Genomic DNA, 60,439 nt, shown 5'->3' on the forward strand with positions numbered 1-60,439 from the left:
TTTGTTTCAACTTTATGTCTCTGATTAGTCCTTGTATTGGAGCTCTAATATTATGTGTTGTGGGAACTTAATATTATATCAGAAGAGGAATCAAATTAATCAAAAGCAGTAATAATTGATTGATTATGTGTATTTTCTTGCAGATCGGCCACTTAACAAAGTGAGTTAATCCACCATCGGTAAACATGTTATACTGTCCTTACTTGGCTCTCACAATTTTTTTTTTTAGCATAAAGGATAATAATTTTTGAAATATCAAAATAAATATTCAACAATAATCTGATACATATTAAGCATGAAGTTTCAAAGTACTCATCTATATCCAGAACCGTAAACTAAAGAAAACAAGCCAACTTTGTCCCAATTACAAAAACTATGAAAATACAAGGTGAACAAAAGAAAAACGACAGGCAAGTCAGGCATAACCAGTTAAAAAAGGGACCAAACTTAAGTATCTGCAATTGTAAACTAATTCCCAGTCCCCAATTTTGAGACCCTAAATCAATCAACTGGAGAAGGAAGGAGATATTGGAGAATCGAGTTGGGTTTCTGACAAGCCACTGGGTCGGATAGAACTTGTGTGACATAGAGTTTGGTGACATTGATGACATTGACCGATCACAATGTCACAATGCTTGTGAAAGATAGAGAAACACAAGTATTATGACATTGTGATTGGCCAATGTCACCAATGTCACCTAACTCTATGTCACCCAAGTGCTACCCCACTGGGTCCGGGTTTCTGACCATTCTCGTCTGGACATTAGAGAATAAGAGAGAAGGGAAGAGAAGAGAGGATGGTAAATGGTGTAATATAAAAGAAGTCTGTTTGGTATGTTTTTTCATGAGCAAAATGGTCCTCCGGTAGATACATACCGGATTGTTCAGAATTTATATACACAAAGGTTAATTTGGTCACTTTAGGGGGCCTAAAGAGATATAGAGGGGCCTAAAGAGTAACCTTCTAAGTTTTTTTATGAACTAGTCTAAAAGACCAGTCCCCTTGATATTGGGCCCAAACATATTGATTTAGTCACATTGAATCTATGTTTGGTTAGGCGTTTTGATGCCCCACTTTCCAAACGCGATTTCCCAATTTCATTTCATGTTTGGACAACAGCAAACGTGAAACTTTAAAGTGTGTTTTTTTTTTCTGCACCGGTTTCCGATCCACCAAAGTGGGGTGCATTGGTCAAGCGTTGTTCCCCCTGAGAATCGAACTCGGTATTCCCCGAGTGCGTCCTTGGAATGAGCTCCTTGCCACTAGAGCCCAAACAACTTAGTTACTTTAAAGTGTGTTTTTATCCCCCAAACTCGCGTTTTCTCAAAGCTAGAAATAAAAGCTTTTGTGGCAACCTAAAACACTTTGAAAATTTGATGTTTAGTAACAAATGTATTTTCTTCAATTACCCATTATTTCTTTACCGTTTTCCCTGATTACCCATGACTTCTTTCTCAGTTTTTAGTTTCCTCCATTTCAATAAATTGAACATAGTGACGATTTTGTCAATCCTCATTTTTTTTCTTCTCTACCTTGTTTCAAGCAACCTGCAAACTTACACCACTCTCTTTCTCTATGTTAGAAAAGAGGAAGTTTTACCATGTACCCCAACATTTATACCTTTACCCCAACAAACCATAGAAGATTGCAATTTTACCCTTTTTATTAAGGAAAAAGATAGGTAGACACCCTTTTTCATACACCACTTATGTACACTCCATGTGTTAGGGGTATTTTTAGTAATTTAACATCATATCATCACCCTTTTTATATCTTCTTTCAATGTTTTTGCCACGTGTCACAGATGTGTGTGGGTGTAAAAGGGTGTATGCCATCTAAGGTGGTTCATATATAAGAGCTCTTTTATTAATTGACTTCACCCCTACATAATATTTTCGGTTCATAAAAGTCATCCAGAAGCTAAACTTTTTTTATGGAAACACAAAAGATTTCCGGAATTTAAAAATTGCAGAATGTCAAGGCAATTTAAACTTAAGCCCTCAAAATGAAAAGCAAAATAATGGACCCAATAACATTTTTGTTGTTGTATTTATCCAAAAATCAATTTGTCGTTGTAATAACTAAACTAAGAGACAACCAATCCGTTTTTTTGTTCGTTTCCCATTGACACCATATGTATTATTACCTTCAGAATTTGTTCAATAGAAGAAAAAAAATATTGTTTTTATGATTGTTTAGGAGACGTTGTATAGAATTTGTTAAGTACTCAATATTAATATAACAAAGGTTTTTAATTTTTTAAATAGATATTAATACTCATTTTGGTAATTATACATTCAAAATCAACATATGACTTTATAAGAATCACTTTAAGTAAGTGCATACAATCAATTCACATACAACTCACTTTTAACTAAAATCAATTCTTGTCGCCGTCAAACCAAACACACATTAAGATTTGATCCAATAAATTGTTTTGGATCCACCTAATAACTTCAACGACTAGCTCTGGAGCCTAAAATCCTTCATTGATGGAGCGCCGATCATGACGGGCTCTCATTAACTCACGACGACTCATCATTGTCCACATCTATAAAAGACATCTTTAACGTACAATTCATACATGAGATAATTGTTTATCACTAATAAAATTAATTATTATTTTTTTAATATTTTCTGGACAAAAATAAGAATAATTATAATATATAATCATAATTTACGATAAAAGCCATATATGGGACAAATGTTATGACTAAATAATTAGTTGAAATTAGTATTTTTTTTTTAATATCAACGACATAAAAAATGAGAATAATATAATATACTAATTATAAATATAACGAGAATAATTATAATACTGACTATAATTTTCACACTTCAATTGTTCATATTGTTTTCTCTCAAAAAAAAAAAATTGTTCATATTGTTTTTTTTAAATGAGTCGCTAAAAAAGTTGTTGTTGCGTACAATTTATACTTAGCATAATGTAAATTATTTATCACTAATCAATTATTTTGGAAGGTTGGATAGCTCGGCAGATTTTAGTCAAAGGATTAAGGAGTTTGAGGTCATGGGTTCAAACCTAGAGAAAGGAGAAAAAAATGGATCTAATAACTAATTATTAATAACATCGAAAACTAATCAATTAGTTAAATTTAGTATAGATTTGAATCCATCTACAAAAATAAGAATAATTATAATATACTAATTCGAGTTTATTATAAAAATTAGACACAAAACAAATGTTTATAATTAATCAATTAGTTTGTTTTTTAAGAAACTAAGCGAAATATATTAAAGAAACAATCAGTCAATCAAGCACAAGGCGTGCCGAAGGGAGCTGAAAAATGTTAATTACAATAGAAGAAGGCTAGAAACAGACATTACATAGTAGTTTGTAAACAACATGAGGGGTTTTGTCTTCAAAAGGGTAATCTAAATCGAACCTGATGAAGTTCGATTTCAACCACCAATACGTTTGAAGTTTAACCCTTTCAAGAAGAGCTTCAAGATGATCAATGTGATTTTGGAAAATTCTCCTCTTGCGATCTTTTCATATAACAAATAAGACCGAAATCCATATAATAGTAAAAGTTGTCCTAGAGTTCTTTGAGAAACCTCCAAGAGTACAAAACTGATTCGCATGTGTATGTAAATCGCCATGTAAAATCGTAACAATACTAAGCCAATGCGAGATCAAGAGCCATAACCGTCCGTAGTGGTCGCATTTAAAAATTAAATTTTTACACTTCCACCTAGATAACTGCCTCCGTATCCTCTCAACCAGCGGATACCAAAAATGAAGCTTCCGAGGATCCCCACCCAAGGGCAATCCTAAATAGAGAAATGGGATCCGACCATGTTTACAATGCATTACTACAGCTGTCTCATGAAGCCAAGAGTCATTAACATTCACGTCAAATAACATGCTTTTGTGGAATTAACTTTCAACCCTGAGACAGCTTCAAATAACAACAGAACTGCCTTCATGATACGAACATTAGCCCATGACTTAACACCTATAAGTAAAGTGTCGTCTGCAAACCGAAGATGGGACACCAACGGTGGCTCCTGCGCCCCAACACCGTATGGAGTAAACAACCCACTCGTCACCATCGCTGACATCATCACATTAAGGCCTTCGGCAGCTAACAAAAACAAAAACGGAGAAAGAGGATCCCTTGGACGGAGACCTCTCTCAAAGTTAAACTCATCAATCGGACATCCATTAACTAACACTACCGTCGTTGCCGTTGTAACACACTCCATAATCCAAGAGCACTACAATCGCTTAGTTTAACTAATTAATCAATTAGTTAAATTTAGTATTTTTATATATTCAAAATTAAATTGAGAACAAATATAATATATTATAATTAATAATAACTATAATATGCTAATAAGAGTTTATTATAAAAACTATACACAAAACAAATATTTGTAATTAATCAATTAGTTAAATTTAATATTTTTGTATATTCTAAATTAAATTGACAACGCTTATAAATTAGGTCTATACACAGATACCCTCTTGCATTAGGTCTTTTGTTGTTCAGAACAAGTTAGGGATGCCTAACTATAGATTTATAAATTATTAGAGAGGTTTTAGTATAGTCTCCCTCCTTCTCTTTTCTTTTTTCCACTTTTGGTTAATATATGTTGGTAGTCTAGCACTTTGCAAGCTACTTTTTGGTTTTTTTTTTTTTTTTAAAGATTTCAAAAAAAAAAATCTTCTTTATATTTTCAAAATATTTTTTTTTTTTTTTTGGAAATTTATTCAAAAATAGTAGAAACTATGTCAAACTCATTTGGTATAAGTTAAAAAAGATATGTTGACATTCACTGACTTTAATATCCATTGTTTGAGATTTTACATAGTAAAAATCACATATTTTTTTTCAAAATGACATCTTTCAAAAATGATTTTTATGAAAAGCTATTTGAAATAGCATTTTTTTTTTAGAATTTTTCAAAATTTTAGTATAAAAAAAATTATAACAAAATGATGAAATACTTAGAATGACATTTTTAAGATAAGTTATTCAAACAAATTTTTCTTTTAAAGATTTCCTTCAAAATTTCTTTGTTAAAAAAATTATAACAAAAACATATTACATTACAAAAATCTATTTTTAAAAAATCTATAACAAATGGGCCCTTAACCTTGCGACCACCACCATTGGAGAACTTACAAACCCCAAAAAAAATTCAGTCCAAACAATCATTTTTTATCCACCTTTATCTTGGTTTAGTTCGGATGTAGTTGATCCATTTTTTGACTCAACCGCACAGTTCGGTCCAGTTTGCAATTTTTATTTTATCAACCAAGTCAAACCGAAGCAAACCACAACATAACATAAAAGAAACAGTAATTAAACTTTTATCACCCAACCAACTACTCATAAAAATTGAATAGAAAATTTCATAAAATGACATGTTTTTCCTCTCCTTTTGTTTTTGACTAAGAAATGTTTTTTCTCTTGTTTAATTTCTTCTATGCTTTTGATTTCAAAAATGTATTTATGTTTTTTAATTTCATTCTACTTGCATTTTTGCATATATGTTTATGTTAGATATATCTTTTGTTAATATTTTGCATTTTTCACTTAAGAGGGTTTCTTTTAAGTCCATGTTTTTAATTTGATCGATGTTGATGGAAACATTGTTCGATGAAAATTATTTGGTCTATGTTGATGGAAACATTGTTGGATGAAAATGAAATTGTAATGTCAGATCAAATTTCAAACATTGTTGTTGGAAAAAAGTTGTTTTTAACTTGATTTTAATGTTGGAAATAAAAAATTGCATCGTCTCCCAAAAAACTGAATCAACCCAAACTGCATTGGTTTGGTTTTTATTTTCAAAGACAACCAAATTAAATTGCATATTTTTTTATCTTACGTTTCGGATAACTTTTAACATCAAAATTGAACTAAGATGCACTCTGAACACTCTTAATATTATTGGTTATAGTGGTTGTAACACACTTTGATGAAGATTTTCTAACAATATTTTGGTTACAGTGGTTGTGACACACTTTAATTAATTAAATATACTATTCATTCCAAGTTTAAGGAAGTTCATGAAGGGATGTTATTTACACCAAAGTAGTTGTCTTGTTCTTTATTTGGAACAACGACCAATTTAGGGGAATTAGATGTGTGTATGAGGGGTCACAACCTATGTAAATCAAGAAGTTATTTAAAATATGCGCAGGTGAAATCTCAGATTCAGTTACTTCAGAACTTGGGGCTGATAAATTACCAATAAAAAATATCCTTTCAGCTACTTTAGGCGAAGTACCAGATCCAAGAATGTTGATCCTCCTCCTATTAGGGTACAATGAAGCCTTCTTTTTTTGAGAGAAAACGAGACATGAGAAGACAAGAGTTTAAAGAAACTAGGCAATTAATTAAGGGAATGTCACAAATACCTTATGGTCCAATTCTGACCCACCGAAGAAGCTGGTGCAGCTGACCTCTTCTTTAAGGATGCAAGGGTGGTAGGGTCTACGATGTAAGCAATTTGAACACCACTAGATATAATATATCTCCTATGAAGAAGAGGAATTTCATCTTTTTTCATCTTCATCCATCACGTTGGACACTTGCACTTTGCCCTAATCGACACAACCTCGACTAGCATCAGCAGCTGCTTGGGTTTGGAAATAACGGGAAGACTACATTGGATTGGAAAGTCTAACTTGTTAGTAGGCTTTCTTACCAGTGGTCGCTCTCTGAGAGTAGAGCTTCTCAAACTAAGAAAATAGCTGATCGCGAACTAAATTTCACCTATTGACGAAGGTGTTGGATTCCCTAGGGCAACTGTCAAAGGCTCTAACCAAAATGCCTGAATTTTGTTCCAACCAAAACGAGAAAGATGATCTATGGAATCATGGTCCAAGAGAGTCTCTGAGATAACTAGGACCAGTGAATCATACCCAAGTAGGGCTGGAAATGAGTCGAGTCGAACCGAACTTGTCTGAGCTTTACTTGACTCGATAAGAAATGGTTTGGCTCGAAACTCGACTCGAGTTCGACACGAACCTTTTTTTTAGCTCGAGTTCGGCTCGTTTAAAGTTCACGAGATTCGACTTGATAGGTTCATTAGCTCAATTCAAATAACCATGACCAGGGTTCGAACCCCGGTACCTCCACGTATGTGTGTGAGTTTATAATGGCTTTGCAATTTCGTCTATCTAGTATAAAAAAAAAAAGAGAATAATTAGATCCACAATTTTTTTTAAAGACAAGTCCATTAAAATCGATTAAATTCAAACAATTTCATAGATAAAATCACAAAAAATATAACTGTATACAAAGGCTCTGTTTGGTAAAAATAAGCTATAAGCTAGCTGATAGCTGATGACTGATAGTTTATAGCTGAAAAGCTTGCTTATTAAAAATAATGTGTTTGGTAAAATTAGCTGTTGAAGTGACTGATAAGTATAAAAGGACATAAAAGGACATGTTTTTTTTTTAATATACATATAGACACACACATTTTTTTTGTAATGTATTTATTTTTTAATATTTTTAATTATAGTTAAATATGTTTTTGGTCCCTATAAATATTCAAACTTTTGATCTTAGTCTCCATAAAAAAATTCTTCGACCTTTAATACTAAAAAAGAAATTCACCGACAATTTTGATCTCTGCTTTATGAATCCCAAAAATCCCAAAAATAAGAGAGAGGTGGAAACAAAATGTGAGCTATAATATATAAAATTTTACAACGTACAATAGACTGGTTATTTTTTCCTTTAAAAAAAAAATAGGCTAGTTATTTTTTGTGTGGTGTACGGCAGGTGATCGTTGTCGTGGACGATCAAATTTAAGTATTTTAAAACAAGTAGTACAAGGTAGTTAACCTTGGTTGTCTCTCGAGGATTTCTGATTTAGCAATTACCAATAACAAGAACAACAACTATGAATTCAAAAATATAAATCGGGGGTTTTTGTTTGGTTGTAAAGAAAAGTAAATAGGATGATGAATTCAATTAATAGAAAAACAATCTACTGATTTTAAGAAACTTTGTTTATCATCTATCACAGGTTCTCAGAGAGTATTTGTTAAGAGTTTATGCTTTGGTTGATTATAAAACTCATTTAACAAGCGAAAATCGGTTTTATATAGAATTCGTTTGATTAAGCATCATACGTGTTCAACTAACTATGGTGATGATCAAGCGTCACCAAGAACAAAGTTAATATCATAACAAGATTCGATCAACCCTTTTTGCAAGCGAAAAGAAAGCATGTATATTTTTCTGTTCAAATTAATTTACACAAGTGATGGATTAATTCGAACAATCTCAACGGTATGAATATGAAACAGAATAATTAAGCATCAATTGTACCAAATTCATACACATAAGAGAGACAAGAAAATTGATATATGATCAGCATAAACATAACAAATTGCTATTAAAACCGAACCTCAAGAGTCACAACAAAGTTCCTTTGCCAATGGATCGAAAGAGAGATTAGTTCTCCATAGCAAGCGGCTGCCTTAGGGTTTCTATTTTCTGAAACGTGAATGCAGAATGAGCAGCCCTAGCTGTGTTTTTTAGTTTTTATCTTACATGGGAAAAACGGGCCTTACAAGTATCGGGCCGAAAAACAAATGTTGCCTCGAAATTAATTATTTAAAATAACGTCTGGAACAAAATGCGATTATTTGACTCCTTTGCGCTCGGAACTGGGTTTTGGCCTCAACATGAAAGTTGTAGCATTTGCTCTTAGCTTTCTAACACATGGTCGCGGGCCTCAAACTGATAAATGCAACTCCAGTTATACCCTACGCAATGAAAGGTGTCAAATTATTGTTTATTCAGAAAATAAGTAGCGTAAATAAAATAAATGCAAAATTAAACTAAACTTAGAAAACACATTAAAAACACTAAAATTAAAGGGAGAAATCATAGAATTTCCATAGCATAAGATAGAAGAAAGTACATTAAAAATGCACTGATCAACAGATTAGTTATAGCAAAATATAAAGCATTTCTTTAAAAATAAAAAAAAATACACACATATATATAAAATGCTCCTTAAAAAAAAAAAAAACGTGACATTTTTTTTTAAGGAAAAAATGGGGCGGTTATAAAGATGAACATGGATAGTTGTTTAATTAAAAAAATAATTAATTTAAATTAATAGGGTTAAAATTGGAAGAAAATATAAAAAGCTACTTTAAATAACTTTTCAAAAAACACTATAAGCACATGAAAAAAGCTTGTTACCAAACACACCACATTTTCATCTAACCAGCTTATAAGCTAATCCAACAAACTATAAACTAACTTTTTTATATTATCAAACACAGCCAGAGACAATAATTATTTTAATGGGCAAAAAAAATCCCATAAACAATTATTATTTGTTTTCAAAACCACTTGAATGGAATAATAATAGCACCAACAATTAGCTATTAATTTTAGCACTACATGTCCATTCCATTTACTTCGCAGTTTCAGGCTTTGTTTTATATATGAGTCTGCTTTCTTCGCATGTGAAAACCTTCGATGTGGGACTTCTTTGATTGTACTCAGTAACTTATTTCAAAGCTTAAACTAATAAGATATCAACATTTAAGGTTTCTCACTTCCTCTTAAACTCATAAAGCTTCTTGTATTAACACAAAGTTTTAATATTAATAATATAAACATATATAACTTAATGTGTATATATTCCTTCAACCAAAAAAAAAACTTTAATGTGTGTATATTTACCGAGCCAACTTATGAACTAAACAAGTTAAACTATATATAACTCAAGTTCAGCTTATTTATGTAATTTTATGGAACGAACTTAATTCTCAACTCAAATTCAGCTCATTTGGTTCATGAACCAAGTTCAACGAGTTCATCTTCGAGTCGAGCTCCGAACTATATTCGAGTTGGTTCGGTTCATTTCCAGCCCTATACCCAAGGGACACATGATGTACAAGGCCAAATTGTCGGGCCACAATGCGAATATTTGTTGTTTCTACAGAGTTAGGTTTCAAGCAACATAGCAGATCATTAGATGTTAAAACATTTCCCCAATTGTCTTGCACGAGGACTCTATATGATGGAGAATGGTTGCGGAATGAAGATTGGACCAAATGGGAATTTTGTTTCCGAAGAATATCGGATCCCAATTGATGGGATGAGTAAGATATTTTACAAAATTGTCCTTCCATAATTGTATGAGAAAAATAAATTAAAGAATCGAAAGAATATAGAGTAATAAATAGCTAAGAGTATAATAAGAAAAGTAAAATTAATATTTCATTGATATTGTATGCGACTTATAATTTTAGACAATTTTTTTTTTCTAAAACCAACAATTTGGTACGGAGTCAGTACATCTTTTAATAATTAAAAAAATTGATTTCACATTTCATGAAAATTAATTCCTTGTATGTATCTAAACATCAAGGAGTGTTAACCAATCAATTGTGCTCAAATAGTTAACGAGATTAACCAAATGACAAATTGATGATAATAATTTAAATTTGATTCTTGGAATAATTCTTTAGGACATGGTTTGAATGATTGGCGAAGGTTTACCTGACTTCCAAGTCGTGTCATGCGTGGTGGTCTCACTGGACTGGAGATCTAACACTTATTAGGTGGTAGCAGTCAGTCAGCCAATGAATTGTCACCAAGTATCACCATTAATGGTCCCATTCTCATACCTTTCTTTCCTTGGTTGGACCACCCACCTTGTATTTTAGGCCACTAAACTCTAAACACATATCTTTTGACGTTAATTAATTCATCCAATCAAAGACAATCTCAGTGATGATATTTTTTTATTTCAAAATGCAAGCCATGAGCGATGATATTTCAAAATTCAAACGCCAACCGAAGCTCTACATGTACTTTCATGGTTGTTGAAAGTTCTATGAACCACCAATGAGCATTTTTTTTTGGGTGAAATTAATCACATAGTATGAATTTGAATAGTTTAAGTAAAGTAGAAATCATGTATTAAACCATCCACGATAATTATCAATTGGTCTCATTGAAATTGATATGTTTTCTGATCTTACATGAGAAGGTGCGTCTCTTGTATATACTTCCTCCGTCTCAAATTGTATGTCACTTTAGAAAAAATATTTGTCCCAAATTGTATGTCACTTTACAATACCAATGAAACATTAATGTTACTTTTCCTATTATATCATTAACTATTTATTACTCTTTCTTCTTTCAATTCTTTCATTTATCTTTCTCATATCATTTATTAAGGATAATTTTGTAAAACAACTCATAATATCTCTTTCCGACACAATATTAATTACATTTCTTAATATGTGTGAAATGCTCAAAACGTCATACAATTTGGGACGGAGGGAGTATTTTTTTTTGTTAAGTAGTATGGCGGTTTGAGAAATTCACTTTAAAGTTGAATAAAGATGATGTCCGAGGTTCGAATCCAACCCCTGTATATATTATGCATTATCCCTTATCAAATGAGCTAAACTCACGAAAACTTGTATTTTTTTATCTAAACAGAATAAAATAATATAACAACGTAAAAATTATACAAAAAAGTCAACCTACGAATTTTAAGAATTATAACTTTCCGTGTTAATTAATTAAGGAATACATTTTAATTTCCGTATTTGGCGGAATTCATGGGATGTGGTGGTCCTAAAAATGAACCTTAGTTGTATTCGTTGTTCAACTTTTCGTTGGTTTTATCATTTTCCTTCTATATAACTAGCGGAAAAGCAAACATGACGTGCAAGTCTATCTACCTTTTTATAACATCTAATGGCGTATCTATATCATCATATCTTATTATAAATTTTCCGTAATCCTTAAAAAAAACTGCATATGTTTCCCTTTTAACTGTAAATTGTTTCGATCTACTTTATTGAATAAGATATTGTTCCTCCTTTTTATATATGAGAATTAAACAAAATGTCAGGTAGATTAGAGGTTAGAATTCACCTTTTTTGAGGTTAATAAGTGGGGGTGTCTGGGGTTCAAACCCAGCCTCCGCATATAACAATGCATGTCCCTGCCAACTGAGCTATGCTCACGGAAACTATATCAACCATATTCTAATCAATGGATTTAAGAATAAAATTGTTTGACATAATTTAGGTATAATAAAAATAGGCTATACCAAAAAAGTTTATGTATCCCTTTTATTGGAAGTATAGATTTTATTCATCTTGAAAACTATTTCTTCAAAGACCTTAAAAACTCGGTTAAAATCATACATTTAATATTACAAATAAAATGATGATATTTGAAAACCAACATTGTTTGACACAAAGTAAATACTTATGTCGATTATCAGTTTGGTTCATGTTGCATCGCTCATTAGTTTATCTAAAATATAATATATATTTTAGAGATCAATTTTTTAAATGAATTTCAATTATCTCAAGAGATTAATTTTCAAAGTTTTGCACACATACACCTAAATTTACCCCCAAAAATATTGCATTTTAAAATTTGTCTTGATTTACATGGAGTATATAGCACGATGGATGCTATGGAAATTAAAAAGGTAGGCTGACCTAATGTATCTTGACATTTGGACATGATGGGTGTTGTAAAAATTAAAAAATTAGGCTAAAAGACCTAATATAATTTGACATTTGGACATGATTAAGACCACTGATACTAAATAGCACTTCCATCTGTCAATATTTAAACCCTAGTACTTTAAGTGGTGGACATATTTACATAAAATAAAGAAAAAAATTGAGACAAACAAACAAACTTTTCAAAGAAATTTCCTTGATCTTATTATTATACTATATATTTCTTGGAATTTCATGATACTGTATATGTATGCAATGCCATACCAACATTGGACACGACATGACCATAATGTTCCATAAATAAAGAGTGTACCCTACAAGGACCCAACAAAATTGTGCAATTCTCTTCTCACCATAGACTGTGTTGGAACGTGCAAATTTCTCCTTTATATGCACCAAATTTAAACGGCCAATGATGACTCAAGATCATTTTAAGGATTTTGCAACACAAAAATAAACTAGGAAAAAAAATTAAATAATAAAATTAAAAAAAAAAAAAGGAGGAAGAGGAAAATATTTCTGAAAAATGCAGAATTTACCTAATTCTGCAGATGGAATATTCTGATCATAGACCCTTTTTTTCTATTCTTAATCTTCATCAACGTAATCATCTTGTTCATAATTTTCATCTGGGTCATTGTTATTTTCACTTTTTTACGTTAAAGTTTATACCTTTTTGTGGAATTTTTGTAACAAAATATTGATGTTTTGTTTCATTGCAGAGGCAGAGGAGGTTGCAATAAGAAATATCATAGCTTGTGGGCAAATACGAGTAGCAGAATCGTCGTCGTCGTCATCAATTCATCATCATCATCATCATCATCGTATAATAAAGCAAAACAAAAAGGAAAGAATTCATATTAAGATTGTTGACAAGGTACGATGTAAGATGTTTGTTGCTTGAAGAATTTTGTTTTTCTGTTGTTTTCCGTGATTGTTGGAAATTTAGTTCTGTGTTTCTCCCTCCCCCTGCAAATAATCATTATCTTATTATATTTACTTTTGTTTTTTTCCATTTTAAGTGTTAGTTTTTTATGGTGAAATTTAATAGCTTGTTAGTTTTATGTGATGTTTAATAAATGGATTTTTTCTTCTTCTTGTTTTGGTATGTATACCTTGAATTGATTAGTTTAACTTGATTCTGTTTGTCTATGCACATTCTGTTAAATTCTGTAAATCTCAGATTTTGCTGGAATTTATGTTCATTTATTTTTATTTAATCAACAAGCCAAAAATATTTTATATTTTCTTATTTTTTGACTTTGGTCAAAATTAAATTGACTTGTTTTGAAGTACAATTTAAGTGATTAGAGCAGAAAACAATCTATACATTGATCTAACTTGTTAAAAAATTGGTGTTTAGTGCTGAAGATTTTTAGTGCTGAAGATAAAACAATAAACAATGTAAAATCTCAGGCCATTTTTGAAATAAAAGAAATGTAATACTTATTATTAATATTAAGATCAAACCATTCATTTATGGTTTCAAAACTTCATGTGAAGAAAAACAACACTCTCAAGGGAATAGGGATCATTATAAATTGAAATTATAAAACAAAGTAATTAGATAATAATTTTTTGTTTTATAAGGATACCCTTTCACTCTATAGTTGAGCCATTTTGAGATACAATAGGTCCAATATTAAAGAGTATTTCAATGTTTTATATACATATATAACCACTACATAGATTTAAATGATTGACTAAAGGTATCTGAGTTTGTTATACCAAAAACAAAAGGTATCTGAGTTTGGCTTGTTGTGGCTAGTGGAGTGGTTTAGATCTTTTACAAAAGCACAATGTAAGGTGTATAACTTCTAGGCTTCCTTGGTCGATAAGAAAGTTCGGTGGTGCATCCACTGATTAGTTGCGACAGTTTCACTGATAAAGATTCTTCTGCAGATCAAGAATGCAAGATCAAATACACCCTTCCATTGATTCTTATTGTCATTTTTACTAATTGAAATAATCTATGATCTTTTAGTTGTAATCATTTATCTGAATTCTTGCTGATTTTTTTATTTCAATTTTCAAATGTAACAGGGTGAAGAAGAAAAAGATGAATCAAGACCGGATGGAATCTTGTCATGATCATCTTAAAATAACAAGATTACCTTATATACCAGAAAAAATAGGTGACTTGGTTTCATTCTCAATAAGAGTAGGCATAATTATCTGCCTTATAGCATCGATATCACTTGCTATCCATTCAACATTCGCTAAACCAGACCGATGGTTTCCATTACCGGAGCATTTACATGTTATACAGAATGTTTCAGTCATTACCATTGACACAATACCAACAAACATCTCACATATTGTATTCGGCATTGCTGGTTCATCGAAAATGTGGCATAGCCGTAGCAACTACAGCAAGCTTTGGTGGAATCCAACTGCTTGCAGAGGTTTTGTCTGGTTCGACAAGAAACCAAAGAATTTGAAGCCGGACAATATGCTAATTCCATATAAAATCTCACAGGGATGGACTAAGTTCAGGTACTTGCACTCTGCGTCCGCAGTTCGGATATCGCGGATAGTTTACGAAAGCTTTAGACTTGGTTTGCCAAATGTTAGGTGGTTTGTAATGGGAGATGATGATACGGTGTTTTTCCCCGAGAATTTAGTTACTGTGTTGGGAAAATATGATCACAATCAATTGTATTATATTGGTGGGAATTCTGAGAGTGTGGAACAAGATGTTATGCATTCTTATGATATGGCTTTTGGTGGCGGTGGTATTGCAATCAGTTATGCATTAGCAGCTAAACTAGCCAATATTATGGATTCTTGTCTTCATAGATACTATTATTTTTATGGTTCTGATCAAAGAATTTGGGCCTGTGTAAACGAATTAGGAGTATCTCTTACCAGAGAAAGAGGATTCCATCAGGTATACACAAAACATACACATTAATTACACTACACAGTACTTTTCTGTATTCTATGGGAAATTTACTGTTTTATGGTCTTTTTTCTTCCAGCTCGACATTAGAGGGAATCCATATGGTCTTTTAGCTGCGCACCCTCTGGCACCGCTTGTGTCACTCCATCACCTTGATCAATTGAACCCGGTGTTTCCGGACCAAAGTCAAATCTCTTCATTAAAAAAACTCATCAGTGCATACGAAATTGACCCTGCAAGGATAGTGCAGCAAAGCGTTTGCTATGATCATAGGCGAAGATGGTCAATATCTATTTCTTGGGGCTACACAATACAAATCTATACATCGTTGTTGATAACAGCGGATTTGCAGATGCCATTTCAGACATTTAAAACATGGCGAAGTTCAAGTGATGGTCCTTTCACGTTTAATACTCGATGGATGAACCCTGACGTATGCCAGCAGCCATCTATATTTTTCCTGGATCAGGTTAGCGAGGCGAGGACTGGAAGTGTCACTACCTATAAGAGATATGCTGACAAGGATGGAAAGAAGTGCAAGAGAGCAGATGGAGAAGTGCAGAGAATTAAAGTTTCTGCCTTGAAGCTGGATCCAGAATATTGGAAGAATGTACTACCCTCTCTCCCTCTCTCTCTCTCTTTCAAATACAAACACACACAGACACAAAGTTCCCTTTTGGACAAACAGCTAAATTAACGCTTATATATAAGCTATTTCTTCAAGAAAAGATAAAATATAGCCAATTTGTTTACATACAAGCTATAAACTATTTTGATAAGATATGAAGAGTTTATGGATCTAATCTGAAAACAGCTTATGGACATGTCATAAGTTGTTTTCATGCTCTCTCAAATAGTCTCACGCGTCTTTATGCTAGTAGATAAACTGAATGAAGTATATACAAACAGCCACAAAATCAAAACAAAAACAGCACTAGATTTTTAAATTCTGATCCATTAAAGCTAATGTACTTGAATAATATTGAAATTCCTTTAGCATTTTGAGTTTAAGTATGACTTTTAAATTGATAATTTGATTTGACTGTTTTAAATCAGGTACCACGTAGGCAATGCTGCAACTTCATGGATGGTGGAAGCATAAAGGATGGAAGTGTGCATATCAGAATAAGGAAGTGCAGGCCTCAAGAAACAATTACTATTTAGAGATTAGTTGTTTTTGTTGGTCGGTATAGATTACTATAGAAGTTAAGTGAGTCTTGTAGGGTTGTACTTCACATTTTCAGCTATGTAGATATATAATTGTCAGAATACTCATATAATCTCAACTTTTAATAAATAAATGTCTTAGGAAGTTTTCCACTTGTGTTTTGAAGTGATATTATAGATGTCCCTATCCCTCTTATCGTTTATCTCATTCCTTTTTGGGATGGAATGTAACACAATTTTGATCACGTAGGGTAGGACATGGAGATACAATGAGAAATCTTAATTTAATGCTAGGATTATAATTATGTGTGTTTGTGGCGATTAATTGAATTAAGAGCTTGGTAAACAGCAAATTTGATAAACTACCTACTGTGAAACAATCTGATTGAGTGTTGAAAACAGTAGATGAGAGTCTAAATTTGGTCTTTCTTTCGCACACATACCATTGTCAATTAGTGATTTTATTAATAGTAATGGTACACCTATAGGGCCAAGCTTTGCTACTATTTCAACATTAAAGTTTAGAACAAAGATACCTTTGATTCTATTCATATCAAACAAAATACTAAATCACAAAGACAAACAAACACGTTCAAGAGTTAATGAATGAAATCAACTTGTATTGAAAGATACATTTCTAGGAAAAATAACAGGAAAAACATGGTTGGTATAAAAGACATTCAATATTTAATACACTTGAAACGCATACTATATTTCTTATACTTATGAACAATAGAGTAATCCTTATCCAATTGCTTTTATAAATAAGGGTTAATAATGTTTTTCACCCCTGTAATATATGTCATTTTCGGTTTTCGCCCCTATAAAATTTTCGGTGTGATTTGCACCCTCGTAAAATTTTTATTTTCCGGAAAACACCTTTAATAGGCCATTTTTAGAATTTTTTTTCAAGAAATTTTGGTTTTTGAATGGCCTATTAAGGGTGTTTTCCGGAAAATAAAAATTTTACGAAGGTGCAAATCAAACCGAAAATTTTATAGGGGCGAAAACCGGAAATGACATATATTACAGGGGTGAAAAATACTATTAACCCTATAAATAAAGAAGGAAGACAGAGAGTACTTTTTTTAATTGAAAGTTAGAAGACCTGTTATCAGTTAAGAATGACATTGTCTATTATCTGTTGTTTACCATCCAACTAGTACAGGTGAACTAATTTATTTTTGGTATGACAGGTGAACTAATTTTCCGCAAAGGAAATATGCAAGTCCACATAATCCAATCAGGATAATGCCATAACGCATAAAACGCCTAGGCCAAATTTTGGCACCAAAACAGGAAAATACAAATATGTATGTAACTACTGATTATTAAATACATCACAAAGACACAAACATAACAATTAATATATTTCAAAAACAATGCATTAGCGCGTCAGGGTTTATCACACTTGGCAAATATATGAAAGCCAGCAAAATAAGAGCTACTAGTCATAGCCCTGCAGTTAGGGAGAAATCAAGTTCTGTACAAAATATTTTTGGAAATTTATGGCGAACTATCCCCAATGCAGCATCGTGGTTAGAAAGCAAGGCAAATAGTTCCCGCTAGAGGGCTGAAATCTATCTGAAGCTATAACTGTAATACATATTTGTGCAAAAAAAGAGTTCAGATTTGAATCAGGAAACTGAAAAATGCTACAATTGTTTTATTTCAATATGATGAACTTTTTTATATACATATACAGTGTCTCAAATCAGGTAGTGCTTTCACGGTTACAACACAATTGACTACTTAACAATAAACTAACAAACCTGATTCAACTAACTTTTAATAACATGAAGCTTCTATGGAAGGCGGGATAAAGTAGAAATGCCAGACAGACAGATGAAAATGTGATTTTTGTTACAACACAATTAACTCCTTGACAACAAACTAACAAACCTGATTTAACTAATTCTTAAGAATGAGAAGCTTCTGTGTAAGGCGGGAAAAAGTGGAAGTGACATACAAACATATGGAGATGTGATTTTAGACATTAGACAGACAAAAATCTTCGCCTGAGAATTCTTGTTGTAATTGCATCTACCATTAGCAAAACAAAATTAACAAGTGAACATGATTCTTCTGAATAATCAGTATTTTAGCTTCAGGGGTTGTGTGTACGAGTATGAACATAAAAAACCCATTCAAGTGAAAACAACATTGAATCTCATTAACCAACAATGCCAGCATCTTCAAGGTTGGGGATTTCACTTGAAGGGACGGAAACTTTTTCATCAGGTAACAAACCTCCTACTGATTCACCCTGTTTGTACTGTGAATGTTCAGAATCTTGCTCAGGGAATACCTCAAGTTGCAATGAAGGTGATATGTTATTCACATGAAGCCAAGTTAATTCCCAAAGACTGTCACCACCCAATGCACTCCTCTGGGCCAGTATACCCCTCATTTTCATAGCAAGCAACGAGTTTTTAAGCAGGTCAGGCACTGTTTCTTGAAGCTTTTCACTTCTTTTCCCCCTAACCTTCACCTTCATATATTTTTCCATTCTCGTCAGTACACCTAACCATAGCTTGCAGAAGGTAGTTAATTGTGATAAAACTGGGAGTGATTGAAGAAAAACTTTGGACAAGAGCTTCACTGCTAAGATAAGGGTGCCTTCCATATTGCGGTAGTCCTTCTGAGAATGTCCCTGTGAAATCTCGAGAAGATCATCAAGCACAGTGAAGATCACAAGATCGAAACAGTCCAACCACTTGCCATATGGGAGATAAATGTCATCTGCTCCTATCAAGCACTTCTGCAAAGATGATAAAGCATGATTTCTAACCTCCTCTCTCTGGTCTAAACACACTTTCCTTAGACCTTGTCCTAGTATCAACCACATGTCTCCAATATCCTTAGATAACTTAGTCATTTGCTCATCTTCCATTGCTTCCTTACCCTCGCTAGTCCACTGGGCCAAGCAATTGACAGACCCTGTCATGAGATCTAGTGCCCGCACAGATCGCTCGGCTTGGCCAACACGAGACTCAGCAAACTGCCTTGCAGTATCTACACAGAGAACATAATTGGCTGGAAGCAAGTGGGCACCATCAGACATAATGAAAAGAAGTGCATCAAACCCAGCCTCAGATGCTTCTATGTGCCTAGCAGTGATGGAAAGTAGTGATGTAATTGCACGCCATCCTAATTGGGATCTTATGTGAGAAGCATTTGCCTTCACAAGGCGGCTGACTTCCTGAGTAATCTGTTCACAGTAAGCATCAGCGACACGCGCATCAAGCTTTAAGACAAGTTGCAAAGATCTCAAAAGTTCATCAGCAATGTTTTCCTTGTAGGGGAGCAATCGCTGGCAAATGCGCAGGAGTCCAAAAACAGCCTTCTCTACTAAGGCACAGGGCATTACAGTTGACTGAACGATATTGGATATGTGGTCATATACACCCGGCCAAAGAATCCCTATTCTATCCCTGTTATTCAAAGTGATTGCAATCAGCAACTCTAGGCAGAAAACAGCAGTATCTTCATCCTCCGGTGTGCTGTTAACTTTTTGAGGTCGACCTGCGGCCCAAATAAGTGCCTTTGCAAGCTGTTCAAGAGATTTAGCTTGCAGAAATTTACTCTCTGTAAATATGCTGTCAATGTGACACTTCTGTATTGTTTGAAGAGTGCGCTGATGAGCAGCAAGCTGTTGTTCAGTAGGTTGTGATCTTGGCTCCTCAGTGTCAAGAGACAAGAGTTGACTAAACCTACCCATCAATCCTGAGGATCTCCTTGGCGTGCCAATAGATTGCATATGAGCTGAAGATAAAGAATTCACAATAGGCTTGCCATGCACAGTTTCAGCAGAAAGCTCCGACTCATCAGCTGCATCACTGGCAACACGGGCAGGAAGAAGACCTAGCTTGTGCAATCTTAAGATGCAATCAAGAATATTTCTCCAACCTGTGCGTATGTAATCACCATACCTATTTGCAATAGTGAACACTGTTACAGTTGCCATTCTTGCTTTCATGTCATCTCCAAAGGCAAGGACTGGTTCCTCAACTAATGATGGGTTTAGAAGTGTAGTGAACTTACAAAGCGACACTACCAGATCATCAAGAACGTCTTCAAGATGATGGCAAGCAGAAATCTTAGCAATAGCTAAGAATCCGTCCATACATGTTTGGTACACATCTTCATGTTCAGCATGATCGAATACAACAGAGATGGCAGCAATAGTTGGGCCTGACATTATGGCAAACATGTCATGATCAAGGTAGGCCTTGGAACCAGATACAATGAAGGGAGCAGTTTTCTTTGACTTATGCATTAAATCGATCCATCGACTTGGTGTCATTTCAGGAAACCCAACACCTTGTTCAGGGGTTGTGCGGATTTCATTCTTACAAATTGAATGATAAATCTCTGTTAGGAATTCTCGAGGAAGATCACTGCCACCATTTATATGCCTATTATTCCTGATAAAGTCCTCTTCTGTCATCTTCTTTTTAACCTGCACATTGTGCTGGTCTGTATTAAGCATTATCATTGAGTATGATAACACAAGAGCAGCATCCTTGTTAGCTAGGATATGTGGTGACTGTTCATAGTATCTCTCAGAGAAAGCTTCAAGCACCCTATGTATCTTTTGTGACTCTCCAGGCAGTCTGAAAGTCTCCAGAAATAGACGAAGAGCTGTGTCTAAGTTCATATCCTGGAAATCAAATGTTCCGGCAAATTCATGAAGAACCTGAACACAAAATTCATCATGATTTCCAAGAAAATCACCAACAAGATTCTTATCCAACCCAGCAGTGTATCTGAAAAAGCAGGCAACACTTTGGGGATCAAGTTTGTCAGGCAAAAGATGTGTTCCCTGGAGAAACTCCAAACCTTTCTTAGGATCACGATTGAAGTGGTCAGCACCAATCATCAATCTTCTTTTTATGTACTTTCTGCGGCGAGTGAAAGTAACCCAATGATTTGGATCGCCATAATTTTCACATTTAACCATCCAGAATGGAATATACTCTTCAAGATTCACAGGAGAATATTCTGAGTTTGCAGATCCATTGGCTATCCTTTCAGCCATTCCCTGTATAACAGCAATAAGACCATCCAAAGCAAGAATATGCATGGCAGACAATGGACAGTTCACAGGAAATGCACTTCTTGACAGCAAATTAGCAAGGTCTTCAAAGACATTACTGCAAGTTATGTCGCTGTCAAAGTTAGCATACATATCAACCATAAATGTCTTTTGTCTGCAGAAGTCAACCAGGGCTTCCATGGCTACCTCTTGCTGCTGATACGAAGCCCCATATCTGCTTTGCGCAAGTCTTAAAATGACACAAGTAAAAAATGCTTCTAGCTGTAATTTGAGTTCTGTACGAAGATGGTGATAAAGATTGAGAACAATGCTACACACCATTGAAAGTATAAGTGGACTCATTGACAAACCAAATTGCATCAGATTATGAAAAAGCTCATCCTGGATCAAGCTTAGCAACCTTGGATGACGGTGAATGGAAGGCCCTCCAAGTTCTATAGCCGAATTGATTAGAGTTAAAGCAAAAAGGGGTACATCTTCATCAAATGCTATAGTGTTCGATCTAGGACCAAGTTCCATATTCTCAATAACATTCAGCAAAGAACACAAAAAGTGAAATATTTCCACCATGCAAGGAACACCATATGGTTCAGTCATGAGATGTACGTCATATGATGCACTCTCCTTGCCAGTAAGAGCTATCGCTGTGTTTTCATCCATCATAGTTACTGTCACAACACTTGCAGCATTAGAAGCAAAATTTGAGGGTAGCGGCTGATTATCATATTCAGAACTCATGCTGCCATTCTCCAACTTTCTACTTCCAAAAGCATACTCATTATTTAGGCCTCCTCCAGTCTGCAGGAACAAACAGCAGATATAAATATTCATAGAGATATCGTAAATATCAAGTTCCTGACAAGTGACAACCCAAACAGAGATGGATACAGAGGGAAGCAAGTGTGGCTGAATGCCCCCTCCACAAACATTACTATCAGTTTTCTTATGGAAGATTATAAGTTATAATACTATGATAATTTTTAAAAAAATATCCACATTCATAAGTGATTCACATTATAAACTAGGTAGGTGATTTCTTGTTGTGTTTTCTACTACATATTCATGTGTTTGCTGTAAGTTATAATACCATATTAATATAGAAATAATATGAATATCATTTTAAATATTTTATTTTCAGTTTTATAAAAAATCCATTTTTTCTACATACTTTATTTTACATATATACGAAGAAGAGCTCTTTCCTAATACCAACTATACGAAGAAAGACGGTAAAGATAGTTAAAATATTTCTTCTTGTTGGGGACTGGAGGAACAGAGGGAAACAGAGGCGTGTCAAGTCCATCTTGGATGTTCAGATAGTCAGCAGGTAAAAGACAACTAGTGGTATATAAACTCCCAAAAATCCCTGGTATATTTTTATTGCATAAAATATAATGACCGAAATTACAATATAAATGGTTAGTAATTTTTAATCTGTTTCCTATAGAATTGGCAAATTTGATTTTAGTCTATAAAAAAATTATTCATTGTTTCCTATATTCAACAAAAATAATGCTGTTAGTCCTCATTGGTCAATCATCAGCAACTAAAAGCACACAATTTTTGCACTTTTTAAGGACAAAAATGAATACAATTTTTGTGGGGACGAATATCAAAATTTTCAATTCAATAGGGATCAAAAATGAATTTAACCCCAACTTGAATAGGTGGTTGACAATATTCTGTCAGAAGAACAGACAACCAAACTGATAACATATCACTAAGTGTTGCATAACAGAAGCAATAATTAATATAAGAGCATCCCCCCATCCCACCCTAATTTCCCTTTCTATTATTTTTATTTGCACCAGCTAAAAGAATAATAATGGAAAAGAACTTGAAATAAAGGTAACATTATCCTTATACCTCCTGTTTCAGATTAGAGCTTCCATTAACCAATGCATGGTCTGTGTTGTCGACGTCTTGAAGGTGAGAAAAAATACACCTAACAAGTTCATGCATTGTGTACCGTGATATCTGCTGCAATGACTCACCTTTGTTTCCAGCTTGATGAACTATACGGAAACAAGTATTCACTATGGTGCAAACATGTTGGTTACTTAGCATAACAGATGCTTTACTTTTCATACATGCTAGGAGAACTTGTAGTATCTTTATTAAAACAACTTCTTCTGAAGAAGTATCAGTAACCTCAAATCTGCAGCTAGTGACGGCATCAACCACCAAGTGAATGGCATCCTCAACATTGACAGTATTATGATCAATGACATCAAGTGTCAAGATCTTGTAAACAGATGACAAAGCAACGCCTGTAATTGCTGCACCGGTTTCATCAGACCGAATCACATCAAGAAAAGGCTGTAGATACAGGGTAGGGTTAATAGCTTGCCACTGATGGTGGTTCCATGAAAATATTTGTCTCTTCAATGCCTTAAAAGACTGAATAAGAGTGTGTTCCAGATGATCATCGCCTGACATATAACGACTTCCCCATCTTACATTTCTTCTCATTACAGCCAAAACAGCACCAATTTCTGAATTTATCATGCACGATAAAGTTGTTCTGCTAGGACAGGCAGCATCACATTCTTCAGGTTCTTCCTCCTCTATTGAATTGATACCCGTTTGCAGCTTTAGACGTCCCATTTTTTCAATATTCTTTGTACGGTAGAGCAAAAATCTGGTAGAGGTCCAAATGCTAGGTTATGAACAAAGGTCTTCTATAAAAAAGAGACAATAATAGCAAGGTTTCCACTAACCAAATATTGTAAGAGTCTAATAACTATAACCATGTATGGACAAATGCAAACAAATTCTACAAAACAAAGTCGTCCAATCATAATTCACCATCTTGCTACAAGAGAACTATATATCCACAGACAGTATAACATCAATGCATGAATAATCATTTTGCCACAGTGCAGTAAGATTTTAAGAAGTAATATAAGGTGTAACTGTTTTGGATTTGAAAAAACTAGAGTTTCCTTTTAGAGATTTATAAAAAAAATCTGAAGCTAATCTCGATTTGTTCACTAGCTAAAAAATCCTTTTTTTTTTTAAATCCGAACCTCCTACTCTTAAGTTCCTTGCTTTTAGGAAAAAAAATAAGAATAGGATCAGCTTTTCATTTTAAGGTTAAAAATGATTTTCTACAAAACCTTAAACAAACACTATTAAAATGATAAAAGTGAGGTACTACTAAGAGAGTAAACCTAATACCTATACTATGAGACGTGTCTCGCAACAGCTTTAGCGTGCAATCGTTGAAGAATCACCGTGCAAAGTGGAGCTCTGATCTACTTCGACACAATTATCTGGTGCAAATAAATTGTACAAAGACATTCAATCACAATTCACCAAGTTGCTATATATCATCAGTGTAAAATACTTTTTTACACAAACGTAAAATCATTGAATCACAATGCAGTTAGATTTTGAAACTACTTTACTTTATCTGCTACTAAATTCATAACTTATAGTCAAACATTGATTGAATAAGTCAAAACAGAGTCTTATGTTGTGAATCGCAGCGATTTAGCGCGCAATTGTGAATCGCGATGCCGAGCTCTGATCTGCTATGACGCAAATCAAGCTGGAATCGAACCAGAAAGAAGAAGGAAAGGAAATTCTAGAGAGAGAGAGAGAGAGAGAGAGAAACCTGGATGGAGTTTGTTACAGTTTCCGGCGGACGACAAAGGACTCCGGCTGGCTTTCCGGTGAGATTTTCGGTTTAAACAAACCGTTGAGTTGAGATCAGTGTGACTTCAATGAAATTTGTTTATGATAGAACATTGCATTTCTTGTTTTTAGGGTTTTAATTGTTAACAGTACAAAAAAAATGAAAAAGTAAAGTTGGTGGATTCAGCTTGGGAGTTGGGATTATTACTGAGTCAGGAGTTTGTGTTTTTCCTTTTTCTTGTTTTTCATCTATTTTCTTTCCTTTCCCAATTTGGTCAAAAAATTAAATAAAATCCTCTCTTTTATTTTTCTTTTGACATTATCTGTTTTATTTTTTTCCTCCTATATATGTAGAGAGTTGTAATTTTGTCTTTTGGCTTGTAATTGTTTTTAATCTATCTACTTTACTATATAGGACAATCTTGTCCTTTTTTTGACCATTTTGCCCTTATTAAGGGTATTTTAGTAAATTGTAATTGGATAATGTTATATTATATATACAGAAACTTCCCTAAAGAGGTCGTAATAAGTTGTTTTGAATAAATAAGTTGTTCTGAATAAGCTGTTTTTGAAAAAGAGGTCGTAATAAGCTGTTTTGCATCATTAAGCTGTTTTGAATAAGCTGTTTTTCAGAAGAGGACGTAATAAGCTGTTTTTGCATAAATAAGTTGTTTTGAATAAGTTGTTTTTGAAAATGAGGTCGTAATAAGCTGTTTTGCATAAATAAGCTGTTTTTGAAAATGATGTCGTAATAAGTTGTTTTTTATAAATAAGCTGTTTTGAATAAGCTGTTTTTAAAAAAGAGATTGTAATAAGTTGTTTTGTATAAATAAGTTGTTTTTGAAAAGAGTTCGTAATAAGCTTTTTTGGATAAATAAGCTGTTTTGAATAAGTTGTTTTTTAAAAAGAGGTCGTAATAAACTGTTTTGCATAAATAAGTTATTTTGAATAAGTTGTTTTTGAAAAAGAGATCTTAATGAGCTATTTTTTTGCATAAATAAGTTGTCTTGAATAAGTTGTTTTTTGAAAAGAGGTTGTAATAAGCTGTTTTGCATAAATAAGCTATTTTGAATAAACTGTTTTTTGAAAAGAGGTTGTAATAAGTTGTTTTGCATAAATAAGCTGTTTTGAATAAGCTGTTTTTGAAAATGAGGTCGTAATAAACTGTTTTGCATAAATAAGCTGTTTTGAATAAGCTGTTTTTGAAAATGAGGTTGTAATAAGCAGTTTTGGATAAATAAGTTGTTTTGAATAAGTTGTTTTAGAAAAAAGAGGTCGTAATAAGTTGTTTTGTATAAATAAGTTGTTTTGAATAAGCGGTTTTTGAAAAGAGGTTGTAATAAGCTGTTTTACATCAATAAGTTGTTTTGAATAAGTTATTTTTTGAAAAGAGGTCGTAATAAGCTGTTTTGCATAAATAAGTTGTTTTGAATAAGCTGTTTTTAAAAAAAGAGGTCGTAATAAGCTGTTTTGTATAAATAAGTTGTTTTGAATAGGCGGTTTTTGCAAATGAGGTCGTAATAAGCTGTTTTGTATAAATAAGTTGTTTTGAATAAGTTGTTTTTAAAAAAGATTGTAATAATTCAATAATGTCTAAAATTGAAATTTTGAATTATCATGAGGGCAAAATTGTCAATTTGTATGTTTAACCCCCCAAAACCCCCCAATTTGGGAGAACTTTAAAATTGGACAAATTAAGCCCTTCAAAACCCCCCAAAACATTTCCCTTGTTTTTTTAAAACTCGCAAACAAGGGTTTACACTCCATAAGCCTTTCCTTCCCCTCCAAAACCCCTATGTTTTGATTCTTTGGCAGTTTTGGACCCCCAGTCCATTGTTGACTCGGTCAACGCTGACGTGGCACCCTAAGTGAGGTGCCACGTGTCAAATTTTTTATTTTTTATTTTGCCTTGGGGGCTGTTTTGTATTTAAATTAGTTAGGGGTCCATAACCGCAACTTTTGAAAAGATAGGGGTTCAAAAGTGCAATTAAGCCTTTATTTTACTGTCAATGGCTGTTTTGTCTTAGTGTTATTTAAGTACTTCTGCTCTATTTGTTGTTTCATTGAATGAAAAAAATTCTAAGCTCTGAGATGGAGTCACCAATGTGCAATGTAACTTGGAAAATAGTGGTTCATGTTACACTATAACTAGACCATCCACCCGTGCTATCGCACGGGTCATATTGACGGCAAACAAAGCAATACATATAAAATAACGTGCTTATGGTGCCAAAACAATGTTAATAATAAAAATACAATTAAAAAGGAGTTCGTGTTGGTACATTGCGAAAAATTTCTTTGTAAACAACAATCGAAATGCTATCCATGCTAACACCATTCTCATCAATCATTAGAATCTTCAGACCATTCTTTGATGTAACTCTGGATATTGCAAGATAATTACATCCTTCACTCTTACAATGAGTATTTTATACAGTATAGTAGTCAACTAAACAACATTATAATCATGGTCCTTTGACCCTTTTTGTAATACTGAAAAGAAAAAAACACATTTTTTTTAATCGGCAAATATTATTAAGCAAGGCTAAGGCTAGCACAAGGAGCACTAAATCCGCAAAGGAGAAAAAAGAGTACACTTAAAGAGTTCCTTATAAAAGACAGCACCTCTCCACCAAACTAAAACTCAATATAAAAAAAAAAAAAAAAAAAAAAACTATAATCCTATTACAGTACATAACAGGAACTAAAAATTGTACAAAATACAATTAGAAGCATCACCAACAGAACTGCCAAAACATCTAACAACGCACCAGAGCCGCACCTGCTAAAACAACCACAACAGCAGCAGCAAAACAAACACCAAAGGCATGGCTGCTATCAACCGCGCACCAGAAGCAACAGCAGGTATGACAGCACCCAGAAAAACAGTCCCTTCACCCGCATAAAACTCCAAGGCACCACTTCAGATTCCACCGTCATTCATAGAACAAACACGGTTGAATTTTCAGCCTCGATAAACTCCAAATCCACGATAACCTTTTTAATGTCCTGCACCACTTCTTCCACCTCTATACCGCCATTGTTAAAGATAACATTATTTCTAGCACTCCAAATAGCCCACATTACAGTATGCCAAATAAGCCTCATTCCTCTTCTTAGTTATTTCGTATTTGGTACCATGCCGTCTCAACACCTCCAATGAACAAACAAATTAGCGGGGATAATACAGTTCACATCTAGCCATATTTGAATTTTCGACCAAACCTTCCAAGTCTTAGTACAATGCAAGAAGAGATGGTTAGTTGTTTCTTCCACCTCATTACAGTTGATTGCAACATCTATATACCTCATTACAGTTGTTTCTTCCTCGTCAGTTACGAGTATCTTCATTCCTTTGAAAATTAAATGGTGAATATACATGGGTACATCGCTTTTGCATGTACTGCATTTCTTGCAACAAAGCTTTACTTCAAATATAGTGACCAATGAAGCACAATTGGTACATGACCGAAAATACCATTCTACCCCATTTGGTACATGACAAAGCTATATATTTTGATCGCAATACAAAGAACCAAAAAACAAATTAAAAAACAAAAAAGGAACATGTCAAGATGAACGTGATATAGTTTCTTATACTAAAGGCAAACATCATAGTTTCTAAATTACGGCATCATTGCAAGGGTAACAACATATGCTTTTTAAATTGTGGCATAATATAACAAATCTTCCACCAACAATATGTGAATCAAAAACACGCCCAACTTGCAAATCAACCAACATTCTATTTTCAAAATATTAGTTATTACTACTGATCTCATAGTTTTATCTGATTGACCTTGACACATGGCTAATAACAACCGTGTATTACAAAGAAACAAAGAACCAAAAATAAAATAAAAAGAACATGTCAGTATTGTTTCTGCTAATAAAGGCAAACAAATCTAACTACACAAAAAGTGAATCACCATTCTAGTTATAATAATACATGTCAGTATTTGCTTTCTAAATTACGGCATAATATAACAAATCTTCAACTAACATTCTATTTTAAAACTATTTTTTATCAATGATGGTCTCTTTGTTTAATCTCATCCCTGGCTCATAAATATGATACGCATCAATACTCACAACCATGGATTATTCGTTAGTATGTGAACTACCATACTTAATCAGCGACCATGTCAGTATCATTGATAAACAAATCAATTACCTCACTTGACTCAATCAGATTTTCAATCATCATCCTCTTTGTTTTGAGCAGATCATCTGACAACGACATAGAGCTGTGCATGGAAACTTGACTCACACCTTGAGTTAACTGAATTGCGGCACTCTTCATCCTAACAAATCACAAATAAACAAAATTTAAATGACACAACAACTGTAATAAGAACTACAATATATGGACAAAACCACAAAGTCATACTTCTTCTTATACTCGTCGATCTCTGGTAAATTTCCATTCAATATGACTTTTATTCCATAAAAGGAATTAGCAACACCCATGACACCTAACAAATAAATATATCAACATGTATCATAACTAATCTGTAACTATAAAAAATATCACAATGAAGTCAATTATTAGCTCTTATACCCATATACTTTCTTTGCTTGCAAAATTGCAATATCAATATCACCGTGGATGAGTGGTCGAATGTAGCTAAGGATTCAACCATCTTGTCAGCATAATCTCCCCACAATGAGCAGTGAATTTAATTGTTTCTGCACAAAAGAATGACCAAGCACCGCAATCAAGTATTAGTCGACACCGCAGTTATAGGGGAAACTTCAAAATGATTTAAAATTGAAGAAACTTACTCTAAATCCTCCAAAGTAAGATCAATCACCCTACTCTTCTGGCCATTCTTATCAGTTTCCCTGATGTTATCCCTCTCGATCACGTGACCAATCACATCTGACATAACAAAACAAATATTCAACACAAACATTTACCTAATCAATAACAAAAACAAAATGATAATATACTTGCAAATACACACATATGTGCTAATAATTGATGTACCTATTACTTTTCCCATATTTGATTCACCCGTCCATATGCACGGGTATCCTGCTAGAGCATATAAAACATCCTCAGCAAAGACTAAAGAAACGAACCTGAACCTGAATGGTAAAATAATAAATTTCAGTACATCAATTGCACAAAATCAAATTGCAGAAACTAAAAACATAAGTGAATGAGCTAAAGAGAAGAATAAAAGTACCTTAGTAAACCACAACGTGATTCAAGAAATATGCCCACTTGCTAAACTAAGTTACACATCATCCATATTCAGCTAAAAACCCTTTCATCTCATAAGCAAACTCAAAATCAATTGTGGATCCAATCCTATAAGGTCTTTAATTAACCCTGCACTTTCATAATGAAAATGCTGCTACATGAACAATAATAACTGCAATGGAAATTCACATCTGTTTTTGCTTTGGAGTAACTTTAGAAATATTGTCATGACAAATGGTATTAACAACCAAAGATGAAAAAGAAAAGGAATTTACTTAGCAAGCTACATGAGAGGAATTTTATTTTTCTCTTCAATATTGTTACAATAGCCATTATGACGTGCTGACATTCACTTACTCTAGGTTGTTAGCATCTACATATATAAATACCCTTGTAGTTTCTCTTTCACAGTTTAATGAGAATTAGAGATATTAATTCATTCATGGCACTATTCCCAATTTTACTCATAGGTATATCACTTTCTATTCCATGGATGCGAGATTAAAATCATGTGGAATTAGGTATGACATAAACAAAGAGATACACTAAAAATAAGTCACGCTGAAAATGTATCTGAAAAAATAAGACCCATTTTCATCACTTGTTAAGTCATCATGATTATAAGTCACATATATAAAATGCAGCTATGAGAGGTTAGTGTTAAGGACTTAATACACATATAACAAAAATTAATTTACGAATTGGATATAAAAATCTGCTCTGAAAAGTAGCTCAAGAAATTGGAGCAACAACTAAAAAATCCATCAAATAAGTAATTGCAATAACAATTAACAGGTATTAGACTGTATAGGATGAGTTGATTGCAATACTAAGGTAGGGCCTGTTTTTCTTTCTCAATAATAATCCGTTGTTGCTCATGTGATAATCATAGATAGATGAAACTAAGTAACACCACATATAAAGTATGATTGATGATGATGAAAATAAAAAGATTGATAATATCATGTCTGAATAATCGGCGATAGTAAAAAAAGAATATGAAATTTAAACCCAAAATTGAAACAGATCTGAGACTAAGTAAATCTATGAACATTAAATAATTTGATTGAAAGGCATTGGAGAAATCGCTCTGAAAGGGAGAACATGAAAGTAAAATGAAAAAGAAGAAGAACCCTAGAAAAGAGAGAAAGTATACCATTTTTGTTGATCTGAGAATTGGTGCTGCACTTCACTCTGAAGCAGTTCGGATAATGTTGGATTGAATGATGGTTATGGAACAGTGATTAGCAAGAGAGTGGGGGAAAATCCTTAAAATGACGATAATGAAGAAGAGGATTGAAAATTGAAATTGAGATTCGTATACAAAATCAAATGTGCCTCTTTGATTCAGAAAGATGTATTATTTGGTGTTTTTACTCATAGATTTTGAGAGATATTGAGTTGAATTTATGGAGGCTTTTGATTTTTTAGCAGGGAAACTGGAGTGAGAGAGAAGAGGGACTGAAATGGAAGATGACTTTCTCTCATCAGAGAAAAATGGGCGTGAGAGGAGAGGAGAGAGTGATCAAAAGGTAAGGAAATAGCATTGAAAAGAGTGGGTAACATTGAAGTCAATTTTTGAGCCATGTGCATGCCTCAAAATGAAGCGAGCATTGAATGTTTGATGGAATACCAATGTTTGATGGGTAACAGTGAAGAGATTTGAAATTCGAATTTTACATCAAATGTAGTTAAGGCAAAATTTTCCCGCTCTAAATCATAGATTAGGGTTTTAGATGATTTGTGTGCATTGTAGTTTAGGATTAGATAATAAGGATCTTTAACACTTTGTCCTTGAAGAAGAGATTTAGTTAATTTGACAAAACAAGACAAGTTAATTTGAAAAATAGGACTATCTTAACTTGGGAATACTGTTTTTTTGGTTGCTTTTGTGTGATGTGAATATTGGTGTTAATTCCTTTTTGGTGACTCTATGACACTAGCGCTCGCTTTGATAATTTTGACTAATATGTAATCGAAATTTGTACATCATTGGTTTCAATTAGTTTAATCTTAATTATTATGTTGTTTGCCTGATCTCATGAACAAAATATATGCTCTTTTCATCAATCAAGACTTGGTAAGGCTTTGGTAAATATTTTGATAAATATTTCTAATGTTTATGTAATATTCCTTAATTTACTTATTTTTCCTTTGGAACAATTGTTTTACAAGATACGTTATTCAACCCGTGCGAAGCACAGGTTTGTAACTAGTATTTTTTAAAAAAGAAACTTGATGGAATGTTTTGAGGGAATGTAATGTTTTGAAGGAATTCAAATACCTTGAGGTGAATTCCATTGTTTGGATAATAGTTTGAAGAATTTTCAAAAAGATAGAAATTTATGAAGTATTTTGTTCAAGTTAAATGTAGTGAATTTCAAATGACACCTAAAAGTTAAGAATTTCAAAATTCTTCATTTTCATATTTTTTTCAAATTTTACTTTTAGTCCTCAAACTTTCCAAAATTTTCAATTTGACCCCAATAAATTTATAAAAAATTGCAAATTGACCCCCTCAAATTTTCCAAAAATTATAATTTGGCCCTCAAAAATTTTGAATTTGCAAATTGACCCCTAATGTCATTTTTCAAATTTGGCCCAAAAAATTGAAATTTATGAAAGTTGCCCAAAAACGATGACAATAAATTTTTTTATTACTCCATCCAAACAATAATATTTAAGAATGAAAACAATTTAATTGAATCATTTGAATTACCTAGAATTCTAAATTCTTCAAAATTTCTCAAACACTCCATTCAAACACACTCTTAGAGTGTATTTGGATGGGGTAATGTTTTGAGGGAATCTAATGTTATGAAGGAATTCAAATACTTAAAAGGTGAATTCCATTGTTTGGGTAATAATTTGAAGAATTTTCAAAATGATGGAAATTTATGAAGTATTTTTTTTTTACTTTCGCACTAGTTTCCGACCCACCAAAGGTGGGCGACTAATCCGGCTCGTGCGTAGAGGCATGCACACTGGCCAAGTGTTGTTCCCCCTGGAAATCGAACCCGATATTCCCCAGGTACATCCTTGGAAGGAACTCCTTGCCACTGGAGCCCAAGCAACTTAGTTAATTTATGAAGTATTTTGTTCAAGTTAAATTTATAGAGAATTTCAAATGACACCTAAAAGCTAAGAATTTCAAAATTCTTCATTGTTATAATTTTTCAAATTTTGCATTTGGTCCTCAAATTTTCCAAAATTTTCAATTTGACCCCAATAAATTTCCAAAAAATTATAATTTGGCCCCTTAAGTTTTATTATAGCTACTATTATTTCCACAAACATCTCGTTAAAGTCCAACGTGAAGAAGTATTTGAATTCCAGGTCTTAGGTTGGATACCTTATACTCTTTCCCTCCTAAATTATATGATGTTTTAGGTATTCCAAACGTAATAAAAAATGTAATTAATTTTGTGTAGGAAAGAGATATTATGAGTAATTTTACAAAATTGTCTTTAATAAATGATATGAGAAAGATAAATGAAAGAATTGAAAGAAGAAAAAGTAATAAATAATTAATGATATGATAGTTTTAGATGGAGGGAGTAATATACAATGGTGATTGCCTTTATAGTCTATCTATTTTTTTTTATTTTTAAGAAATCTACTTAGTCATGGTGTAAATTGTTTAATTAAATTATTTTATTCTTATGCATCTAATTTTTACTTTTATTTTATTTTGTTATTGACCTACACAGCTACACATACTCAAATAAAAACGTATACAAAGATGGAAAAATGTGGAGACCCAGGATTGAAGGAAGATTCCACATAAAATATCTTCATAAACAAGTCACTAGACTATAACAACTAGGACGGGTTCAATTTTTTTGAAGGGGACTAGGACGAATTCTATGTTGCTGTATCAGTACTTGATAAATATGAAGTCTCTCTAAGCATAAAATGTAGTGCCTTGAACTTCTAAATGATAGTCTGTAATCGGAGTAGAGCTCAATTGTAAATTGTTATTTATTATATACAATCTTTCATAATTAATTCGGCAAAATTAGTATCTAGAGAAATCAAGTATAGTCATGGTAAATTGGTAATGAGTAACACTGAATTGAAAGTAACTATGGAGATATTTTTAAAAATGGAATAGTAAATATTTCATTTGTCAAAAGTTGAGATAACTTACATTTCCCTAATTATTTTATTGAGAAACTCAAATAAGCAAATGCTTGATGAAAATAAGCTGAAAATATGAATGTAAGAGATTGAATGTGCAATAAAAAAAGACAAAATTAAACAATTGGTGAGCCTGAGTTGAAGACTTATTACATATAGTGGCCAAAGCAGCAACTTTGAGCCATTTTGAGTTCTGTACAATTTAACATGATAAAACTAAATACTAGATTTGAGGAAAATTTGAAATTAACAAATGAGGGGTGAAGAGAAGATGTGTGTATATTAGAAGCACCCAACAACAATGAAATATAATTGCTCAAAGCTATGCCTATGTATATAACATATCTCCAACAAAAAATCTCACTAGTATAGTAACAAGAATACTCCGGGGTTACATATTATATGGCAAAAATGGAATACCAAAATGAAGGCAACTTCACTTCATACTTAACTTGATCAACCTGCTCCAGCCATAATAATAAAGATGTCAAATTCTGAAGAATCAAGGGTGGACTGTGAATGTGGCTAGGTTCTTTGGAACAAAGAAAATGCAGTTCAGGAAGTGCAGGCAATAAAGAAAGAATTAACCAATACCGGCACCATCTTGGCCAAGTGTTTCATTTGAAGGAACAGAAATTTTGGCATCACTTTCCAAATCTCCAACTGTTTCAATCTGCTTTTGCTGCAACTGTTCTGCATCATGCTCTTGGAAAACCTCAGACTGCAATGAGGGAGCTATATTCTTCATATGTAGCCATGTCAGTTCCCACAAATTACTTTCAGCTAAACCACTGCTCTCCACTAGTATGCCCCCTGATTTCATAACAACCAATGCGTTCTTCAGAAGCTCAGGAACAGGCAATTGAAGCATTTCACTTCTCTTTCCCCTAACTTTCACCTTCATGTATTTTTCCGCATGACTTAGCACACCCACCCATAGTTTGCAGAAGGCTTCTTCCAGTTGTGATAGTTCTTGGAGTAATAGGAGAAAAACTTTAAATAAGAGCTTCAAGGCAAGAGTAAGTGTTTCTTCTATGTTCCGGTAATCCTTTTGAGAGCGTTCCTGAGAAATATCAAGCAGGTCATCCAGCAAGGTGAAGATCACTTGATCGAAACACTGTAACCACAAATCACCTGGGAGATGAGTCTTGCCAGCTTCTGTCATGCACTTCTGCAAAGATAACAGTGCGTGATTTCTAACCTCCTCTCTTTGGTCCAAGCATACTTTCCTTAGTCCTTGTACTAACCTCAACCACATTTCCCCAATATCTTGCAACATCTTGGCCACTTCCTCTTCTTTTGCTGCTTGCTTTGCATCACTAGTCCACTTTTGCAAACAGTTGAAAGAACCTACCATAAGGTCTAGTGAACCTATGGACCTATCCACCAGTCCTACACGAGACTCGGCAAACTGCCTTGCGGCATCTATGCAGAGAATATAATTAGCAGGGAGCAAGTAATTTCCATCAGACATAATGAACGACAGCGTATCAAATCCAACCTCAGATGCTTCCAAGTGTCTAGCAGTGACGGAAAGCAGCGATGTGATCGTCCGCCATCCTATATGAGATCTAATACGAGATGCATTCGCCTTAACAAGGCGACTGACTTCCTGTGTAATCTGATCATAATATACATCTGCGACCAGTGCATCAAGCTTCAAGATAAGTTGCAGGGACTTTAAAAGTTCATCGGCCATGTTCTCTTTATAAGGAAGTAAGCGATGGCAAATCCTCAGAAGTCCAAAAACAGCCTTTTCTACCAGTGCACATGGCATCACGGTTGATTTAACAATATTGGATATGTGCTCATAAACACCCTTCCATATAAGCCCAATCCTGTCCCTGTTATTCAGAGTGATTGCTACCAGCAACTCCAGGCAGAAAACAGAAGTGTCTTCATTCTGAGATTTTTTGCTCCCCTTCTGAGATTGAGCTCCAGCATTGATGAGTGATCTTACCAACTGCAATAGGGATTCAGCCTGCAAGAATTTACTTTCAGTGAATATGCTGTCGATGTGACACTTTTGAATTGTTTGTACGGCTTGATGATGAGCGGCCAGTTGTTCTTCGGTTGGTATTGCTCTTGGCTCATCAGTGGCAAGAGATAACAGTTGACTAAACCTGCTCAATAACCCCGAGGATCTCTTTGGAGTACTAATAGATTGAAGATGAGTTGATGAGAAAGAATTTGAATTAAGTTTCCCACGTCCAGTTTTTGTAGAAGGCTCTGACTCATCAACTGCATCACTGGCCAAATGAGTGGGAAGAAGGCCTAAGTTGTGCAATCTGAAGATACAATCAAGAATATTCCTCCACCCAGTGCGGATGTAATCACCATACCTACTTGCAATAGTGAAAACAGTCTCAGTTACCATTCGTGCTTTTGTGTCATCACCAAAGGCTAGGACAGATTCCTCAACTGATAATGGATCCAAAATGGTGAAGAACTTACAGAGGCAGACAATCAGATCATCAAGAACATTTTCAAGATGATAGTAAGCAGATATCTTTGCAATAGCTAAGAATCCATCTATACATGTTTGGTATACCTCTTCGTTTTCAGCATTATCAAATACCACAGAAACGGCAGCAATTGTTGGGCCTGACAATATAACAAACATATCATAATCTAGGTATGCTCTGGAATCAGATACGATGTATGGAGCAGTTGTTTTTGACTTGTGTATTAGAGAAATCCACCGACTTGGGGTCATTCCAGGAGATCCAAAGCCTGATTCAGGGGTTGTGCGGATTTCATTCTTACAAATTGAATGGTAGATCTCTGACAGGAATTCTCGAGGTAGATCGTTGCCGCCATTTATGTGTCTATTATTCCGGATAAAATCTGTTTCTGTCATCTTCTTTTTGACCTGCACATTGTGCTGATCCGTATTAAGCATTATAATTGAGTATGACAACACAAGAGCAGCATCCTTATTAGCTAGGATATGCGGTGACTGTTCATAATATCTCTCAGAGAAAGCTTCAAGCACCCTATGTATCTTCTGTGATTCTCCAGGCAGCCTAAAAGTCTCCAGAAATATGCGCAGGGCTGTGTCTAAGGTCATATCTTGGAAATCAAACGTTCTAGCAAATTCACGAAGAACCTGAACACAGAATTCATCATGATTTCCTAAGAAATCACCAATGACATTCTTATCCAATCCAGCGGTGAATCTGAAAAAGCAGGCAACACTTTGGGGATCACGTTTGTCGGGCAAAAGATGTGCTCCTTGGAGAAACTCAAGGCCTTTCTTAGCATCATGATTGAAGTGATCAGCTCCAATCATCAATCTTCGCTTGAAGTACTTTCTTCGGCGGACAAAAGGAACCCAATCATTTGGGTCACCAAAATTTTCACAATGCTCCAGCCAGAACGGTATGTACTCTTCAAAATTCACAGGAGAATGTTCAGAATTGACAAATCCATTACCTATCCTATCGGCCATTCCCTGCATTACAGCAATAAGACCATCCAAAGCAAGAATATGCATGGAAGATAATGGATTATTTACAGGAAAAGCACTTTTGGACAACAAATTAGCAATATCTTCAAAGACATTACTGCAAGAAATGTCACAATCAAAGTTAACATACATCTCCACCATGAATGTCTTTTGCCTGCACAAATCAACAAGTGCCTCCATCAAAACCTCCTGTTGCTGATATGAAGCCCCATATTTGCTTTGTGCAAGCCTCAAAATCACACAAGAAAAAAATGCTTCTAGCTGTAACTTGAGTTCTGTACGAAGATGGTGATACAAATTGAGAACAATGCTACACACCAAAGAAAGTACAAGGGGACTCATTGACAAACCAAATTGCATAAGAATATGGAATACTTCATCTTGAATCAAACTCAGTAATCTAGGGTGATGACGAAAGGAAGGCCCTCCCAACTCAATGGCTGAATTAATCAAAGTTAAGGCAAAAAGAGGCACATCTTCATCAAATGTTAGTGTGTTTGATCTAGGATTCATCCCCATATGCTCAACAACATTCAACAAAGAACACAAGAAGTGGAATATCTCCACCATACAAGGAACTCCATATGGTTCAGTCATGAGCTGCAACTCTCTTATATCGTTCTCCTTATCACTGCTAGCAGTAGTTGTGTTTTCAGGCATTACAGTTACTGTACCAACATATGCAGTACTGGAAGCAAGGCCTGTGGACGAAGGTTGGCCATCATATGCAGAGTTCAGGCTCCCATTTTCAAATTGTCTGCTTTCCGAAGCATGCTCGTTATTTAGCTCACGGGTCTGCAGAAAAAAATATGCATATAAATGAGGGGAAAGAAGGAAGGGAGGTTTAAGTTCATTATTTAATTATAAGCTTTATTTTAGACTAAAGAGCCAGGTATATAATTAGCTATTCAAAACTCTTCAAGATAAGCAGCATACAATTTGTTGAGAATAATATATTAATGGAAATTGAAATTTGCATATAAAATAATAGACAGTAATATCGTAGAGAGTAAAAACCAAGGAAACTTTCGCCTTCAACAAATTTCACATTTTGTAAGCCGGGAATAACAAATAACAGTAAAAATAACCCCCCCTCACCAAAGTCTCCATTTTTCCTCCATAACTTAACAAAATAATCACATAAAAAAGTGCATAATGCAACCAAGACGGATAAAGGTAAAACATATCTTATACCTCTTGTTTTGAAGTGGTGCTCCCATTTATCAACGCGGGCTCTGCAATGTCAATCTCTTGAAGGTGGGAGAATATACACCTAACAAGTTCATGCATTGTATATCGAGCTATCCGCTGCAACAGCTCACCTTTAGTTCCTGCTTGATGAACTATACGGAAGCAGGTATTCACTATGGTACAAATGTGTTGGTTACTAAGTATTACAGATGCTTTGCTTTTGACACATGCTAGAAGTACTTGTAAAATCTTCATTAATACGACTTCTTCTGATCCAGGATCAGTCACCTCAAATCTGCAACTTGTGACAGCATCAACCACCAAGTCCATGGTATCGACAACATTGACAGTGTTTTGATCAATCACGTCCAGAGTTAAGATCTTGTAAACTGACGACAGAGCAACACCTGTAATTGGTGCACCGGTTTCATCTGATTGAATCACATCAAGAAAAGGTTGGAGATACAAGGCAGGATTGATGGAATGCCATTGATTCTGCCATGAGAAAATCTGTCTTCTCAGTGTCTTCAAAGACTGAACGAGGAAGTGCTCTGATTGGTCATCATCTGACATATAATGAACCCCCCATCTAACATTTCTTCGCATAACTGCCAAAACAGAACCAATTTCTGCATTGATCATGCATGCTATCGTAGTTTTGTTAGGATATCCAGCACCAAATTGCTGAGATTGATCCTCTATTCCATTGACACCAGCTGGCATTTGCATGTTTAGATGTCCCATTTTAACAAAAGGATTGACTTGACATTTACTAGAAGAATGCAGAGATGAACAAAAGCCCTAGGAAATGCAATGCAAAAAGATACCAATAAGTACAGTGATAATGAGTAACACAAATTATCCAAACTCAACAGATGCAATGTACAAAGATATGAAAATCGGCCTTGGGACCTGCTACAACTAGAAAATCTTGTGAAATCCACCATGGAGTGAATATGTAAGAGATCATGTATACAAACCCAATCAAAAAGAGACCATACTTCAAAATTAGCTTGTAATATAAGGGGTGTCTCTCTTTATAAACTCTTTTCAAGCCTTATCTCCTTTCATTGTGGGACTTGCATTTTTCTCACTACACCCCCTCAAGCCCAACCCTATCGAGTTTGGTGCGAGGATAATTTGGTGGGGGTTCAAATGGATGGCCTTCGATACCATATATTAGTAGAGAAAGAGAAGGAAAACAAAATGCATTGATTGATATCGAACAACTTTGTATAAACTATTTTTAAAATCATCCAAGCACAGGAATACCTATCAACAATTCTAACAAACCACAACTCACAGGGAAAATTATTCACGTTGAAACAAAGTAAACAACATTTTCATGCATTGACCTTAGCAGGCACAAAATGTTCAGGCTTCGGCACAGATCAGTAGAAGATAGTTGCAAAACATCTCAATTTTACTAATTATTACTAAGAAACAGTAATATTAAATCTTCACCGGCAAGTGAAATGCAGCAAATGAATGTGGGTTTTGGTTGGTTTGACTCAAAGTTAAAAAATTTAATCTGTAAAGTTAAACTTTTTCAGATCACATTAGAAGCAGGTTCATGAAAGAAGTCAATTCAGATGGAATCCATAACCACATGGCATGAAATTGCGAAAATGAATTGGTTAGATCTGACATTGAATCCAATCCCTCTGATCAACCCCATTTCCGTGACAATCCATAAAGATGATCTAATCCAATGGGCATAATAACACATTTTGGAATCAAACTAAAATTTTACAAAAATATTAAGAATGAAGATGAAAGCAGAGACGAAGACGAAAACTTACAGAGAAAGTGATGGGTTTGGGGCATAAATCGAAGCTGGTTCAGTTACATTGATTGGAGGAGTGTGGAATTGGAAATCATCCGAGAAGATTCCTACGATGCAGTTGTTGGGATCTTCTTCTTCTTCTTCTTCGTTATTTGGATTTGGAATTGTGTGTGTTATACCCTTTCTTCACAGGTTACTATAGCAATCTCAATTTTCTCTGTTTTCACATTTCTCTGCTACACACATCGTCATCATCATCATATTCATTCATTCATTCATACATACCTGCTTAAAATTTCTATATACTATGTTTCTTCGTAAATTTGTAAATAAAGGTATGTTTGTATTAATATTAAAATCAAATCAAATTTAATGTACAAAAATTGTTAAAATGTTTTTTCAAAAAAAAAAAATTGATAAAATGTTTTTTCAATGTTACCAGAAACAAAAAAAAATGACAGCAAATAACTAAGATCATTGTTTATCCTTTAAAAAAAAAAACTAAAACCATTGTATATATTTTATAGTTATAGTGAATAAATCACCTAATTCAATTTAAAGTTTTTTATAAAGTTAAAAATTAATATGTAAAATAAATATAAAATGACACAAAATGCTTTTTTGTCTTTTTTTTTTTTTACAAGCAAAGCTCAAAGAGAAAAGAAAACTAAGAAATTAAACGGATGTTCCTAGACATACAAGCTCCTAGAAATACCGTCAAACAAAAGACTTTGAAGTTCACTAAGAGGAGTCTACATGATATGAAAATCTAAAAAATCCATCAAAATGCTTAAATTAGCAAGTCAACCTGGATTTATGTTGCTTTCACGCCAAAATGGGTAATTTTGACCGTCCGACTTAAACTCAAAAGCTTTCGAACACACCTAACCAAAGTATAAGTCGTTCTACTAAATGCAATTTTCTATAAACATGTCGACCGAGATATTTGAGTCACTTTCCGCTATAAGATTATGATGTTCTCCCTCCATGCCATGTACAAACCTAGGTACATGTGTAACGCCCACTTTCGTTAAATTGTTATTTAATCGAGTTTAGGCGATTATATTATATTTATATAATATATGCATGATTTTGGTATGCTTTGATGATTTACGATGATTTGAATGATTTGATCGATGACGTGATAAGTTATGAGTTTTGGAAGATTTGATAAGGATATGAGAATTATTTTATTGTTAAATAAAATAAAGATTTGAAAATAATATAAAATATTTAGTTAAGGGCTGTTTTGATATTTTAGATAGTTTTGGGGGAGAAAGTGAGATAAGATAAGTAATTAAGAAGAGATATAAATAGGGAAGACCTAATTGTTAGAAAAACTGATTGTACGTGAAAACTTTTGGAAAAAGGGAGAAAAGCTTAGAGAGGAGCAAGAGACCAAGAGGGCTGCGATTTTCTGCAAATTTAAGGTAAGGGTGAGACTAATAACTCAGTAATATTAGTTGTTGTAATTCTGATGAGTAATTAGCAAGAATTAGGATTAATTGGAGAAAACGAAAACTAGGTCAAATCCCTAGAATTTGAGATTAAACGGTAGGAATTGATTAGATTGCTGTAAAAAGTGTTCATGGACCTTAGATTATGTTTAGGATCAACTTTGGAATCAATACTAGGCTTAGAACCATGTGGATCGACGGATTTTTGTGATTTTAAGAAACCTGGCCGTAGCGACATTCATCGTTCGCCACGGCGAGCTATGATCCTCGTCTCGCGAGTGATGATCTTCATCGCTCGCCTCGCGAGCCCTTTCCTTTCGCCTCGCGAGTGTTCTGGTATTGCTCGCCATGGCGAACAACCCTTCCTCGCCTCGCGAGCTTAGGCAGAGAGCATGTTAGATTTTGTGTTTCGACCTTTTTAGTTGGACCTTGAGTGCCTGAACATACCTAGGAATGATTAGGAATGAATGTAGGGCAAGATTAGACCCAGAACAACTTTAGTTTGGGAATTGTTTCGTACTCGCCATGGCGAGCAAGAACTCTCGCCTCGCGAGCACCTCCAGCCTTGAGTGTTATGAGTGTTTGTGCGATCTGTGTCGCACGTTTTGATCAAGAGCGAACCCCCTTATGATAATAAGACCTAATGATGACGTTAAATGCAGTCTGTAAAGCTGTTTAAGATATGTTGATATTGATTGAGTATGATTAATGTATTGTACATTTATGTAAGATATGGAAGTTTAATTATGACATAGTTGATGTGCTATTGATATAATGATATCATCCTGTTATGTGACTTGATTATGTTGCTGCTGTTATTTAACTAAGTGAATTGTATATATTTATATATGATGAAATGATGACGTTTAGCTCCAAGTTGTTGGATGCATGTTGATATGTTGATTACGATGTTTTGTTCATGAGAGTCCATGCATATCATTTCATTGAGCTTAGTCCTCACCACGTTTATTAGGAGCTTTGTCCTCCGCACGATTATTAGGAGCTTTGTCCTCCGCACGATTAAAGTATATTAATACTTATGATGACGATTGGTACCACATGCATATAAAGTGTCTAAGAGCATTATCACATTGTCATGTCCATAATGCCATGTTGTTGATGACGATTGATTATGTGAATACGTGATACTTGTTATATGATTATGCAAAGTTATTTAAGAATGAATATGATGTTAATGTTAATTATGATTCGAATTACTTGATTAATATTATTTTGTTATGAAATCTCACCCCTTCTGCTTGAAAATGTTGCCCTTCGTATGGGTAACTTGCAGGTGATCGTGTTTAGTGTGCAGTTGCTTCTGTGAGTGGCCTTGCCTCACTGTGTCGTCTAGGTCGCTCTGATACGTAACGGGATGGGGTTATATGCTATAACATGCTTCATTCTTTTACGTGAACTGCTATGATAATTTCTGTTTGATTAACTCTTTTGAGATACTTTGTTGGGGCCTGCGTGCCAAAATGATTATGTTTATGAACTATATTTTCCGCTGCATTGTTAAGATAAATCGTTGAAGGTTAAATCATTATTTAACAGACATTTGGTTTATGTTTTATGTGATACCTCGTTGTTTATGATGCTTACTCTGATAAATGTTTTAAGAAATTTTATATTGGAAAAACGGGGTGTTACAACATGCCCCATATTTCGACATGAAATCATCACACATTCCAATCTTCTTGAATTAGTCTTTGATCCATCTGCCATCAGAGTTCCGAAGAAGCCCTTATACCCTGCAAGAGTATCATATCCGTTCTAAGCACCATCACAATTAAGCTTCACCAAATCAATCAAAAATTACATCCAACCAATGTTATTTTGTCTAAACTAATCGATTTAAAATAAAAATTACCTTAGAGCATCCACATTTGAGTTCTTTATTTTTTAATACCAAAATGTATCTTACATATGCATATTCCCCTTCTCTTAAAAAAATGCATATCCTCATTTATAATTTTTTAATAATGATACCCAAATTCTTTCTAAATAATAATAGTCAATAAACATTCAATTCTTTCAACCTAGCACATACAATTAACTATAGGGTTAATTAAGTTTTTGATCCCATAAATATCTGCAGTTTTGTTTTTAGGCCCTATAAAAAGAAATCACACTTTTTAGTCTCTACAAAATTTTCCGTTACTGTTTTTAGTCTCTATTAAATTAAAATTTGTTTAATTATGCTTAAAATTTTAAATTTTTTATATACTTGTTTAAAACATTATAAAAGATTCCGCCGCAATAAATTAGCTCAAAATTTTATTTTTAGGTCCAAATTTTCGTTAGTTTTATCTTGAATTTTTGGCGTTTTAAAAAAATTATATTTAATTCATTACATGTTAAAAAATTCTAATTTTTTATGAAAGAGATTATTATAATGTTCTTAACATGTCTGCTAAAAATCATTTAAAAATATAAAAGTTTAAGTATAATTAAACAAATTTCAATTTAAGGGACCAACACATACTTTTAGTTCTTGTAAAATTAAAATTTGCTTAATTGTGCTTAAACTTTTAAATTTGTAACATATTTTTCACATACTTACTTAGAATATTATACAACTCCGCAAAAAAGTATCTTAAAATTTTATTATTAGGTCCAAATTTTCATTAATATAATCTTGAAAATTTGGCTTTTAAAAAAATTCATATTTAATCCATTACATGTTAAAAAACTAAAAAAAAATATAAAAGAGTATCTTACAATGTTATGAACATGTATGTAAAAAAAATTTCAAAAATTTAGAAGTTTAAGCATAATTAAACAAATTTTAATTTAAGAGGGACTAAAAACACTAATAGAAAATTTTGTAGGGACTAAACAGTGTGATTTATTTTTATATGGACTAAAAACAAAACTACAGATATTTATAGGGATCAAAAACTTAATTAACCCTTAACTATATATCATTATACTTCAATCTTTAAAAAAAAGCATTATACTTCAACATTTTTTTTTATGTAACGTATGGGTCCAACAAAGTGAGGGTGTGCTTATTTTTTTTTTTTTTAGGTTAAGTAGCCTAGTGGCTAGAACTCACACAATTAAATTGTGGAGAAGTGGGGTGTCCAGGGTTCGAACCCCGACCCCTGCATATAATATGCAATATCCCTACCAACTGAGCTAAGCTCACGAGGATATGAGGGTGTGCTTATTAAACATCTCTATTTCAATATTTATAACTTAATTTGATATATATTAAATTATTTATCACATTAAAATTAGAATATTAGAATTTAAAATTTATCTTTATGTTATATATTTTTATTAAATGATATCTGTAATACAAATATTACACGCTTTTCTGAGAGGAATAATTACTATTGTTTTGACATAGCCAAACTTAACTTATTTCATTCATCAAAGTAGTCATAATGCATTCGAGAATATAAATTATATAATAAAAAATATAATGACTTGCAAAAGATAATGCCATTGTAGCTAACAAATTAGCAACATTTTTTTTACGTAACAAATGTGCAACATTGTTGGCTTGCCGTCGAATAAAACTAAACCTAAAGTTTTATAAAGAACTTCCTACAAACATTTAAAACAGCACCAAATTATGACTTTTGACAAATCTTATTCAAAATATCGTCCACCACTAGCTTGCTATCTAGTTCTATCGCCACACGAGTAAAACCTGAATTCATAAACCACAAAAGTGCTTGCTTTAGGCCACATGCTTTCGCTTCTTGAGATGTCGGTTGACCATTTTTCATATTGTTTGAGCACAAATAAATTCACCTCTTTCATTTTTAACGTATATATTGGCACCAAAACAATTTTTTTTATATAACATACGGGGTTGGAATTTTTGTTTTATTCAACCAAAAGTATAAAAAATCATATTTTGTTAAAACATTCTAATTTTTTTTAGGAGAGATTTTTACAATATTCTATACATTTCTGCACAATTTCATGAAAAAAATACATGAGTTGACTTAAAAATAGGGACCAAAAGTGCTTATTGAAAATTTTATAGAGACTAAAAGTCGAATGAAATATTTAGAGGAATTAAAATGAAAATTTGATATATTTATAAGAACCATAACAATTAGGATGTATGTGGGGACTGGGGGTGTCGTGGCATGATATTTTCCTCTTTGGTTTCACTTTGCCTGCTTGCGAACAAGAGTTGTGTGCTGAAGATATCTCTTGCTAAAGGTTTCAAGTACAATAATATTGATATTACCATACTTATCCTGAGCTTAATCAAATAGCTCGTGTTTTAGTCAAATTTGGTCTTGATGTTTCTCCTGCTTCCTGTGCTATATTGATAGATATGAGTTTTGTCACCTTTTCAATGGATTTTTTTCCCTTTTGTTTTTTGTCCGGGGCTCTCCCCTTTTCTCTCATAAACAAAGTCACAAGGTCATTCATCAAATAGCTTTACTTTGGTGAATCATTTATAAGTTAATCAAATTGATTGGTGAAGCACATGGATATGTTGAAGTAGAGACTAAGAAGAGTGTGGATTAAAGGAAGAGGAAAACTCATGTATCTTATTTGAACCAAATCTTGTATCTTGGAGTGTTCTAAGAAACAAGTATCGGCTGCATGCTACGACAATGTGGCGCACACACAGCTAAATTTCTATGGCTACAATTTGTCATGAATGAACTACATGTTCCTTTTCACACTTCTATGTTGTTATGTGATAACCTCAATGTCGCTCTACTTTCTTATGATCCAGTTTTGCATGCTTGTACAAAGCACATAGAATTGGACATTCATTTTGTCTAGAAATAGGGATTGTCTAAATCTGTAGTTGTCCTTCATGTGTATGTCGTTGACCAACATCCGAATTCATTCACACGTCACCACCATCAACTCGATTTAAAGAGCTTCGCACCAAACTCAATGTGTTTACCTTTCTGCAACCACCTTGACTCTGAGAGGGGATATCAAAGTATGTTATGAAGAGCACCAGTGCCTTGCACTAATTGAAACGGTTATTCAGTTATATGACAATTAGTCATTAGTTAGGGTCTTAACTGTAATGACTTCTATCTACAGCAATGATGTAAGAACTTCAGAGTAATGAAATCTTTGCTTCATTTTTGTCTTCCAGTTACCCTCTTCCTCTACATCTCATGCTTCACTACCTTCGATGAGATAGGTTTTGGTCCAACTTATTCCTAGCAGTAAACCTGAAGACCTATTATTAAAATGCAAATTTTAACGATGCATAGTTTGTGAATTGGATTTTTCATTATAGTAATAAGCATGGAATAATCATAAATTAGGCGATTAGTGACTAAAAAAATAACAAATCACCAGAAGGGATGAATATGTTAAGAATCAAAGAATAATTTATGACACCTAATATACAACAAAATATTTGCTTTGAGAATGTCAGCTTTGACGTGATATACAAATTTTAACGATGCATAGTTTGTGAATTGGATTTTTCATTATAGTAATAAGCATGGAATAATCATAAATTAGGCGATTAGTGACTAAAAAAATAACAAATCACCAGAAGGGATGAATATGTTAAGAATCAAAGAATAATTTATGACACCTAATATACAACAAAATATTTGCTTTGAGAATGTCAGCTTTGACGTGATATACATTATATTTGACTTTATTGAAAGTGTTCATTTTAATAAATTCAAAAGTTACGGTTTGATTATCAGCAACGGAATGCTAATTGCACAGCAATGTATCACGTGTAGCATTTCCAGTTGTTGAGTTCACTCTGTCACGAGAAACAACTTCGTTAGCAATGAAGCATATACATGTAGACAGGAAAATGGGATCATTTAGACATATAATATATATCTTACCCATCAGCAATTTTGCAGAGGAACTCACGTTGATCTTCTCTTAGTGGTACATCAGTGAAATCTGGCTCAGAGCAAGATAATTATATACAAAACATTGTTAAACTCATCATATAGTTTTTCTAACATCAAATTCTTGAGAAAAAAAATCTAAATCTTCACTCATAGTGTTAATATCTTGAAATGTGAGTTTTCTACTTCTAATTAGTATCATAATAAAGAACAATTCCAGTAAATAAATAACAAAACATTTACATCAAGTTGTATCTTATCCTCAAGCAGGGGTTGTATCAACCTAGGCAGCCTTGGCCGACAGAAAAGCTAGCCATAAGAAAGTAAATTCAGTGTGGCAGAATTTAAAATGTTCTGATTTCGAGTCTTACAATTATTAAAGAGAAAATTGAACTAGCTTGTGTCATAAAATAGATGGTAGAGTTAGGTTGTTTAGGTATATGTAGAAAAGGTCCATAATAGCTTAGATATAGAGTTTCCTAAATGACTATCTTCTGCCCTGCTCCCAAGGATATCGCACGTTTACAGGAGAAAACTATACCAGGTGAAAAAGACGAATTGTTTAGAGTTTAGACTATAACTAATCCCTAGACCTGAACAAACTCAATGCTTTGCGCTGCGGGTCAAATTAAGACCAAGTCTATTTAAGCAAATGACAATTGAAGAAAAATTATAAGGTGATCATTCAATTATGACTAAAAATTACAAGTAAAAAATTGATTTTATTTTAATATTTTACCATGTACTCAAACTCAAAATATGACTCTTACAATAGCACTTTACTACAAGTATGCTGTCTAAACTAACATATTTCACCTTTAATATTTTGTTTCAAAAAGCCTCATCACAACATAATAGAACTAGCAATTAGGGGTGAGAGGTGAGTAAGTAACGGGTTGAGACAGATTATAGCCAACCCCAACTCATCCTTAAATTTTGATCTGATCAATTCTTTAGACCATAACTTATCCCTAGACCCGAACAATCCTGAAGCTTTGCAGGTCAAATTGGACCGAGACATGACGACTCTTAAGGATGAGTTTGGTCCTGCTCACCTAAACGTCATGCTTGAATTTTTACATTAGACTATCTTATTCTGATGTATAACCTTCTGTATATCAAAGCCATATTAAATCTAATTCAAGTTGTAGATCAGAGTTAGATTTAATATGGCTTTGTAGATCAGTAGACCTATTTGAGGGAAACAGAACAACTCTCCTACCGTCTATTTTAACTACTAACACTCAAATTCAAAACCTTACTTAAGGGGAACTGGATTACTTTAATAGTTGCTTGCACTAGACTTAATATAACATATGAGCTGCATCTCTAGTATGTCCAATTTTTTTTGCAAGTTTACTAGTTACGGAAGGTAATAACAAAATGAAGGGAAATCACTATTCTCAAAAGTACTATGCAATTACCTTTGCAATAAGCATCCACGTTTTGTTTATAACAGAACAATCACAAATTATTTTAACGAGTGTTGTTGATATAGTTACATAACTAACATAGTCCGAATATGGCATTCCTAATTTGATCAAATTTCCGGTTCTTGGAATGAGAATGAATAAAACTTGGTAGTTACTAATTCTATTAAGATCAGGATTTACAGGGTTTCCCTAGACATTTAGATTCCGTTTCAGTAATGATGAATTCAGAATTTTCCCCCCGAAGAACTCGCTTTCCATGTCTTTTCCTTTCTTTCGGTTGCATGCTATTCTCTTCTTTCTCTCTAACCCCTACGCTCCTATAGTATTTTTATATAAGTCAGTTGAAATCCAAAATCAGTTCTATGTCAATAATCTGCCTATAACTAATTAACATAACTATCAATTAGTTAATTAATCACCAGTCATATCAATAACCTTCAATTATTTGAAAGCTAATATGAGATAAAAACACACTTTTTAAAAACCATACTCCCCCCAAAAATTCCAATAATAGCATAGAATAATTTATTGATACCACTACATACCGGCGCCTGTAATATTTGATCCCTTAAAAGATGTATTTCCCGTTACAAGTGCACCTTCCAAATTAGCATTGCTCAAATTTACCTGCAGAAAGCGGTAATGCAACACACCAAATTGAGAAATGGCAGAAGAAAACATTTGTTAATTACAGTGATTTGAGGCACGTTTTCAGCTTCAACTAAATTAATACTTGTAGGACTAAAAAGTATAGTACATAGAACAGATTTGTAGAGTTCACTATAAGATTGTTTTGACAGGGCAAACTTATGACATTTCATTAGCTCTCTTGTAAGATATATCCCTTGAATATTCTAATTTGCCATTTTAATTTAATTTCTTACCATTCTTTTCGAACATTTATCACTTCTCTTCTTCAAATAATATAACAAAGGAACATATAAGTATAACTCTTTATTAGGTTGTTGAATACTGGAATTGTGTGTTTAACTGTATATTATCAATTTCCCTCCTTTCAATCACTGCTATTAAGCAAAGTTTTGAACAAGGATGATGATAACAACATAGCAAATAAAAAGTTCTTATGTTAATAAAGAAATTATATTGGCGTAAGGGTGATATCTATTAACCGGTAATAAGCAGCAATTATCTAAAATTAAATTCCCATCACATCCTATCATAATGAGCATGAAAAAAGACTCACCTTTGTCACATTTGCCAGGGAAAAGTCTGCACTTCTAAGATCAGTATCCGAAAGATCAGCACCTGACATGACAAAGGGTGGGGAGATATTGAATGTAAATGGAAATGACAAGCCATGTGTGTATACTACATTCATTGTGATACATTTTTGGTGTTGGCCAAACCTGTTAAATCAGCATCAAAGAAGCTAGCACCTAACAATTTTGCACCTTTAAAATTGGCTTGTCGCAGTATGGACTGTAATGTAACAGGTAAATAATAATAAGATAACATGTCACATTCTGATCTAAAACACCCAATTTGACTAAACCCATCATCAAATCAACTTAAACTTTCTTCTTTTTTTCTTAAAGAAATAAAAAACTACACCGTTTTGAAGTCTTGCTTGATGAGTGTCTTGCCACTGAAATCTTTTCCAGAAAGATCCTGTCCTCTAGTAACCCCTTGACCATATGGACCTCCACCCTGCATTGATCACCAAACCATACCCATCATTTGTTAACCAAAAAAGAATAAAACTTGAACAAATGGAGTTCAAATTCTCTCCTAAAAACTACAAACTGTTAAATTACATTATGATTAGCTATCTACGAACACTAATACAGACACGGACACCAACCAAGATACATACACACCACGAAGTACTAACAAAAATATGGACACCAGACAACACACTGACATGTGTCGGACACCAGACAAACATTCATATTGAAGTGTAGGCCCTGCATAGTTAGTTAGTAATAGTATTAAGTATATACCTTGAATGCAAGTGCAGGATCAACAAAGAAGAGAGAAGCAGATAGAAGAGCAACTAGAGCTGCACTAGACACTGATTCACCCAATGATAATGCGAGTTTCTGAGATGCTTGGTGATTTTGTTTTGGATTGGTTCCCTGTGAAGAGTAGTAGAGTGAAAATTATTAAACTTGAATAAGAGAAAAAAAATGATTCATGAATATAAACTTGTATAGTATAGTATACGAACCAGAAACAGAGAAAGAGGAGTTGGTGAGCTGGTTGAAGAGGAAGGTGTTGACCTTAAGAGATGGTGATGAGGTTTGGAAGTTGAAGGCAAAGAGGCGTTCAGAAAAAGAGCCATTGTTGTATAGTTGCAGTTACAGTTACAGAAGATGCAACTCGATGATGACACATATCAGTCTATTATGCGGATGTGGAATTATTGTGGATAATGTTTCATTTTATGAATTGAATAGTGTCTCAATTTTGCCTCTACATTCATATTCTTTCTTTAAATTGGTTATAAAAATAGTGTTTGTTTTGCTTTTAATGTATTATTGCCCCGTATACGAGATACGATTCGGATACTATACTACAACGATATGTCGGTACGGAAAAAATTTATAAATCAAGATACGATACAGCTGGGATACGTTAATAAAAAATTATAGGGTTAATTAAGTTTTTGGTCCCTATAAATATCTGCAGTTTTGTTTTTAATCCCTATAAAAATAATTCACACTTTTTAGTCCCTACAAAATTTTCCGTTAGTGTTTTTAGTCCCTGTTAAATTAAAATTTGTTTAATTATACTTAAAATTTTAAATTTTTTAATGATTTTTTACATACTTGTTTAAAACATTATAAAAAGTTCCGCCACAATAAATTAGCTCAAAATTTTATTTTTAGGTCCAAATTTTCGTTAGTTTTATCTTGAATTTTCGATGTTTTAAAAAAATTATATTTAATTCATTACATGTTAAAAATTTCTAATTTTTTTATAAAAGAGATTATTATAATATTCTTAACATGTCTGTTAAAAATCATTTAAAAATATAAAAGTTTAAGTATAATTAAACAAATTTCAATTTAACAGGAACCAACACATACTTTTAGTCCTTGTAAAATTAAAATTTGCTTAATTGTGCTTAAACTTTTAAATTTGTAACATATTTTTCACATACTTACTTAGAATATTATGCAAAGTTCATCCGCAAAAAAGTAATTTAAAATTTTATTATTAGATCCAAACTTTCATTAATATAATCTTGAAAATTTGGTTTAGAAAAATTTATATTTAATTCATTACATGTTCAAAAGCTAAAAGAAATTTCAAAAGAGTGTGTTACGATGTTATGAACATGTATGTAAAAAATCTTTCAAAAATTTAGAAGTTTAAGCATAATTAAACAAATTTTAATTTAACAGGGACTAAAAACACAAACAGAAAATTTTGTCTGAACTAAAAACAAAACTGCAGATATTTATAGGGACCAAAAACTTAATTAACCCAAAATTATATAATTAAATGTACAATATAATTATAACCATTTTTTAATATGCAAATATATTAACAAACAAAAGAAACCGGTAGACTCGTAGCACATCAACATAAATATAAATAATATTAACGATTAAGAGAGTGATGATTAGTCAATTACATACACAATATTATACTATATCTAAAAGGAACATTGTTAGTGCTATACTATATCGATCCAAAAAAGAAGCACTATATCCAAAAAATAACACATCAGTACTCAAGAGTTAAGTTATTTTAGTTAACATTAATTGGGAAGTATCGGGGCAGATATCAGTGCATGATAATTATCGGATACTCTCCTGATATGTATCGGGAAGTATAGGATAATTATTATTTTTTTAAAATAAAATTTAATCTTCGGATACTCTCCTGATACGTATCGAGAAGTGTCAAACAAGTATCAGTACAGGATACGCAGGGGATACGATACGTCATCGATTTTGAAGTATCGGGGCTTCACAGATTATTACAAGTGTTTTACAAATGCCAAAAATAATTTTAATTTTAATTCTATAAAGAGTTTAATGGTGGTGGCTTGATCGTTCAAAAAAACTTTGCAAACATGACTAATTAAAATATTTAGAATTACACGTCAATTAATATTTTTAATTTATGATCAAGCATACCAGATTGATATGTGTCAATTAATATTAAATAATATCCAAACAAGCTAATTAACTGATCAGTTAAATATTTAGATGAATGAATAGTTTAAGGGCCTTTTAACATAACTTAATAGTTTTGGGATCAATTTGAAAGAAGAGTCAAAAACTAAATTGATATTGTATTCATTTTGGATGAAATTATTTTTCTCAATGTATATTGAAATTTAGATCTCGTGGAGCAACTCTAAGTTTGATACTCTATCTAAATATTAAATTTTAATGTTATATTTTCTCTTCTTTTTTTTTTTTTCCGAGTTTATTGAATAACTCATATATATGATCTATATTATACATCAATTATTTAATGAAATTAAAATGAGAATCTTTGTTTATAATAGTGATCGAGAGAAGTATACTATTAATGATCGAACACAAAATTTTATATAAATTGGATTGTAGCTATGTAAGTTAAAAAAAAATTACTTATATTTTTAAAAAAACTTAGGTTTAATTGCGCTTTGGTCTCTCTATTTTATTAAACTCATGAAAATAGTCCCTTTATTTTCAAATCAAATTTTGGTCCCTTTATTTTCCTAGTTGCAAATTTGGTCTCAACTTGTGTTCTTGTCCTTAAAATGGCGACTTTTGGCTCAAACAAAGGTAAACTATGGTCTCAAAAGAGATATTTTGTCTTTAGATTCATTTTTTGGTGCAAGTACTCAAATACTTATACGAAAAAATGTTGAACAATCAAGTGCTCGAATGGTGATCTCACCTTTTGACACTCACATATCGTGTCTCATGACAATATCCACTAAAAAGGGACAGTATCCACTAAAATATTCTGCATGTGCATCTCATGGGACAAAAGTTAGTAGTAAGTATTTAAAAGCAAAAAATTACTAGTTGTTTTCTTTTGTTTGAATGTGTAAATCCCCCATCGTTGACCAACAAAGATACCCATCAAGTAAGGCATTATTTTTGATTGAATGAAGAAAAGAGAGTGAAAACAAAATGGCAGCAGCTGCAGTAGAAACACCTAGCAGCAGAGGAGGACAGAGATGGTCTCTAACTGGAATGACAGCACTTGTTACCGGTGGCACTCGTGGAATCGGGTTTTCATCTTTCTCCTTTTCCCTTATTTCATTGTTTATCTTATCTTCAACACCCTGCATCATTATTCATATGTAGTCTTTATTTTGATCTAGCCAAAAATACTTCATTATCTTTTACACTCTCCGTTTTAAGATTAGTGTCGTTTAAAGGTTTTTGCACACGGACTAACACTGCAACATAATTGAGATCTAGTTACATTTGGACAATTGTTAGGTATTACTAAAGAGCTTTAGTAACATTTTACCAAAGAGATGATACTTTTATTAAGAAAAGATTTTAATCCATCCATTCATTTGACACATTGTTTAGGCATGCCATAGTGAATGATCTTGTTGCATTTGGTGCTGCTGTACACACTTGTTCAAGGACTGAATCAGAGCTCAGTAAGTGTTTACAAGAATGGCAAAGTAAGGGATTTTCGGTTACTGGGTCGGTCTGTGATGTAAGCTCTCGATCCCAAAGAGAGAGCCTTGTTCAAGAAGTGGCTTCCACTTTCAATGGCAAGCTCAACATCTTTGTAAGTACTCAATGTGCCAAAAATATAAATCATTAATAAGAAAATATGCATTGTTGACTATTATATTCATGGATCTATGCAGAAAACTATTGGACTAAGTTTGAATTGGCATAGGTTTGTTGATAGTAAAGGCTTGAATTGAGTAGTAGTGTTGTACTTTGAATTCAACTTGATCCATTAACTTAATTATAAAGAGTGATGACAATGGTAAAGTGGATATATCTATGCTGCAACACTGTAAACACTTCTCCCATAAGTCGACAAAATACTTGAGTTGTTGCTATTGGAAAAAACTTAAGTTCCGCATTGAAAAAATATAACACCTTAAGAGAGTTTATAAACGGTAGTATCCTTTATCTTCAAAATTATACAAACATCAAGTCAAATAATGAAAAGAGTTTGTAAATACTAAACAGTGACATCTCTTACCTTACAAATAATTACTATTTTACTTCATCTGTTATCTTACATTTTATCCTTTTTATGTATCTGCTTAAGATTTTTGTTTAGAAATTATACTAGTTGATCGATGTTTAGAGTTGAGGTCGATAACAAACTGTTTCTTCCAGATCTAGTTATCTAATATTTCTCCAAAACTTTTGATATGTCTATACATTGTTTAAAGTCGGATTTAATTCAACAATGTGTGCAATCTGCAAATGCTGCTTATGTGATGATATAATTTTACACCACAAATTAATGAATCACTTTGCCGTGAATCATACATATTTTCATGAATTTATGCTTTTAGGTAAATAACGTGGGATCAAACTTTAGAAAACCAACCATTGAGTACACTGCTGAAGAATATTCAGAGCTAATGACAATTAATTTAGACTCATCATTCCATCTGTGCCAACTTTCACATCCTCTTCTAAAAGAATCTGGAAATGGTAGCATTGTGTTCATTTCATCTGTTGCAGGTGTGGTTAGCTTAGGTACTGGATCTGTCTACGCAGCAAGTAAAGGTGAGTGCTACACTCGTTAGTTCTTTTATTTTTTTCATGTAAATGTGATTAATAAAATGTTACGATCAAACGAAAATTATGTTTCATCCGTTGAATTTTCAGCTGCAATTAATCAGCTTACAAAAAATCTGGCCTGTGAATGGGCAATAGACAACATAAGGAGCAATTGTGTTGTACCATGGGCAACCAGAACCCCACTTGTAGAACATGTAATTTTCTTGCTCCCTAACTTACTTATTTGGTTGATTGAATCCCACATAGAACCAATAAATATGGATACATAATAATACTAAAAAAAAAAAAATTAGACGTCAAAATTTGATGTCAAATACGAGTGTCCTTTGAGTTTTATGTGTATTTTTTAAATGTGTGTAAGTTGTAGAAGATAAAAAAGAAATAGAGATAAACATATTTTGATGTTCAAATATAATTTCTTTAGTATTATTATCATCTGTAAGGTCCGGTCCGCTTATGATTGATTATATGGACTAGCAGTAAATTGTTAGGATAACATAAATATAGTGTTTCTGTGTTGATTGTGTCTAATTTTTACATTTTTTCATTCATGGAAATACATGAATATTCCTATCTTCAATAGACATTCTTCATATTTTCTCAAGCAAATCTTTTTTGTTCAAACTAACTATGGATGTCTCTTGTCTCTGTGTTTGATCCAATTTTTTTTTTTTTGTAGTTATTTCAAAATCAAAAGTTTGTGGATGATATTTTGTCTCGAACTCCTCTTAAGCGCATTGCCGAACCTGAAGAGGTCTCCTCTTTGGTGACTTTCCTTTGCTTACCTGCTGCATCATACATCACTGGACAAGTTATTTGTGTTGATGGGGGATTAACTGTGTTTGGATTTCAACCCAGCATGAGAATTACATGAGATAGTGCATTTCTTATCTGTTTATTTATGCTCACTTATTTCAAGTGTACTGGTGGCTAGCTATGTTGTGACAAATGATCACCTTATTTTTCTCTCTTTTGTTTTAAGAATATGAATATTTTTCTTTTTTTTTTTAATTTCATCCTTGTGAAGTCATAAATTATTTTTGTTTGAACAAAACAAACTCAACGCATATCATTTAAACTCAGAGATCCATTCACTGAATTATGCAGTGATTATTGTCGTTACTGTTCTCTGGACGTCTACCCCTAGGTTGAGCAACAGACCACTAAGGAAAATTCATCACGGCTGCACTGCAAAACTGTCCCGAACTGGACTGTTTCTGGTTCCAATTTAGATTGTTGTGATTATCCCAAATACCAGCCAGAAGCATCATAACATAACTCTGTGAACAACATCCTCTACTTCATAGGAAAAAATTTCCAATAAAACATCTGTCGCAGAAGTGAAGTGTTGCAACCTGTCACAGACAATAAACCCGATTTTGTCCAGCATTGAACACTTCTAGCACATTGAAAGAAGAGATGCCAATCGGACTCCACTTGAAAGAAGAGATGCCAAAAAATACATATACGTTGTAATTATGATATTGTTAAAATTTAAATATTGATGATTCAATTTGTTTCTTTTTTATATGTAAATCAAAAGAGTTAAAAAAAAAACTTCATATTTTGTTTTTCTACATCAAGTTTTTTTTTTCTTTTTTGACAGCAAAAATTTTAATGATAAATATGGATGAAAATAATAAAAAATTTGGAGAAATAAACCACGAGGCGTAGGGGCGTTTTTTTTTTTTTTTTTTTACTAACGTGGTTTAGCCTAGAGTGTACATGTTTTATGACTTCGAAAATTTCCTAATCAAATTTTTTTTTTTTTAATTTTATATGAGTTTTAAATGATAATGAAAAAAACAAGAAGAAATAGAATATATACCAATATTGGAAATATCTTTTAAATTTTGTAAGAAACACTTAGTTTTATTTGACACTCACCTAAACACATTGATTTTAATAAGAAAATATAAAGTTAAATATATATTATTTTGCGTGTCCCCATTGTGATTATATTAGAAATTTTTTGAGAAAAATACAAAAGTTTCAATTAAATGATGAATGCTACTTGTTTTAGATTCCATTATTTATTCGCAATTAATTCATTTAAATCTAATATAGTTTTTTTAATTAATTTAACAATTACAACTCTAGTTATCATTGGATTTAAAGAAAATTTTGAAATTAGGTAGATCACATTGTAATATTGAATCCAAGTTGTTCAATTGATGAGTTCATGTGCATGTGCGCATAGTAGTGACATCATCTTTTCCTTTTTTTTTTTTTTTTTCTTTCTCTCATATGAACCATGTTTGATGTATAAAATATATACTTTTGAGGTTGCAAAAAGACCCGTTGATAGGGAAGGTTTTTGGTTTAAGGTGTTGGTTGCTAGGTATGGTGTGGACTCAGGGAGGTTGGAGATTGGGGGTCGGAATGTTTCTTCTTGGTAGCGGGAGATTGCAAAAATTAGGGATGGTAGAGGCGACGTTGGGGGAGGTTGGTTTGAGGAGAATGTATCACGTAGAGTGGGGGATGAAGCTGATTCATCTTTTTGGTATGATCGGTGGATAGGTGAGACTCCTTTTAGTGTGCGGTTTAGGCACTTATTTGATTTATCTTTAAATAAGTCATGCTCGGTCGCCACTATGTTTCATCTTGGTTGGGAGGAGGGGGTGAAGCATGGAGGTGGAGAAGGAGACTATGGGCTGGGAGGAGGATTTAGTAGCGGAGTGTAGGGCTTTACTTCACACTGTTGTTTTGCATCATAATGCTCCAGATGAGTAGCATTGGTACCCTGACATTATGGGGGGTTACACAGTGCGTACAGGTTATCACCTTCTCACTTCACAAGATTTACCAATTGTGGGTACTTCAGATGTCCTTGTTTGACATAAGCAGATTCCATTGAAGGTCTCTATTCTAGCTTGGAGACTACTTCTTGACAGATTACCAACTAAACCGAATCTGTTGAATTGCGGTATTTTATGATCGGAGGCAGTCATCTATTCGATGACGCGTGGGCAGGCCGAAACAGCCTCCCACCTATTTTTGTATTGCGGCATGTATGCTCCACTGTGGCAGATGGTCAGGTGTTTAAGGGGTCTGAAGGCTTGTCGATCTTTCTTGCAGCTTCTATGGCTCTTGTGCGTTTGGTTAATATGGCAGAAACGAAATAACAAGTTATTTAAAAATTCACAGCTTACCATCTCAGAGCTTATAGATAAAGTTAAATTTTATTCTTATTGGTGGCTGAAGGCAAATAACACTTCTTTTGTATTTGGTAGTCAGCGATGGTGGTCGGAGCCTTTGAGATGTTTGGGTATCGGCTAATCTTTATTTTCGAGTTTTCTTGTGGTAATTGTGATTGAATATTTGTACTTATGAGTGGTCTTTTTAGCACACCTTATACTAGGGAGGCGACTCCTATTATGTTAATATAATCCATTTTTTATTCTTTAAAAAAAAGACTCGTTGAAATTATACTGCAAAGTGTACACATACACGACACCAACTAAAAATAAATCTTATTTTATTCAAACTGCATGAGCTTATTATTTCATTCAAAAAACAACAAAGGGAAATACATAACAATATTTTCTATCTAGCAGCTATATGTGAGAGGAGTGGTTCCACTGCATGACATTACCATCTAATTTGGTTGATTTGAATTGTCATCCGAACCATTCAAGTCTGGCATATCAGCAACAATGTTGTTGTTGCTGGATTCATGTGCAACATGATCAATATTGTTGATGATGCCATTAGCATTTATTGGGTCATCCTCTTCGATTTCTCGAAGAGTTTCATCAATGGGCATTTCCGTACAGAACTCTAGTTTGTTGAAAAGAGTAGCCTGAACCCAAACAACACTAGCAGCATGAACCTTCCCGCCAACAGTTCAACCAAACATTTGTCCATCACTGCCAAAGAAGCAAATGGAAAAAGACAAGCATGTTGGATCACTGATGATGAATTCTGGGGGAACACGATCACA

The 60,439-nt window shown here is 33.3% G+C and overlaps 6 protein-coding genes and 1 long non-coding RNA gene across 11 annotated transcripts; 2 read left to right on the forward strand and 5 right to left on the reverse strand.

Annotated features, from left to right (window-relative positions):
* Positions 1-12,690: 12,690 nt before the first annotated feature.
* LOC25489341 (uncharacterized) lies at positions 12,691-16,756 on the forward strand. The gene is made up of 5 exons (XM_013605256.3): positions 12,691-13,118; positions 13,238-13,392; positions 14,559-15,405; positions 15,497-16,027; positions 16,474-16,756. The coding sequence occupies exons 3-5, from the start codon at positions 14,575-14,577 to the stop codon at positions 16,579-16,581; spliced, it is 1,470 nt and encodes a 489-aa protein (XP_013460710.1). The 5' UTR covers positions 12,691-13,118; positions 13,238-13,392; positions 14,559-14,574; the 3' UTR covers positions 16,582-16,756.
* Positions 16,757-18,215: 1,459 nt separating this feature from the next.
* LOC25489342 (ARF guanine-nucleotide exchange factor GNOM) lies at positions 18,216-25,503 on the reverse strand. Of its 2 annotated transcripts, XM_013605257.3 has the most exons (4): positions 25,263-25,503; positions 24,824-24,918; positions 23,510-24,284; positions 18,216-22,441 (listed from the first exon to the last, which is right to left on the reverse strand). In XM_013605257.3, the coding sequence occupies exons 3-4, from the start codon at positions 24,248-24,250 to the stop codon at positions 18,758-18,760; spliced, it is 4,425 nt and encodes a 1,474-aa protein (XP_013460711.1). In that variant the 5' UTR covers positions 24,251-24,284; positions 24,824-24,918; positions 25,263-25,503; the 3' UTR covers positions 18,216-18,757. The 2 variants fall into 2 exon arrangements, with proteins under 2 accessions (XP_013460711.1, XP_039687336.1); XM_039831402.1 differs by lacking the exon at positions 24,824-24,918.
* Positions 25,504-27,767: 2,264 nt separating this feature from the next.
* LOC25489343 (uncharacterized) lies at positions 27,768-32,139 on the reverse strand. 3 transcript variants are annotated; one of them, XM_024777761.2, is made up of 8 exons: positions 31,648-32,139; positions 30,475-30,555; positions 30,273-30,373; positions 30,068-30,164; positions 29,844-29,971; positions 29,673-29,757; positions 29,457-29,586; positions 27,768-28,789 (listed from the first exon to the last, which is right to left on the reverse strand). In XM_024777761.2, exons 5-8 carry the CDS (start codon positions 29,923-29,925, stop codon positions 28,430-28,432), a joined length of 657 nt encoding a protein of 218 aa, XP_024633529.1. In that variant the 5' UTR covers positions 29,926-29,971; positions 30,068-30,164; positions 30,273-30,373; positions 30,475-30,555; positions 31,648-32,139; the 3' UTR covers positions 27,768-28,429. The 3 variants fall into 3 exon arrangements, with proteins under 3 accessions (XP_024633529.1, XP_024633525.1, XP_024633526.1); XM_024777757.2 differs by having other exon boundaries at positions 30,475-30,620; XM_024777758.2 differs by having other exon boundaries at positions 30,475-30,642.
* A 2,588-nt stretch (positions 32,140-34,727) lies between these two features.
* LOC25489344 (ARF guanine-nucleotide exchange factor GNOM) lies at positions 34,728-41,406 on the reverse strand. Its single transcript, XM_013605259.3, has 3 exons — positions 41,094-41,406; positions 39,295-40,092; positions 34,728-38,895 (listed from the first exon to the last, which is right to left on the reverse strand). Exons 2-3 carry the CDS (start codon positions 40,033-40,035, stop codon positions 35,215-35,217), a joined length of 4,422 nt encoding a protein of 1,473 aa, XP_013460713.1. The 5' UTR covers positions 40,036-40,092; positions 41,094-41,406; the 3' UTR covers positions 34,728-35,214.
* Positions 41,407-47,033: 5,627 nt separating this feature from the next.
* On the reverse strand, positions 47,034-47,899 carry LOC112420422 (uncharacterized). Its single transcript, XR_003010470.1, has 2 exons — positions 47,554-47,899; positions 47,034-47,449 (listed from the first exon to the last, which is right to left on the reverse strand). It is a non-coding gene; the product is annotated as an uncharacterized lncRNA (long non-coding RNA).
* A 119-nt stretch (positions 47,900-48,018) lies between these two features.
* LOC25489345 (thylakoid lumenal 15 kDa protein 1, chloroplastic) lies at positions 48,019-52,202 on the reverse strand. 2 transcript variants are annotated; one of them, XM_013605260.3, is made up of 8 exons: positions 51,981-52,202; positions 51,754-51,888; positions 51,365-51,460; positions 51,160-51,232; positions 50,997-51,058; positions 50,338-50,419; positions 48,351-48,411; positions 48,019-48,262 (listed from the first exon to the last, which is right to left on the reverse strand). In XM_013605260.3, exons 1-8 carry the CDS (start codon positions 52,092-52,094, stop codon positions 48,211-48,213), a joined length of 675 nt encoding a protein of 224 aa, XP_013460714.1. In that variant the 5' UTR covers positions 52,095-52,202; the 3' UTR covers positions 48,019-48,210. The 2 variants fall into 2 exon arrangements, with proteins under 2 accessions (XP_013460714.1, XP_024635440.1); XM_024779672.2 differs by lacking the exons at positions 48,019-48,262; positions 48,351-48,411 and adding an exon at positions 49,804-50,109.
* Positions 52,203-54,744: 2,542 nt separating this feature from the next.
* LOC25489346 (tropinone reductase homolog At5g06060) lies at positions 54,745-57,595 on the forward strand. Its single transcript, XM_013605261.3, has 5 exons — positions 54,745-54,995; positions 55,306-55,513; positions 56,265-56,481; positions 56,584-56,690; positions 57,176-57,595. The coding sequence occupies exons 1-5, from the start codon at positions 54,895-54,897 to the stop codon at positions 57,368-57,370; spliced, it is 828 nt and encodes a 275-aa protein (XP_013460715.1). The 5' UTR covers positions 54,745-54,894; the 3' UTR covers positions 57,371-57,595.
* Positions 57,596-60,439: the final 2,844 nt, after the last annotated feature.

The sequence above is a fragment of the Medicago truncatula genome, chromosome 3, assembly GCF_003473485.1.
Source record: "Medicago truncatula cultivar Jemalong A17 chromosome 3, MtrunA17r5.0-ANR, whole genome shotgun sequence".
NCBI lineage: Eukaryota > Viridiplantae > Streptophyta > Magnoliopsida > Fabales > Fabaceae > Medicago > Medicago truncatula.

Excerpts from the sequence above, each read along its gene's own strand:
- LOC25489344 (XM_013605259.3), bottom strand. The coding sequence starts at position 40,035 with ATGGGACATCTAAACATGCAAATGCCAGCTGGTGTCAATGGAATAGAG. Across the intron at positions 38,896-39,294 it reads GCACCACTTCAAAACAAGAG|ACCCGTGAGCTAAATAACGA; the intron begins GTATAAGATATG and ends TTTTTTCTGCAG.
- LOC25489343 (XM_024777761.2), bottom strand. The coding sequence starts at position 29,925 with ATGGTTGAATCCTTAGCTACATTCGACCACTCATCCACGGTGATATTG. Across the intron at positions 29,587-29,672 it reads ATCGACGAGTATAAGAAGAA|GATGAAGAGTGCCGCAATTC; the intron begins GTATGACTTTGT and ends GTGATTTGTTAG. Across the intron at positions 28,790-29,456 it reads ATCTGATTGAGTCAAGTGAG|CTTTGTCATGTACCAAATGG; the intron begins GTAATTGATTTG and ends CAAAATATATAG.
- LOC25489341 (XM_013605256.3), top strand. The coding sequence starts at position 14,575 with ATGAATCAAGACCGGATGGAATCTTGTCATGATCATCTTAAAATAACA. Across the intron at positions 15,406-15,496 it reads GAGAAAGAGGATTCCATCAG|CTCGACATTAGAGGGAATCC; the intron begins GTATACACAAAA and ends TTTTTCTTCCAG. Across the intron at positions 16,028-16,473 it reads ATCCAGAATATTGGAAGAAT|GTACCACGTAGGCAATGCTG; the intron begins GTACTACCCTCT and ends GTTTTAAATCAG.
- LOC25489345 (XM_013605260.3), bottom strand. The coding sequence starts at position 52,094 with ATGGCTCTTTTTCTGAACGCCTCTTTGCCTTCAACTTCCAAACCTCAT. Across the intron at positions 51,461-51,753 it reads ATCCTGCACTTGCATTCAAG|GGTGGAGGTCCATATGGTCA; the intron begins GTATATACTTAA and ends TGATCAATGCAG. Across the intron at positions 51,233-51,364 it reads TCAAGCAAGACTTCAAAACG|TCCATACTGCGACAAGCCAA; the intron begins GTGTAGTTTTTT and ends GTTACATTACAG.
- LOC25489346 (XM_013605261.3), top strand. The coding sequence starts at position 54,895 with ATGGCAGCAGCTGCAGTAGAAACACCTAGCAGCAGAGGAGGACAGAGA. Across the intron at positions 56,482-56,583 it reads TGTCTACGCAGCAAGTAAAG|CTGCAATTAATCAGCTTACA; the intron begins GTGAGTGCTACA and ends TTGAATTTTCAG. Across the intron at positions 56,691-57,175 it reads GAACCCCACTTGTAGAACAT|TTATTTCAAAATCAAAAGTT; the intron begins GTAATTTTCTTG and ends TTTTTTTTGTAG.
- LOC25489342 (XM_039831402.1), bottom strand. The coding sequence starts at position 24,250 with ATGGGACGTCTAAAGCTGCAAACGGGTATCAATTCAATAGAGGAGGAA. Across the intron at positions 22,442-23,509 it reads GCTCTAATCTGAAACAGGAG|ACTGGAGGAGGCCTAAATAA; the intron begins GTATAAGGATAA and ends TTGTTCCTGCAG.